Here is a 65,718-nt window from a genome sequence, read left to right as displayed (position 1 = left end):
TGAATTAACGTAAGTGGAGAGTTTCATTCATCATAAGGGTTGTGTACGCGTGTGGGTAGTGATGGGTTGTTAATTTTTCGTTGTTTTAATTCTCACGATGAATTTTTGTTATATTGTGTTCTCCTGTGTGTTTGTTGTGATTATATGTTTATATTCATATTATATTTCGGTGGCTTCATTATATATTCATCGATTCCCAATTAGAAGTTAAGTATAACATGTATAATCACTTTCTGTTCATATATGATAGTGTCATCGATGGCTTTATACTTATTACTAGAGATATATACAAATCCTTATTGATGCCTATATATGTTTTCATTCTTCTTATGCGTATTTATAAATCGGTGTAATGAATAAGCACAGTACTATAATGATTTTTAATTCAAAACTACTTGTTAATCTCCTAAATTGTGAAACAATATCTGATGCATGACTTGCTGTTCAATTTGTTATTTAAAATTCTATTGAGAATAGTTCAGTATAATTGTATTTCATTTGTTGCTCTTTTGTATCTACCGTGATATTAGCCACTAGTTTTAGATTAGAGGATTCAAGAAGGGAACATGATTTTTCTAAATAAAATCATTGATAGTGCTACTTTTGAAGAAATAAAATAGTAACGCTGATAATTTATTTTCTTTTGAACATGTTTGTTGAGCCAGCCATCTTAATTGAATAAGACGAGAATAACTAATTTAATTAGCTATTTTAATTGGCTTAAATAATTATGTTGTTATATTGTGATATAATTGTATATGCATTAATTGAATTATATGTGAATAATTGAGACGATGATTGACTTGCATTTGATATTATTATGTCATGCTGTTTTTGTATACTGATGTGTCGCTGTTGTTATTTTATCAAGTTGCATGAGTCAGTCTAAGTTGATTAAGATGAAGTTCCAAATTATTGGATTATACAAGAGTTTATCAATTTAAGATGTTAAAGAGGTCGAGTCCATGCATTAGCATTTTAAAGTTGAGGGCTTGATGCCCTGGGAGCCTATTTACGCTCAAATAAAGTTGAGGACTTGATGCCCTGGGAGCCTATTTACGCTCTACTACGTTGGGGGCTTGATGCCCTGGATTGGTACCACATGCATATAAGAGGTCTAAGTTGCATAGTCAAGTTAGAGTCGCATTTGTCGAGTCAAAGATGTTTATGTTGATAAGCTGTGAAGTTGTAATTGTTTATACAAACTATGAATGAAGTGTTAAATGATATATTATTATCTATAATGAATGTTAAGATGATTTGATGTTGATTAAATATAATTGTTGAATTATATACTTAATATTATTGTTTTGTGAAATCTCACCCCTTCTGCTTGGAAATGTTGCTCTTCGTATGAGTAACTTGCAGGTGATCGTTAGTAGGTTGCTGCTGTTGCTGTCGTGAGTGACTTATTCCTCACTGAGTCTTAGGATGCTCTGATACGTAACGGGATGAGATCTTTTGTGGCTATTTTCTATTCCTTTACGTATTGTTTATGTTTTTAACAAGTCCTGCGTGCCAAAGACTTATCTATGTTAATGAATTCAATCCGCTGCAAAGTTTGAATGAATATGTTGATGATTTTTGGAAAGATAATTATTTAATTATCTCATTTATTATTTTTAAGAAGTGTAACATTCCGTTATGTGCTGAATACTCTGATAATTATTATGAAATTTTTATGTTGGGAAAACGGAGTGTTACACATTGGTTTTATGTAAATAAATACTCACCTTTAATATGAAATGGAATATTGACATCTAGGGTCTGTTTGGTAAGCCCACTAAATGAACTTATAATTTATAAGTTCGTTTGATAAAAAAAAAGCTCTGTTTGGTAATGGTCTCTTGCCATGAGCTTATAGCTTATTTCACGAGCTTATAAGCTATTTTTCAGAAGCTATTTCAAGTAGCGTTTGAGCTTATAACTTATCATTTTTTCTTCCATCTTTACCCTTGCTATTTTCTCTAAAACCCAATTCTACCCCTATAGTTTTAAATAAAATATCTATGTTTTAATTAATGCTCACAAATGAAAGATCTTTTTTTTATTTAAAAAATATTCATTTTTATGTTACATTTCATTTTACATTTTTCTAAGAACATTTAATTGTATATAATTACGTTAATTTTTTTTGAAGGACGTAATTTTTTTTGTTCGGTTAAATTCTTTGCACATAAACTGTGCCCATTATATTAAACTTGTTTGCATCTAGTTTTTTTTTTTTTTTTCCAGAATGACTCACATCTAGTTTAATTGTTTTTCTTTTTTACAAATAGTTTCATTGTTATTTTTTACGTCTATATAATTTACTTTTTTGTTATATTTTATCATTATATTTATTTTTTTATAAAGTAAACTGAAATGAAAATAAATACTAAAATATAAAATAAAGATATATTAAATTAATAAATTAAATTAGCAAATTTTAAATACTTAAATATTAATGGATGCTAATTTTGTTATAAATTAAGAATGTCTTTTTATGTCATTTTACACTTATAAGTTAATTGAACCGATAATTTTACCAAACAGTTCAATTAGCTTATCAGCTATAAGTCATCAATCATCAGCTAACAGCCATAAGCTATCAGCTATCAGTCATCGACTATAAACTATAAACTATCAACTAATTTATCAGCTATCCGTTGTTTTTACCAAACAGAGCCCTAGACTCTTGAATAGAAAGTAGAAGACAGAAGTTTACGCATGAAATATGAAACACATGAAAAGTCATCTAAATTCCTCTAGATTTCAATTATGAAGTGCACACCTTTATGAGGTTGATATTTTGTACTTTTTTTTGTACTCAACCAATTTCTACTTTATGGTACACACCATTAGCGTTTTTTTTTTTTTTTTGAATAAAGTACACACCATTAGCTAGCATCATGTGATTAAAAAATATAACCAATTATCTTTTCATAGTTTTTAAAGTGGCTAGTGTGTGCAAGCTTAACATTTAATGTATTTTTTTAACAAGGTAGGCCTTTTAATTATTTTATTATAATAAATAAGTCATTTAAGTCGTAAAATACATACATTGTTATACATTTATTTATCCAATTTCGTTAAAATAGTGATTATATTACCATTTAACATGGAGGTGACATGTCAAAAAATGCTTATGACACTAAAAATGATTACTTATACACATTTTTACCTTTTTGTTTTCAAATTCAAATCTAATTTACAGACATATGTTTCACGAACAACATTATGAATCAAGTGCTGGTAGATTTCGTTTTAAATCAAGATTGAATAATAAACTTATGAAGAGAAGTGCTAGCGTCAAACGCTTAAACGCTCTCCTTTCATCAAACGCCCTGCCATTGGACCACGTAATCTGTATTTTAATAATTTTTTTTGGCTACCGGTTGGCTTTTCACGTTTAACTTTTTAATTTTTCATTGTTTGCTAAAAAAAACTTCATTCATTGTATTTCTATGGACAGAAAGTCAATAATAGTAACTTCCCTGTGCTAGTTGTCAGACGCACCATTTCATCCACCAAAACTCAACCCTACCGCCACCTCCATCCATCGTTTTCTTATAAAAAGTTTCACTGTTCAAACCACTACCACCATTTTCTTGAGATTAATTTAAAACAATCATCGTTCAACAATCAGTCAAGATCAAATATATTTATCCCTTCTTGGACTATCAACTTTCAATCAATCTTTAGGTTCAATTACTGCCTCAATTTTTCTCTCCTATATGATTTCGTTTTCAACTTCTTATTTTTTTTTTCCCCTCTGTTACTATCTTTATTTCTGGCCGTGTTTTACACGATGGCACTTAATATTGTTTCAACTTTGAAGATTATTCGTTTACGCAAACAAACAAAATTGTTGTGATTAAAGTTTTACTAAAATGACATAACCAGTCCTCTAGATGTCCTTTACCTGCGTCGTGAGCCCCAGACTTCAATCACCGACCTACGACCGTGACCGTCGTTCCGTATTTGTTGCGAGCTACCACGTCCGACAACCGATAATCACAACTGCTCAAGCACTGTTAGTGGCGGTGGCTACCATAGACAATACCTCAGAATACAAACAGAGACAGAATGGTCGTGGTGAAGTATCCTGCTGTCTCAAATGGTGAACGGAGAGACCACAGTATAATTAATTAATTAAATAAAATAAAAACAGGCTAACTGGTTAAACCGGTAAACTAGTAATGAGTTTAAATGAATTGGTAACGTGGCATCACAATAAAGCGTGTGTCAAAAAGCGGGTGCCAGAGCGTTTGTAATTAGCATTTCTCACTTATGAATCATTGTTTTGAGAGCAGACAATTTGGATCCACCAATATCGCATTAGACGTCCATAAAAATACTTTTTAACTAAGTTTAACAAAAAGATTGTAATGGTGAAAATATTTTTTTACTTAAATGACAAAAATTCTTGAAAGATTAACCTGTTAAAAATATTTAACTTAAAAGCCTGCACAAAGTATTTAACAAAAAAATTGAACAACTATCCATCTTTTGACCAAAAAGGTCCATTAAATTTTGGCCAATAAACCCCACATCATGAATTATAGGACATTTTATATGTTGAAAAAAAAAATCTAACATTTTTTTTAACCATTAGACATATTGCATGTATATACAATAAAAAATTACTTCCATTATAATAATTCAGCTTTAAATTTTTTAAAAAATATAAGAAACATAATTTTTAAACAAAAAATAATATTTTTAATAAATATTATCTTCAATTTCAAAGAAACTTTATCATAAATTTTACTTTTAAGGCTTAAGATATATTGAATCGAATCAATGTTCAGTGGGTGATGACATATCACATATATACTTTCAAGAGAAAACTAGAATGAAAAGTAAAAGAGTAAAGAGTAAGAAAAATATTGGCCTCAAAATTTCAAATCCAAATGTACACGTGTGTGGGCGGGCATGTGATTGGGTTTTTATGGGTTATCAAGTTATCGGTACGAAGTTTTTACAACAGTTTGACAATGATTAATTTTCGTTAAAAAACTTATGTGATATATAAAGTGGATTTTTCTCTTCTGATTTAATTTTATTCTATATGCTGAAGTTGGAAATCAAACTCCTAACCACTTACAAGAGTCGTGTTTGAGTTGGGATAGAAATATGAGAGCAAATTGAGGATGTTGTTTTGTGTTTGCAAAATGTTATAATTGCTATTAATAGGTATGAATATGTTTACATATTATTTTGAGTTTAATTGTCATGAACTTTTAGTGTAAAAAGTTTAACATTGTTAATTCAGTTATGGTGATAAAATTTTAAACGGATGTTTTTTCTTGTTTACTTTTTTTTACTTATTATGTTAAACATTGAATGATGTATGTGGTGCATAAGTATGCATGAAACTTCTAAGCATACAAGGTGATTTTTTTTTCTTTTCAACTGAATTTTTACATAGACAAGAGTTAGGGATTAAACAAGTGATTGATTATTTGTTTAAGATACAGTTTGATCAATTTACTGTTGGTGATAAAATCTTTTATTATTTTGATCAATTTATTGTTGGTTGTATTTTTTTCTCTCTGTGCGATTAATTCAAATGAAGACATTATGTTGGAATCAATGCACCCTAAAATCGAATAATAATAACAACAATAGTAAATACAGTCATTTATCGTACCAAAAAAAAAAATACAGTCATTTAAATCCTTCAAAAAAAAATACAATAGTAAATGCAGTCTTTTTTTTTTTTTTTTTAAGAAGTAAATACACTCATATATGTTAAAAGCAAACAAATAGTGAGTATATTTAATTATTATTTAATCACAACCATGCTTGTCAAGATGTTGAGATGGTCGAGTTGGTCTAAGGCGTGTCCGAAAGGGTGTGGGTTCAAATCCCACTCTCAACAACTTTTGTTTTTGTTTTTATTAACTACATATATATATATATGTCCGGTCCAAGTGACAAATGCATAAATGAAAATGCATATATGCTTATATATAAAAAAAAAAAAAAAAAAAGTTTCAACCATTAGATAAATATAAGGCTAAAATATGGTTTTGGTTCATGCAAATATGCCTCGTTTTGGTTTTAACCCCTGTAAAAAAAATTGTTGTTTTTGGTCCCTGCAAAATCTTTTGATTTTGAAAATAGTCCCTAAAAGATTTTGCAGGGACTATTTTTCTAATAAATGAGTTCAATCATCATGTACCACGTGTGCATATCATCACAAAAGTGGGATCAGGGACCAAAACCAAAACGAGACATATTTGCAGGGACCAAAAACAAAACAAAAAATTACAGGGTCTAAAACTAAAACGAGGCATATTTGCAGGGACCAAAACCATATTTTAACGTAAATATAAATTATATTATTGTTTTTTATCCTATAAATAAATCTAAATTATGGTCGATTTTAAGGTGAATGCTCAGCTAAGTCCCACACCGTGAACTATGAAAAAATGCTGCTAGATTATGTTGTCCTATAAAATCAATGCACATCTCAACGACTTTTGTTTTTGTTTTTATTAACTACATACATAAGTCTGGTCCAAGTAACAAATGAATATATGAATTTGCTAAAAAAAAAAACAGCTAACTCAAAAATATATCCCATTCCTATCAAACCCTCTAAATTCTAAGTTCCAACCATTAGCTGCTTATAAAAAGAAGAAGTTTCAACCATTAGATAATATAATTTTTTTTTTTAGCAAATAGATAAATATAAATTATATTATTGTATTCTATCCTATAAATAAATCTAAATTATAGCTGATTTTAGGGTGAGGGCTCAACTAAGTCCCTCACTGTGAACCATGAAAAAATGCCACTAGATTATGTTGTCCTACGAAATCAAAGCACATCTCATACAAAATAATTATTTTCTTTGATCTTCTCTCTTCCTCTCACGCTCCAACAACCATCATCAACCGTCCAACTATGTCAACTCCCAAACCACCAGCTTCTAACAAAAGAGTTTCCAAGTTTGATTGCATTTCCTCTGCCAACCATAAAACCATCTCGGAATCAATTCAATCAATCACAAAAATTTACTCTTTTTTCTATTTTTTTATTTCTCTTGAAATATTGTTTGTGATTTTGGGACCGAATTTCAGAAATCTTAAAAATGTTTATTGAAGATTTGGATTCACAATTTTCGATCAAGGTTTATTGTAATTGTGAATCTTTCTTGAAAACATGAAGGTAGATTTCGGATCTGAAGAAAAATAACAAGAATGTGTGACGCCTGTTGAAAAGAGAGTGAGATATGTTGTGTGTGTGTGAGAGAGAGAGAGAGGGAGAGGGAGAGGGAGAGGGAGAGAGAGAGAGAGAGAGAGAGAGAGAGAGAGAGAGAGAGAGAGAGAAGGATGCAAAGAGGAGAGACGAAATCCAGTGTGACAATAAGTTAAGAGATCATATAGATGTATTTAATCTAATGGTTAGCTTTAGTGGTACACCGGTGAGGGACTTAGTTGAGCCCTCACCCTAGAATCCACAATTATGGTCGACATATATTATTTTTTTCCTATAAAAAGATAGTATTATTGTTGGTTTTTATTAATGAGGTGTACCAAATATTATCTGAGTTTAAAGGTTGTGAACCGCCGATTCAAAACAATTTTGTATATACAACCAATAAAAATATTCAAAATTTGGATAACATAATAATTTCTCCCACTTTTGAGAATTTTCATCGGTTGTATGTATAAAGTTTTTTTGAACCAACAGTCCACCATCTTTAAACTCTTATCTATATTTGATTTCATTACTTTTATATATAGGCAAATTTCATGGTACACTAAAAAATTTGAGTATACCGGTGCACCAAATCTTTAAATTAATAACTAAATTATTTGTTTTATGAAAGAAAAAAAATATTTTCTATCACTTACAATTAATAGCTAAATGTTATTGTTTGGATAGAGTAATAACTAATTTTATTGTTATTATTTTTTGGCTATTTTTTTTAATTTAGGGTCAACTTTGATAATTGGAAAATAAGGGTCAATTTGTAATTTTTGAAAATTTAGAGGGGTCCCCTTCTATTTTGAATAACTTTAGGGGTCAACTTTCACTCTTCCAATATTGTTATGTAGGTTGGGATGAAGTTGAGATGAATGCTTGATCCATCACCTCTCCTATAAAGGAGTTGGGCTTGATGCTTGATGTAATTGTCTCTCTTGAAAATGAATCGAGTTTGATGTTTGATGCCATTGCGTCTTCAAAAAAGGAGTTGAGCTTGGCGACATCACTTCTCACAAAACGGAGTTGATCATAATATTCAAAAGATGGAGGTAATATATCCCACTAGTGAGTGATTCAGCAACATAAATATAACTATTACAACAATATTTGGCAGAGATAGAAACTTCAATGATTAAATGATGGTGATACATTTTCACCACTTTAGTGTTTCACTGTGAAAACAAGATTGTAATTGCTACAAGGAAATGCTATTGGGTATGATCAGTGCCGTAGCCAGGACCATGGGGTAGGGGGTGCAGGGATTTTTTCTCATTAAATAAAATTTAGGATAAGAGGATGATGCTCTAGTATAAGGTAGAGAAAATCTTCAAGCTCAAAAAATATTTACAGAAAGATTTACATTCATCTCCTTTCAAGGACATTGACGGGGGCTAAAAACCGAGAAATTTCCAATCCAAAACATGTCTTTAATCACTATTAAACTCTTGAAATAGATAAAAGCTTTCTAACTTTACTTAATAATAATAATTAGGCTAAATTACACGAGATGTTCTTTTAAGTTATTTAATTGTAATAAAATTTTCATTTAAGTATTTTTCGTAATGCTTAAGTCTTTAAGTTGTTTAATTGTAATTTTTAGGCCCATAATAACTTACATTTTTAAGATCTAAAATACCCAAAAATTATTACGGTTAAATAACTTAAATGACCTAATTAGTACGAATAAAACTTAAAGACCAACTTGTTACAATTAATTAACATAAAGAACCTAAGTGATACAAAAAAAGACTTAAAGAACCTACTTATTACAATTAAATAACTTAAAGGACCTTTGATATTATTTAACCTAACAATTATTATATATACACAAACTAAACATAAATATTAAACATATATATTCTTATGATTATCCATTTTGATTAGTTATAGTAAACAATAAAGAATTATCATATGTTTTATATTTTAGTTATACGATTACATTTCAGTATTTGCAGTTTAGGATGGCTAGGCCTATTTAATTTTAATTCAAACCCATAATAAGGGTTCTACCCATAGATTGGCCTTTTATAAACAAAACTATATATAAAAACAAAGATAAAAATCAATGAAGAACTAAAACATAAAATTGAATTGAACTATTATTATTCTATGTTGCAAAAAAAGAACGAAGAAAAGTCAAAAGGTACAATAATTATTATATAGAAAATTTGATTTGAGAGCTATTGGTTAATCTCTTGTATTGGAACTCCAAAGACCGAAAGAAGCAAGCAGGCAAGAGAATATTGAATTGAGGAGGTGCAAAGTTAAAATCTCAGCAGGTTCATAGTGTAACAATCATATATATACGTGTAAACTTTAGAAAGCCAGGGGGTTCAGGTGCATCCCCTCAAGCCTTAGTGGCTCCGTCACTGGGTATGATGGCAAGATATTCCCATATGACGGGACTTAAAACTTAGTCAATCTCTCCCTAAAGAGTTTAAATCCAAATAGCGAAATCTTTCGGAATAATGTGATTTCAAAATCAAATAAGTTCAGCGATGTTCTTTGTATACCTTCCAATAAAGATAACAAAAATGCACCAATTTTCTTCGACATGTGATACAAACCTAATATAAATAACTAATTGGATTTGGACCATTATAAAATTTTATCTCAATTTTTTGCATTAAGCACTTCGCCCTTACATGCCTTGTGTTTGGGGCTGTGGTCCATCATAAATATATCAACATCTATCTTAGTTTGGACTCAACCGACTAGGTTATATTGTTAGAAAATTGTTCTTCTCACTTTAAAAATTGTTCTCACACACCAAAAAAAGACATAAATACTCCAAACGACGATTAACTGTTTGAAACATAACCATTCCATCCATTCTACCATTTACACACCTAGGTCCTTAATCTCGACATACCGTGTTGCAAACATATATGGAAGATCTATCCATATAATGGGGATTAGGGAGCTATAGGGAATGGTTTTTAAGTGAAGATATATACATATACGTAAGCCAGATGTAATGGGGATTAGGGAGCTTCAATGACTATTAATTAATCAAATCATGACATTAACACTTAAACATAACAAAGCACATTCTCACCTACCACTATATACACGTACTCATTTCATCATGATGCCCTCACATCCTCACCAAACCCTCTTTCTCAATTCTTGAACCCACCCTGCCGCCCTAAATAAATTAAACAATATTCTCTCTTAAAATAATTATATTCTTAACCATCACCCTTTTTCAAAATTAAAAATCATTGCCAAATCCCCTACCATTTAATCATACACATATATACGTATACTCATTCCTTCAGAAAAATATATACGTATATTCATAATTACTCCAATTTTCTTTTACTATTACTTGTTTCCTATAAACGTTTGAATCATGTTAAATCAAGAAAATGCGTAGCGCTTAATTCAAACATCAATATCTTAGTAGGATAAAAAAATTCCCTTCAAAAAAAAGTAAGGTAAAATTTTCAAGATCAATGAGCCCTAAAATGAAAGAACTAAGTTTGTTACGGATTCTCAAAAAAGAAAAAAAAGTTTGTTACGGATTCATCCATAAGATACTCATATTTGTGATTCCCTCAACAAGATTACCCTAATTCAACCTAATCTTCATTTATCAAAGGATATACATCCTAAAGAGAAATTAATGTAAGCATTCTTTTTAATAAACCTCTCACCCTACTCAATTAAATTTTGACCTAAACATCGAAGTGTTTGTAAGTAAATCAACCTTTCTGTAGAGATCTAAGCAACAAATGAGGGTTAATAGAACCTTTACTCATAGCCTTGACTGGATGACTACTTTTTTGGTATACATGAAATTTTCACATTGCTTGAAAATCAAAGCTAATGGTAGTGTATAAACAATACTCACATTCACTAATTAAAAGAATATAGTGAATTTTCATCCACATTTTCCTACGAATACGACCCCGTTTTTTATTTTATTTTAAGGAAAATGAGTATGACCCCCTTGATAATATTGACATTACCCGTGGGTAAATATCTCATAAATACCGAGCCAAAAGTCCCTCGGTTTTAAGATGTTTGCTTCTCAAAGGTTTTTTAGTGGTAGATTCTTTTGAAAATGGTTTTCGAACCCTAATTTTCAAGGGATTCATTACCGAGGTAAGTCGTAAAAAAATCTTGTGTTTTTTGAGGATATCAATCTTTTTCGAGGGGTTTTATTCCCTAGAAAACTAATGTCATCTATCCAGATAGACGTCTTTTACAATGAAAAAAAAAATCATGAATGCTTACATAAGACCGATAACAGACAACACATAAAAAAATGTGATGTCATGAATTTGAGGTTGAAACCCACTTCATGCTTGGGGGCTGAGATATCTTTTAGCTTTGACTAGAGGGCTATTATTCCGATGCACTATAAAAGCCTTATATTTCTTAAATATCGAGACTAAATATAGTTTATAAACAACACACATACTTTATCCACCGATATACGTTTTATAAAGAACAAAATCATAAAGACTCACACAAATTCCGAAATAAACAATACATCGTAAACGTGATGCGTAGACTTGATGCCAAAATATTACATACATACATTAATTAACTTCTAAGAAAATTGTTGTGCCACCTTAGTCAACGGATGAAAAGGAACGCGGCTAAAAAGCTTAGACGTTAACATAATAAACCTTGAAGTAAAAACAAGATTTATAACGTAAATAACCTTCAGCTTCATGCATGTATAAACAAAAATTGATCAATCAAAATAATTGACTAAGTGTATAAAATACCTTAAAGCTTGATTTCTGCACGTGCAAAAACTTCAAATATAAAATATCTATGACCTCACAGAAACATCCAACGTTTTTTTTGGGTACAAAACATCCAACATATTTAATTTCTAACTAAGGCTGTTTTGGCCTTTTGTGGATACAGTCATAAATATACACAATATATTAATAATCAACCCACCTAACTTCAGCACCATTTTTTGACTAAATATTCAATCACCAACCCTAAACTCAAGTACAATGTACATGCACTCTCTTTTCAAATCTAATTCATCTGAAAATCCCATAAAAAAACATCTACTATATTCTAAAATCATAACAAACAAAAAAATAGCAAAAATGCAAAGATATAAATTGTAAAAGGCAAATGAAAGTATTTAAACAATTTTGGATATTTTTTTCCTTCACAAATTTGAACTTTTATAACAATTAACATGATAAGAGTAAGACACACTATATATTTTAATTTTTGTTTTATATCAAGATTTAACTAAGATCAATATCAAAGCAAATCTCCCCTATGAGAAAGTAGAAGAAGGACTCCAAGGTGTCATATCCATAGGATAACTCCCCAAAACTCTTAAGAAAGATGTAAACTCTTGAACTTCAGCAAGTGCATTTTGTGCCCTAACCTCAGCCATAGAAGCCTCAAAATCAATATAAAACATATACTCAAAATGTTTAGCTGTTCCTTCACTTTCATCATCCACAACTCGAATCGGACGGCCACGATGAGGCCTAGATTCAATCTTAGTTAAGCTGATATTCCTAAACGCAAAAGCTGAAAGCACTTTAAAAAGCACTGAAGTTCCTTTATCATGAGCAAAAACAATACTTGTTTTGAAAGGACGATCGGTTCTTGGAATAATGGGTTCTCTTGCCAACATAACAAACCGTGTCACGTTATTTGGATCATCTTGTATTCCATCAGCTAAGATATTTAATCCGTAAAGCTCTGCAGCGCGTGCGCTGGCGATAGCAGCAGTGTCGCGGAGGTTATTTGCAGTAATAAACTCCGCGGCACCAGCTGTATCGTCAACGGCCTCACGCGCTACGTTGAGGCCGAGCTTTGTTAACGTGTTTTCGCATTGAGCTAATGCTTGTGGATGCGAAATCACGCGTGTTAAATATTCTTTTCGGACTCCTGGAAGTGCGAGGAGGCAGTGGTGGACGGGGAGCTGAACTTCTCCGACGATATGGAGGCGGTGACGGAGGAGGAGGTCGTAGTTTCGGTGGATAGATCCTCCAAGGGAGTTTTCAACCGGTAGGACTGCACGATCAGCAATCCAGAGTTCTACCGATTGAAAAGCTACCTCGAATTGATCACACGGCATGGCTTCGCTGTTCGGATAAGCTTTTCCGGCAGCGGCTTCGGAGTATGCACCGGGAACTCCTTGGTACGCGACACGGAGAGTTGAGCCGTGCATCGGTGCCGGAGATAGGTCGGTGATGCTAAGTGGCTTTGGTTGAAGTGATTTATTGTTTCCGATTGGGACGAGCTGAAGATCAGTTACGGCGTTGTTGTGGCCGTTGACGGCGGAGACATGGTCGTTTCCGGTGACCGGTGATTCATCTCGCTGTGAATTTACCTTGCTTGATAAAATAGCGCATGAGCTTTGCCAATCGGCTCGGTTTGAACCGGTGGAGAATTCAAAACCGTATCCGCATTTAACGCTTATTCTCGTTGGAGCTGAACCGATCCGGTTTAACGAGGGGCGAACCCGGTTCAGATAGGTAAGGGAATTGGAAGACGGTGTAGTAAGGGAATTCATATTGATGAAAATTACGAATTTGCCACTTATTGAATATGCTAAAGTTTTTGGAATTGGATTGTGAAATTTTTTGGTTGAAGCTTGGTGTTCTCTTTGAAGAAAGGAACCTCAAGCTGAGAAGAAAGAGGGTGGTTAAGGGTATATATATATATATGTATGAAAAATGTAGGTGGTGTGAAAAGTAAATGAGAGAGAATGGAAAGTCTTGATTGGGGATGGTGTGAGTGTGTAAGGTTGTTCGGTCAATCCTACACCTACCCCCAAGGGTATTTCCCTTTCCTTCTCTAACTTTGTATATGGCTATATGCCATTTCTTTATCATATTTTAATGTCTACTTAATTAATCGGTACTTCCCCTAGTGCCTATTTCTATATAAAGAGAAGAAGAAAAAAAAAATTAAAATTTAGGGAATTTGTTTATTATTGTACCTTATTAATATATTTTGAGTATATGTTTCTACCTAAAAAATTAGAAATTGTGATATATTGAATGTATTCATGAACTTGAAATATTCATTTAATCGATAAATATACTTTAAAAGTTACAAATATATATGGCAAACAGAAGATTTTAAAAGATCTCGCATAATTGGGATCATAGGAGTATCTCATATGATTGTGTATTTTAAGTTGAATTATGATTTTATTTAGAAGGTTGAATTATGAATGTTGATAACATATAATTATGTGCAGGTTGTTTCTGAGATTTTAGTGGTTTAGGTCGAACCTACAATTTGAGTTTTAAATAATAATTATATAAAAAATATAAATTTTTAAAGTGTGAAAATAATTTGTTTGAAGAGGATAGTTTTTACTACGTTAATATATATTATCCAACAAAAACATCAAAATTCATAACAAAAATTGAGTTTTTATTTAATATTTAAATGTTCATTAAAAATAATTCTTACGGGTTTTTCTAGATGCAAATTCGTTAATAATATGTTTACATTATATCACATCAATACATAAAATTGCTAGATCATTCAATCTTTCTTGTGGCATTGATGATCTCAACTAGTTTTCAATAATTGTAACTTTGAAAAACTTCTCTAGGAAATGTGAAATTCAATTCCCTAATAGACCCCTTTTTCAATTAAAATGTCTTTGATTTTAGCATCAAAAATATCCTAGTTTCTAGGATATGTACTTGCGATGAGTATAATCTATAAGACTAGGGTTAATTTGTTTAGGTCATGCCTTCAGTATGTTCTTAAGATGGGTATTTATAGCCTCTCTTGGGCTTGGATTCCTGTTGGTTTCTTGAGGCGGCTCCCGCATAGGGGTGCGCCTAAGGTTATTTTGGCCCTTGTGAAGGGAACATTTTCCTTATCTAGATATTTCCGATCCAGGATCATAGATATCTAAAGGAGGGATGAAGTGGTCATCGATACATACATTGACATTTGAGGCATCAAATATCATGGTCATTAATGAAATTGTCATCATTCAAATTTTATTAGATTCTTCAAGATTATCTTCTTTTACTTCCATAACTTAAGGGAAATTCTATGGTGAAGTCATTAAATTGACTTTTTCAGAGCAGTTATCCTACATCCAATAATAATGCGCCACATTGTTGAATGATGTCATGTGTGTTGACTGTTGTATGGTATATACCGTGTATCTGCTCAATATGTACCACCGTAGACTAACTTTTTTGAACTATCAGATTAAGCAATTCACTAGTGTTATTGTGTTCATAATCTCCTTTTTGATTTTTTCTTCCTTCTATTTCAAAAAATATTTAAATAAACCTTTTTATGATAATCCTTTTTATAAAAAAATATTTCATTATTAAAAATAAATAAACCAAGGAAGATTATGAACATCATCACCATCTTCATACCTTCATCATTTTCTTTATTGAACAAAAAACAAAATAACTACTCAAATACATCTCCAAATAACATGAATCTCAATATTTTCTTCATCTCCATTTTCTAATCAACACAAAAGTCAATTACCCTAATTTAAATCCAACTCTTGATGGACAAGTAGAGTGTTAATTGCGGCTGCTATGCGACAATATATACTCTCAGTGGATTAGTTGCAGAATTATACAGATTAAATCAAGAGCAGCTATGCTTTTAGTTAATTTCCAGCAATTAAAAAGTAATTTTTTTATCAAATTGAGACGACAAATCTCTATGATAGATGCACAAAAGAAGTGATGTGGTCAGGTTGAAAATTAGTATGTCCATCATGTTATTGGTTCAGCGAGTACTCGTTTATGGGGCAACAATATTGGTTAAAGTATCAACGACGTGAATTGAGAGAAAAAATATAATTATCGTAAACATGGTGATTTTAACCCAATCCATTTTTTCAATTTTAATTTAAAACAATTTATATAATCATCATTTTCGTCTTAATAGTTTTTAGGCTTAATTGAACCTTAAGTACTCTAACTTATTTTTTTGGCTTAATAGGAAAATGTTAACATTAAAAACGTACTAATAAGTAATAATTACCATTAAAACGCCCTTAAAAAAACTAGCATTTCCGTTTCTTCTTAAAAAAAAAGCATTAAAAACGTATTAAGTGTGATTCAATTTATACAGCTAGCATTAAATACGTATTAAGTGTGATTGCAGAATAAAAATTATTATATTTTTTTAAAGAAGAAATATTGGCATCGAAAATTTATTTAAAAACAGTATCGAAAATGGCTAATTAGCTCGGAAATTTGCGTTAATAACGATATCGAAAACATCTTACGTTTCAGAAAAAGAAAAAAAAATCAAAAACATCACACAAAAATTTACTTTAATGCAAAAGTTTTTTTTATATATTATACACTTTTAAATTTTTAAAAGGAAGTCTTTTTCTTGAAAAAAAGATTTTATATTAAATAATGACAAGTTAATTTGGAGAGTAAGAGATTGACATTTTTTTAGGCATTAATTGTATGTGGTTGAATCATGGAAAAAAAAGATAAATATTATTCATATCTTTAATATAAGATAATTATTATCATATGTTTTATTTAAATATAATTTTTTAGACAATAATTAAATATATTTTCTTAATTATAAACATTTTTTAAAATTGTATAAGATAAATAAGTTTCCATAATATTGTGTGCAACCTATAATATTCTAAAAAAAAATTATGCAAAATTTAAAACAATTTAAGATATTGAGTATAAAGTATTTTATTTTTAATTTAATTCAAAAAGAAGTGTTGAATGGGAGGGAGGTCTGAGCTTTGAGAGGGAAGTAGGTGTGCTAAATCAAAATTGTAACCACCATATCATCGATCTTTTAATGTCTAAAATCGAAATATATTATATATAATATATATAAGCATGTTATATCTACATTTTTTTTATTATGTAATTTCATTTTATTTTTTTTATTTTTTGGGTTTTTTTTTTCTCTCATGAAGATGATGAATAAGTTGATGAAGATATGATATGAAGAAGATGAAGGAAAGATGAAGATGTTGATTTAATAAAAATCTGGAAGAGAGAGAATATAAATAAATAAAGAAAGAAAAATAAAGAGGAGATAAAATTGGTACTAGAAGAAAAATCATGTGTAGATGGTGTACCACAATAACATAGAGATCAAGTAAATCTAACCATTAAAATCATGAAATAAAGTTTTCCTTCACTTACGCTACCGTAGACCGCACTACACTGAAACATGATTAGGGTTTTTGACGTGTCATCATTTAAAATCTGATTGGCCCATTCAAACGACTTCACCGAAGAAGTCATTTTCCTGACTTCATCATAGAAGCTCCCTTATTTTAAGTCTCTTCTACTTGTTTACTAACAAATTTAAGTTATCCCTTTTGTGATTTTGTTAATTCTAACACTGTTTTTTTTCCTTTCCCTTTTTCATTACCATTACCAGATGCATGCTTTCGCGAAGACATTGTACCATCACAATATATTTTAACTGGTTCAACAAAGAAATAAGCTCATTACTAACTACCACACATTCCTTTAGAATTTAAATAATTTTGCTGGACCTAATGAACCCCTAGTTTTTGTTGTTGGGATCAAATTTCAACTTAACTTTTAAGGTTTAGGATGATCGCACTTCTCGCTCTGCCACAGATACAGCCCTGATGATGTGGTATACAAAATTATACGTTATTTTTTTTAAAGAACAAAACTATATGCTAATATCAGTCATGATATATTATGGCAAAAGGAAAACTATGATGTAAAACAAACCAAGTATTTCAAATTAGGATAGATCAAATTACGCTAATACAATACTAATATGATGTTGCACTATTTGGTAAGTTGTACGAAAGTGTATTAAGTACCAATCTTGTGGTCATTTATAAATGACTACAAAATGATTGAATGAAAGAAGTCATAAACGAAGTCAAAACGCAAAAGTTTGTGAAGTTTCAATAAAATTTCTCATGCTTGAAAATCCAAAATATTATCTCATCATAAACGTACAACCACATTATATATTTTGCATGAAATACAACTTCACTACTTGAATTAAGATAAAATCAAAGACAAAAGAGATACAAAGTGTTTGGGACACCCTAAACTTCAAAATATATCATTACGTTTTATATCATCTTTGTAGTAATATGCAATGCAGAAAAGTGATATTTCAAAAACTTTTCATGTAAGGTTTTTGACATCACATACGCAACACAATTCGTAATAAGAAGGTTTCAATAAAATAAAATATAAAGGTTCCTTCGTAAAAATTACTAAAATTAAATAATTGCCCATGATGTCACCTAATCAGAGTGAGGTAAAATTTTAAGCATCGGTCGATAGTTAAGTAAAATTTGACCTGGAGTCGTTTCTACTCAACATCAAATTCAAATTTTTTTCGAACGATTCGTCTTTGAAGAGCTCATTAACCACTTGAGCCAAATCACGTGGTTGAATAGCGGATAGTTAATTAAATAAAATATGATTAAATTTAATTAAATGCTAATTAATTTGAATACGACTTGGTTTGTATGGCTAAATATTAAAAATTGATAAATTTCACTGTGAAATAAACTATGTTAAAATTGTTTGTATTAATTTGTTATGCATATATAAAACTATGGAGATTTAAATTATTTTTCTGAATATTTAAAAGATAATTCATTTCAAAATATCGATAGATGGTTTTACCAAATAAACAGATAAGTATCTATTCTTATCGGGATATTTTAATCTTGGATTGAAGTATCTTCTTTGCACAAATGTCATGCATCGTGGATGCACCAAATTCCTCAAAACCACAAGGCTTTAAATAAGAATGGATGATGATAAACCATATAAGAATGGATCATTATTTGAAGTTCATTTCATGTTTTGGGGGCCATTGAAATTCATGGTTAGAGATTTCCTTAAAATAAAATCTCGGACAATAAATGCATAAAGTTTGCAAACTTGACAAGGATATATATATTTGCTTGAACATAGCCATTTTTGTGGTGTAGATTTCATATGTAGGCATTGGTTAGGTTTCATTTGCTCCTATTTCTAAATAGCATACCGGTATACTAGTATTTTGTGTTCATTAGATTTTTTTTGGGTGGTGGGCGGAATTCGAACCCCGGGTCTTGTATATATTATGCATTGTCCTTGCCAACTGAGTTAAGTTCACAAAGACGATATTTACAAACTTTTATCAAATTGTCAGAAAAATAAATAAATACAATAAATACTAATTACTTTAATTATGTACATAAGTATAATAAACCACAAATTTGTGTTTTATTTACATCTGTTTGGGTATTTATGAGAGAATTATGGCAACACCTATAGTAGAAAAATGGTAGAAAATAGACTTAGATGTTTTTTTGCATGTAAAGAGAAGACTCGTAGAAGTCATAGTATGAAGAGTAGATCAAATGGAGGAGAGTCGGAACTAAAAAGGTACGTAGACAATTACAAAGATCTAGAAAAACTATAAGATAAATTATTATAAAATAATTAAAGGTTAATGAGTTTAATCTAAATATGATTTATGATAGAACATAATAAGATAATTTGATTCATGTAGCCGCCTCCACTTAGAAAGATAAATCGTCCATTTGCACGCTTTGCCCAATAACATCTATGCCAATAGCTAGGAACTATGTTTACATTTTTCGTTATTTTATTTTATCAATGTTGGTAACGTCAAAATATACCAACTAACTAAAGACAATAGACATTTTCCTGATGAGAAATTAGAATCAAGGTTACAAACAAAAAATCTGTAGATGTTATGTTTACGTCAGAGTCCGACCAACAAGGTATGGAACACAGACATGTGGCCCCTTTTTATTTGCTACAAACATCATGTATTCTCAATGAATATTTGGAAGAAGAAAAATTACATTTTGGGTTTTATTGCAATATTTGGAGAAATTGTTTTGAAAACAGGTCGAGGGAAAATATATGTTTGACTATACTTTCAACTACATGGATCATGTTTTCAGAAAGACGAATTATAATATGTTTAAGAATTTAATTATTTTCAAAAGTATATTTATAAATATCTATTTGATGGATTTCAGGGTTCAAACTTCGATTTATGCATATTGCAATGTCCCAACTAATTAAACTATGTTCACAAGGATTGTACATAATTCATTTGATGCAGTGGCGGAGCCAGGAAATTTATGGAGCCTGGGCGAAAAATTAATCGTAAATTCACATGTGACATAATATATAAACAGTCATAAATCGATTTTTTTTTTAATTTTTTATTATTTTACCTAAAAAAAATCAAAATAAATGAAGTTTATCATTTTATCAACAAAAGTACAATTTAAAATAGGGTTATTAATTTAAATTAACTACGTAATATACGTGAAGTCTGAAAATTGACCCTGTAGTTAAATGACATTTTTTCATGATTTCCCAACGGCGAGTTAAGAACGTTAAAATATGGCTTTAACAAAAAAATTATAAATTTTCGACAAACGACAAATTAATTATGAATTTTTAAAGTGTCAAAAGCTCAAAAAACAAAACAACAGAAATCTCGATCTATAAATCAAATTTTGAGCTCATTATTTGCAAAGACATCTATAAAAATACATAAAAGGGATTTGTAAAGTTTCATAGCATTTCGAAATCGTTTTAATTTATTTTGATTTTTCAACTGAAACGTGCAAAATTGAAATTTTGTTCCGCGTAAGCGTATACTCACAAGTCAAATTTAGTTCCCTAATTTTGTAGGCATGACTAGAACATGATAAGAAACATTCACAATGAAATTTTGTAAATTTTAAACGAGATACAAATTAATTATAAATTGTTTAAGAAATTCATAATTATGAGGGAATAAAAATTCATAATTAATTTATCCCTGGTCGAAGAAATTTAATTTTATGTAAAGCTATATTTTAACGTGCTAAACATGTAAAAAAAAAAAATAGTGAAAAAATTCAACATTTAGGTCACATGTTTAGACTACACGTATATTATAGGGTGGTCAAAAGTAAATAAGAAGAAATTCAAGTTACAATGTTAGAATATATGTTTTGTATTTTATTGGGTCATTTTTCAAACATAAAGTATATTAAAGAGTCAATTTGAACAATTAACCCGTTAAAATAAGAGAGATGAAACTGTCAATAGTGTGCCAAATAAAATTCTAAGACCTATTTACGTGTGACAATTTTCAGATTGCCCAAATTTTTCTTTTTGTAAATGTGTTAATGGGCTTTTGGGTTGAGTCTAATGTGCAAAAATTATCGATCGAGCCCGGGCGACCGCCCGGGGTCGCTACACGGTGGAACCGCCCATGATTTGATGGACAATAAACAATGTCGCAATACCTCAAAGTCATGAGCAACTTTGACATTTAAACTTTCAACAGGAACATTAGCATTTGAATATATCATACTAGCAATCATAGCTCTTGAATGTATGTTTGCATCCAAAGTAGAAGGGTAATAAAGGGTTTGTTGGTAGACTATTGTGTCATCCTCTAACATTGCACTCGAAGGACTACAACATGGATATTCAAATAATCTGCTCTATGTTTGTGTTAGCAAATTCAGATGAGTTGGATTCAAATGCCTCGTGAATAGCTTTTTTAGAACTCTCTTCAGTTGAGAAACTCAAATTCTCATTTGAATCATAATTTAGTGAACCTTCAATGTTTGCAACTTCTTAAATGACCCCTTCACCAACAACTTCCATATCGATTTGAGCAGTCATGACTTTCCGTTGTTTACTAAAATTTCAACCTATGTTCCTAAATGTATGATCCTTTTAATCAAATCGTAGAGAAAGTTGATAATATTATATTTGTTCCTAAATGTATGATCCTTTTAATCAAATCGTAGAGAAAGTTGATAATATTAAATTTGTTTGTAACTACTCTTGGTTTTTCAGTTTTATCTTCTAAGATAGAGTTCATTTATGTTTTTAACAAAATATTTATTGTTGATTGAAGAAAAAATATAAAATAATAATTAATGTAGTTAGAAATATCAATAGATCTTATAAAAAGAGACAAAAAAATTTACTCAAAAAATAGAGACAGGTAGTATACATTATTATCAATCATGTCTTTCGGTTGCTCAAAAAATGATCAAAGTGTAAGCAACTGAAAAGCATGACTGCCAAAATAATATCATATGATATACTGCTTTTGATTTTTTTTTTGGCTTTCGCACCGGTTTCTGACCCACCAATGGTGGACGACTAATCTAGCTCGTGCGTAAAGGCATGCGCACTGGCCAAGCATTGTTCCCCCTGAGAATCGAACCCAGTATTCCCCGGATACGTCCTTGGAAGGAACTCCTTGCCGCTGGAGGCAACTTGGTTACTTTTGATTTTTGTTTAGCCAACACTTCATTTTTTGGTATAAAACTAGTAATTAGAGCCTTTAACGCCCTAGTAAGTGCATATAATAATCACTTAACTATTTTTAATTGACAATTGTTCTATATTCAAACACACAAAATGAGCCAGTTTAGATTCTGCCTAATAACAGGAGAAACATCAACACTAGGGTAAACCATTCATTTTCCTGAAGATACATTCTTTGTTCCATGAATGCCCTTTGACACATACTATAGATTATACATTCTACCACGGACATTGGACATCTGAAGTATCTAATAGCTTGCTACATCGCGGAATTACAATGAAGCTGTATGAAACTGGTAAAAAAAAGTATATATACATGCAAAATGTTGTCAAGCCTTGCTCTAAAGCAAGAGAAAAATTTCAATTTTGAATGAATCAGAACTAGATACATGGTTAATCTAATAAATTACAACACAGACCCCTCCCTACAAATCTCCCACCCCTACCCCCCCAAAATGTATACAAATTTACTATGTAACATGACCTAATGCTATCCATCATTTAACCCAAAACACGAATTACAGGCCAACCCACTTCACCCACCTGAAAATCCGACCAGCTCTCCAGGGTAACTCATAATCTTTAGCAACAGCAGGCTCCCTTCTGGCAACCTCAGCTTCAGACCAAACATATACCCCTCGCTCCTGCCGACTGCCAGGTACAGTATTATCCAGGATAACAGCAACAAGAAACGCTATCACCATGTGTAGCGAGCAAAGTGTGTTCAAGACATAGTTCAACTGCAAAAGGAACAAATTAATTAGTGCTTTTCAGAAAAAACAAACATGTCAGCAAACAGAATGCGAGCAACACATTAGTAGAAATTCACCAAATTTCTAAGGGACCCACATTATATAGCAAGACTCATTTGAATGTAACCAATAAGAGGAAGTGTGTAGGAAAGTTTATGATAGAGAATGTGTTGATAGCACTCATCATATAGAAAACATTTCAACCAAGGGGTTTTAACCATCATTCAAGGATTAAAATAACAAGGGAACCACATATCTAAAGCTAAATCCACATATTCATATTACTATATCAGCTAGTTCACTGCATTAATTCAAGATGTCAAAATTGACCTTCAAACCGATGAAACCAACAAACCATTCCTATCGAATAAGAGTAGCTTCAGTTTCCAATCACATATCTAAAGCCAGATCCACATATTCATATTAGCTAGTTCACTGCATTAATTCTAGATGTCAAAATTGACCTTAAAACCTATGAAACCACCAAACCGTTCCAATCGAATGAGAGTAGCTTCAGTTTCCAATCACAAGATCATGGAAATATATGCAATAACATGGTTTTGTCACCAGCACACCACCCTGCGAAATTTAGTGGTGTTTGGCTTGATATAAAATAAAAAACAAGGTGGCCTTTGGATTATTTATTACTTTTTCCAAAAATTTCACAATGGTAATTTAGATCACAAAAATTGGTGCAGGCAAATTCAAAGGACTTCGTAAATCATAATAGTGAAAAACATGACAGTGGCATACCCCTCCATATTTGCTGTGGAAAGGCCCGTGAGAAGCAACAATGTAGGGCTGAAAATAACTTGGCACAGACACGTTGGAATTCGGAGAGATGCCATATTGTTGAAAGTAGGCAGGTACGGAAAGAGAGAAAAACAATGATAACCCAACTATGATGATATTGCGAGAGCTTCCGGCCTCACTGTAGCGTAGATTTGACAAGCCCCAAGCTGTGAGCATTGCCCACATGAAGCAGAGGAGACCAGCAACCATAACTTCAGGAATTGAAGCAATGAACCCTCCAATCTTACCTGTGGTACAGAATAAGCATGATCAAACATGGATAAATTTGCATGAAATGTTTTCTATGAATGAATTGTATATTCGAGTTGTCTTATGACTTATGCCGCCCCAAAAAGGGATAGGATCAGTGTAAGAAATCAACAGCTTTTCTGAAGTTTCTGTTGTGTCGTTGATGGGCTTGGCAATGAATAACCCACACACACATATTATACATATGCCATATTTTCTTAATATGTTTATTTAACCCTTGTAAACAATTATAAAAAACATGAATGGTGCGATGGTAGTAATATGCAACAAAGGAAGAAGCGCCTAGAGATCGATTCTTGCTAGGCTTTCATTTTGATTTCCTCTATCTTAAATTTCCTCTAAATCTTAAAAAAAAATTGAAATTGAATACAGTGTACATTTAGTCCAATTCAAAAACATTTTTGGAGTAATGTTTTATTAAAAAATAAATAAATACTTTTACTATAATTTTTTTTTTTTGAGTGAACCTTTGCACTATTAACAATGTGATGATACTCCTGTAAGGAAAAAAGTGATGACACATTATAAATAATTATTATCAGATAACAACTATGTTCTAGTTTTTCCCCTAAAAAAAAACATATCCTAGATTTTATTTAGATAAAAAATATGTTCTAGTTTTTCCCCACAACAGTTATTGTTAATTGATTTAGTCTCCTTAAAAAAATTGGTCAAACTCTATTGTTATTTTATCTTTATCCTATAATAAACAACGAAACTTTCCTCTAAAAAAAACAAAAACTTAATCCAACCAAAAAATAAACCACATGTCATGTGTTTTATTAAATTCTGATTACATTGCTTAATTATTTTGGTCTAGCAGAAATTGGTTAAATTCCACTATTGTCTACATACAAACTAATATACATTAATTATAAAAATTGTACTTTAAAAATTAAAAATATAAATGTTATAATAAATATAAAAGGGTTAATAGGTCTTTACCCCCTGTAATATAGGTCATTTCCGGTTTTACACCCTATAAAAAAAAAAAAATTATTTACCCCCCTGTAAAAAAAAATTGTTTTGATTTACCCCCTAATAGGCCAAACAAAAACGAAAGTTTCTTGAAAAAAAAAAATTGGTTTTTGTTTGGCCTATTAGGGGGGTAAATAAAAAAAAAAATTCACATGGGTGAAAACTGGAAATGAACTATATTACAGGGGGTAAAGACCTATTAACCCAATATAAAATAAAATATTACTATTACTTTCCCATCTTAAATTTGATTTAGGCCTCAAAATACATTGGGCCGGCCCTGCTTTGGTATGTAATGAATATTTCAAACTACAAATTGATTGTTTCCTTACAAACATGTCGTATAGTTACAAATTAAAATCTTAAAAACCAGCTTCTCTCAATCATTTAGGGCACCGGTAAATGCATTAAAACTGACAGGCTTAAGACCTATCTTAAATGACATAAAAAATGTATATTACTATTAGTATCTAACATCAAGAATCAGAAGCCTATGAAAATGTATAATGCACATTGCATCTATTGTCTACCACAGTTTATTATCTCCTTTCACTCTCAACTGTAGTGATATCAGTCTCGAACATCCTACATCGGATGCGACGTCATAAACCCTAAGCTATATCAATACTTAATGCATGCATTACATAAAGGATAAATATTAACAATAACTGTAAATTTGTATGTCATTACACGTTAGATGATTTGATAGCATTAGGCAACTTGGGCCAAGAAAACCATATCACTTTGTTCATTCGTTAGGAAATTATTGATCGAGTGAAAATTGCAGTAATCATTTGTTAGGAAAAAAATTGACCTGAGATTAGAAACTAAAGCATCACTTGGATGTCATAATAGATGAAACTAATGAAGAACCAGCAAAATGTAAATTCAATGTCATTGTGCAACCAAGGAAACCAAAGAAATTGAATGATTAATAATATCACAAATAGCATGACAGCATGAATTTCTTCTGATAAAATATCAAATATGCATAGCCCAAATGGCTATTCAGTTTTCATCTTTATAACTCATTGCTTTTTAAAATAAGTGTACTCCGATAAAGTTTAATATTCAAGAACAGAACAATAAAAGAATCTTACCTATGAGAGACAACAATATCAGAAAGCATGCACCTAGTTGAACAGACAGCCGGCTTCCCATTTTAGTCACGGCAATTGTATGAACATTTTCGGTTAAAGTTGTAGATCCAGTTCCAGTTCCCCAGAGACCAGCCAAGACACTACAAAGACCTTCCAAACCAATTCCTCGACTAAGAACTCCAGGAGTTGGAGGTCTCGATGCTACCAATAGAGAAGATGCATGGTATGAGCCAACCTGCAAAGTTTAAAGCAAATGAATATCATCAACAAAATTTAGTGATATGTAAATCCTGCATATAAAGAAAAATACAAAGAACATAGAATCTTAATTTTAAGATAGTACATTATTAGAAGGGGGAGCCTTGGCACAAAGGTGGGAGCTAGTGTCATGTGATTGGGGTCATAGGTTTGAATCATGGCATCAAGCTGTTCAAATACAATATAATATTGTCTACAACAGATTCACAAGGGGTCCTCCGATCCTCCCTTGGATGCCCTTTTCTAGATGGTTGTAAATCTCTAATAAATTAGTAAATGATAAGATATATTATGAGAGAAGAAATAGATGAATAATATTCTCATTAATTGATGAATAATGAAGGAGTAAAACTTATATAGAAGCTAAGTGGTGCACTATATTACAGTGAGCTTAAGCATAGAGTATTAGAACTCTTCTAACTAACTGAAAACTAACTAAAGCTAGATAACTTGCTACGCAGGTTATTACACTAACTACTCCTTATTCTCATGTTTCTCTTCATGATGTGTTAAGATATATGACTAATCACAAAATTGCTTGAATCATTAAACACGTGAAATTTTAAAACCAGATTAGTTTAAGAAACAATTTCTATTTTTGTTTCCTATTTTCAGCTTATATAAATTACAAAAATGAATCTTCGTTCTGTTTTCAAATATTGGTATAAGAAACAGTGAACAATTGTATATTGTTTTCACTGTTTCATTTGTAAACCATCAAAAACCATTATCAAACTGAAAAAATAAAAGGAAAAAAATGTGATACTAGAGAAAACAGAAAATGGAACAATTTTTTTCAAACCAAACGGGCCCTTGCCAACTTTAGGGTTATTTCCTATGATTCAGTCATTTCCCAGGTAGATAGAACCTAAATTAATTAGTTGCCCTTGCTGTTGATTTCTACTTGAAATGGAAATGAAGAATAGCGAAAAGAAAAGTTATTAATCATTTATGCTATGTTTGTTTTGGCTATGAGTGCCTTGTAAACGCACGTCCATCCGTAGCTACAATCCACAGCAACACTTTGTAGATTTAAATTTCCATGTTAAAATGCCATTGCATTGTGCGGTGACGGTAGCCAAACTCATTGTTAAACATACACTTAGAAATTAAAAATACGGAAAGCTGTCATCTATTGTTTTATGTTTGGATTTGATAGACTATCCAACAACTAACAACCTCCAGAGTTCCAGATATTTCATTCACAGAAAAATATCCCCATCACTAATAAATCTTGCGGTTAAAATGAAGTTACAAATAGTCATTGGTGAATACCACAAAAAATTTCTACTTATTTCACTAAAATAAGTCATTTTGGCAGGTCAAGTATAAATTTCCAAAAAAGAGTGTCAAATATAGTTAACTATGATAACACAAGCAAGACAAATTATTACATATATACAGATAGAATTAAGACAACAAATACAGTCCAGGAACAAAAACAGAAAAAGACAAGAAACTAACCGAATCCACGGATGAGATTAAGGAAACCACACACATTACAAGAGCCATTTTCCAGTGAAAGACAGGAACACCCCATTGTAACGGATAGGGAAATCTAAACCATGGAGAGGATTTCAATGCATGAGAAGTATCAACCCGACAATGCTTCATCCTAGAAAAATGCTTTCTGCAATGCTCTGAAACCATATTTGATGCAGGTATGTTTACATCACACCCTTTGTAGGTGTAAAACCCTGCTTCTGTAAGCAAGAAAGCATATGCCCAAGTAATTGCTAGACCAAGAGGAATCTGTCAGTTAGATAAAGAAAACAGAGATCATTTATTACACCACATAATATTATTTCAACCACTGTTGAATAACTTAGAAAGATAACGTAACATTCCACTTACTGCGTAGATTAGAAATATGCGATGTCCAAGAACAGATATCTTACGAAGATACTGTAGAAAGCAGGCAATAACAGATAACAAAATTTAGTGAAGTGCAACAACCAATACAATATGTACAGTACACATTTTAAATAAATATTTTAAAAAAGAAATACGCCAATTAATAAAACTTACAAGAGAGAAAACAATAACCACTAATATCTGTACTGCACCAATCTCAAGACATGTACCCACTAATGGGAATCCGTAACTGAAAAATGAAAGTCCAACTGCAGCAATAGTTGGGGATACAACTACAGGATTGATCAACCTGAAAGGAAACTCATAAAATGAGGGTCGCTATCAACTACATTAAACTGAAATGATATGAAATGTTTTCATTTCAAAAACTCAGGTACTGAAGTGGTTTAAATCATGAGGAAAGGAAAAGGTTAAAGTTCCACATTGCATCCAAAGGGGGGTCGTTGGTGCATGTGATATCGATGGGAAAGAGCCATGTGGAAATACTATTCAAACAAGCTATGTGCAGCCCTTTCCATCGGAGAATGATCCCAACATCGTAGTTATTAGAACTGAACATTACAATCTCTAAACCAACCAATGAACCAATTATCAAGATCAAATAACAGTCTTAATTAGTGATGAAAGAAAAAATATATATCATTTCCTTTTAAAACTACCCATAAACAACTCCAAAAGTACATTTCTTGGCCATCTAATTTAAATATACTTAGATCAACTTGCCCAACACTGTTTGAGGGGAGGTGAGGGGGAATTTTTTTTAAATCTGCTACATGGGACCCCAATTAAAAGACCTTGACGTGAACTTACTCTTATTACAGTCTCTGTGTTCTATTGTATATGTCCTCTCATATAATTGTATTCTTTAACTATTTAATATGACAATGCTGATAAGAGTTAGCTCAACTAGTAAAATTGAATTGTGTCAATATTACTAAGGTATTTATTAATCAGGCTCAATGATTGCTGGCATTCCATCATTGGTTGGTCATGTAACCTACCACTGTCGGTCCTCCTCAAGACTTGAGGCATGGACTAGGATTTTGGATCGTCCAAATGGGTGTGACTCAGAGATTAAAGCCATACTAATAACCAATTTGTTGATGATAAAGTCAGCAGTATCGTATGCTGTAATAAGATGTCTAATGATGTTCGTCATCCATTAAATATAATAATCAGTTAAGAAATGAATTCTGTGCGTAAATATTTTCTGCCCCTACAAATGTTTCTTGACCGATTAACCTCTAGGATTTTTTATTTTTTTTACTTCAGTTTCTCAACCTTTGTGACACACATTCCCTCTGTCCACAGCAATAAATCCTGCTGACTGGAAAAATGAAAAAAATCATACCTTACTAAGAGTGACATAAGTCCGGTATATCCAAGTAGAGCTTGAAAGGCGGACCCAATAATTATAGCCCCCTGAAGCTCCCTCATTATATGCTTGAATTTCTGCAAATTGACAAAGATACCTTTATCAGCTTCCTTTGTTTCAATTATGCTGGCAAAAAAATTATAATAAGACAAAATCCCACGTGACGTTATGAATAACAAAAATTGTTAGAAAACTGCCACAGGACTTTGATGAATTGAAATATAGACAGTAATTAATATCATCAAAAACATAAAGAAACAAAGAAAGAAACAGCCATACATCATTTCCATTTAATCCTTGTAACTCTGGGGAGTTTATTATCGCCAAAGCTGGCGCCAAGTAAACAAATGAAGGGCCTTGTATCAAAGGCAATCTCGACCCAAAACTAATATGCAACAGAGTAGTCAACCCCGAAACGAACAACACTGTTGATACCACATTAGAAGTTTCCTCCTGCATATTCATTAACACATTAGACAACAGCATAACAGCTTCATCGTATAAAAGAGAAACATAACACGAAAAAAGCTCGAAAATCACTCACGTGAGAACCTCCCATGGCAGGAACAATAACAAGTGGAATAAGAATCAACGAACCTAACATTGAAACGTAATGCTGAATACCATACACCGCAATCGGAACTACAACATAACACAATCATAATCAAAACACAACAAATTTTCAAAATTAGAAACAAAAATTAAAAAAGACTCGAAATCATTGAAATCAACATCTCTGTAGCACCGACATTTCTAATCAAATATGTGTCCAGTGTCCAACATGTATCAATGACCTACACCGACCCGACACAGACACTAACACATGTGATTACATTAAATTATTTCATTTTCTCAAATTATTATCGGCATCACATGTCAGGTGTCCGTGTCTGGTTTCGTACTTCATAGATAAAATTCAAAACACCAAAATTTCCAAAAACATTTCGAATTATACCTAAACCAGGAAAATCTCTTAGCTCATATTTCATATGAGCATGCCTAGACGCAAATCCTTCATCATCAACAACCAAACCATCAACAACTTCCTCATTCCTCAACGTCCTCCTCACCTGCGTGGCCTGCTCCGTTCCCGTCCCCGGTGCAGGATTCGCCTGTCCATTAGTACTCGGAACACCATCAGAATCCCTCCGTTTCTTCACTGTTTGATCTTTAACAACCGGAACCGGCACCGGAACAGTCGCATTCACATTATTACTCTGTACGACACCGTTTGATGGAGGACGAACCGGACCGGCTTCAAGATCCACTTGCGGCGGTTCAGGAGGAATCCGGTTTATCTGACCGGAATTACTAGCATTAGTCTCACCGGAGAATTTGGGTTTAAAACCGGTTTTCTTCGCCCAAGAAGAAGGTGGAATTGGTTTGGAATCAGTTGGCGGTGGCCAGGAAGGGTGGCGGTGGCGGTTGTTGGGATCGGGATTTGACATTATGCGGTGGAGTTAGTTGAGCATTGCGGTTAGATCTGAAGAGTGGTGGCGCGTGAGAATGTAGAAATGCGAAAGTGGAATGGAAGGGTTTCGGTTAGGGTTTTAACGAAGGAACGGAAAAAGAGAGTATAAGGAAGTGAGTGAAACTGAAATGAAACCAGTGGTTGAAGGAGTGTGGTGTGGACTTGAAGTACTAGTACTCGTGGAATAGAACACCGTTACAGTATTAATTAATTAATTGACTTATTAGTACTAATTAATTGGCTAATAATTTAATGATTAATTGATTTTTACAAGTGTTGTTTGTACTTTCCCGGGACAATCGGTGGAGCCGAAATATATGGATGTTTGAAATAAGAGAGCAAATGGGAGGATCTCCTCAAACAGATTAGTGCAAGAAGAGTACTGTTATTTGAATATTTATTTGTTTGACAACCAATTGGACAACGTTATTTTTATAAAGAAAATTATGTATTGATACGAAAACTAAAGTAAAATAGAGATAGAAAGTAAAAATATAATGTGAATATAAGAGAGAAAGTTATTGCAAAAGTTGTTATAAAATGGTTGTTCAAATATCATTTCTCTTAGTATAAAATATACATTTGCTAACCAATGTTAAGAAATCCGTTAATAAAAAATTTACTATGAAACACGTTTTTTTTAAATAATTACTTCACTTTTTATCCAAACTTATTTATTTAAGTACTTTAATCGATGTTGAAGGACGATCATTAGCATTCTCCATAAAAAAAAACCATGTTAACAAAATAAAATGTAAAAACTTTAAATTCGCCATTTGTTGTTTCTCACTATTTTTTAAGACAATATTTTCATTCCAACTTTTTTTAATAGGTGTTCTAAAACCATTTTCAATGAGGATTCTTCATTTAAGATTTGGTAGGAATGAGGTATTTCCATTGAAAAATTATTTTGAGTACCTAATATGACAAATATCTCTCATAAATATTTTAATTTTAAGTGACATGCGACTTTTTTTAATATTAGAATATAGAAATACTAAAAACATTGTTAAAACTTAAATGATTAATTAGTCTCATTTAAGAAATTTACGTGAGTTTTTTTTTTAAGAAAGAAATCTACGTGAGTTGTTAGGGTTGAAGAATTGAATCCTAATTAGATATTAGACTTAATAGCAATTTTAGCCCCTTAACTTTTATAAAGTTGTGATTTTGGCCCCTTAAGAAGAAAAAAAACTACAAAACAACCCCTGAAGTTTTGCATATGTGCCAGTTTTGGCCCCCAAGACCAATTTTGATTCGATCTACGCGGACGTGGCACCCTAAGTGAGGTGAGGTGCCACGTGACATTTTTTTACCAAAAATTGGCTTTGGGATGTCAAAACTGCGACAGTTGTAAAACTTATGGGACGATTTTGAATTCTTTTCATACAGAAACAAAATCGCAACTTTATAAAAGTTTATGGCGAAAACTGCTATTAAACCTTCAAACAAATGCCAAAGGCTTAGAGCCAGGCACTGCCAAATGACTGTTCCTAAAAAAAGTTGGAATAAGCCGCTAATAAGCTGTCCAATATCATTATACCCTAAAGAATTTAACAAAATCTTCACCTGACCCATAATCCTACTTTTAAATACTAAGGTTAAATACCCCTCCTAAAATTAAGGACTTGTTTTAGGTGCACTAATTGTGGAAAAAAGGATGTGACGTGAGGAACTCAAATTTTGAATTAATTATAGATAAAAATATAGTGTCGTGTTAACTAATGTCCCTCTAATGTTTGTTAAATAAATAAATTTTATATTAAAAAATACTTATTACATTTTTAAGAGATCATTTATACAAATTTCAAGATAATTTTAGTAAACAATTTTTTTAAATAGTAAACAAAATAGAATTGGATTTGGTTAAGAAGAAAGAAAATATAGGCTCCACAATACATACATAATGGTGTGACCGTGTCAGCAGTCACAAGTGAAGGCATGATGTAATGGATGGGGTTCACTTACTTCACAAGTTATCAAGAACTATAATAAATAAAATAATTATGGAGAAAAGTGGATAAAAAATAATTGAAAGGAGGAAAATACAAAATGATAGCTGGAAACAGTGATGAAAAACCAGAATGAAGATAGCAACGACTAATTTTATTTATTTGCACATATCGGTATCTGCATACGATACAAAAACTCAAAAGTCCAACTAGCCGTTTGATAATGAAAAGCCATGGTTGTAAAGCTGGTTTGTTAAAACTAAAAAGGTCGTGTTAAAGCATATTGTTTTTGTTAAAAAGGAAAAAGAAAATAAAACGAACAAAATTAAGTGATTGAAAAGGACACACTTAAAACATCATCCTATAAAGCAGATGATAAACATGGCGGAATTATGACAAGAGTTTGCTTGCACACAATCACTCTCTCGAAAGATATGATGAATAACAAGAATTCAATCTTTAGTAACATAGTTTAATATGAGTTTCAAGATATTTGAATAATCATGGAACCACTAAGTGTTTTTAGTCACCAACTACATCATATGAAGAGAGTTGGAGTAACATATAAGCTTGTTGTAGCCTGTCTCTTGACTGTGGCGGAAGCCAGGATTTTTATAGAGCTTGAGCGAAAAAATTATCGCAAATTCACATGTGACATAATATATATATATATATATATATATATATATATATACTCCCTCCGTCCCTATATCTAAGCACCCGTTTGATTTTGTCTTTGTCCCTTAATATAAACCCCTTTTCAAATTACTAGATGCATTTATTTATTTTTGTCTAAACATACCCCTAATTTAATACTATTATCTTGTCTTGAAATATGAAAAATCAAATTTAATACACATACAAACAAATGACAATTTCCTAATATTAACACACAAAACAGGCATTAATTACATTGACAACTTTTCTTAATAAATATGAAAAATGCAATGGGTGTAACGCCCACTTTCGTTTAATCGTTTATTTAATCGAGTTTAGGTGATTATATTATATTTATATAATATATGCATGATTTTGGTATGTCTTGATGATTTATGATGATTTGATCGATGACGTGTTAAGTTATGAGCTTTGGAATATTTGATAAGAATATGAGAATTATTTTATTGTTAAATAAAATAAAGATTTGAAAATAATGTAAAATATTTAGTTGAGGGCTGTTTTGATATTTTAGATAGTTTTGGGGGAGAAAGTGAGATAAGATAAGTTATTAGAAAGAGGTATAAATAGGGAAGACCTAATATCTTTAGAAAACTATTGTACGTGAAAACTTTTGGAAAAAGGGAGAAAAGCTTAGAGAGGAGCAAGAGACCAAGAGTGCTGCGATTTTCTTCAAACAAGGTAAGGGTGAGACTAATGATTCAATAGCATTGATTGCTGTGATTCTGATGATTAAATGGCAAAGTTAGGATTGTTTTAGAAAAGTTTGGAAATTAGGTCAAAACCCTAAAAATTGATGATCAAACGGTAAAACTTGTTTAGATTGATGTAGAAACCGTCCTTTAACCTTAGAACATGTTTAGGATGGATTATGGAATCAAAATTAGGCTTTGAACCATGTTGTGTGTTGGATTTTTGAGAAAAACCCTAGTCTGCCCGTGCTTCTGTTCATCGCTCGCCACGGCGAGGGATGATCCTCGCCTCGCGAGTGATGAACTTCATCGCTCGCCACGCGAGCCCTTTCCCTTCGCCTCGCGAGTTGTTTGGTGCAACTCGCCATGGCGAGCAACCCTTTCTCGCCTCGCGAGCTTAGGCAGAGTGCATGTCATATTTTGTGTTTCGACATTTTTAGTTGGACCTTGGATGCCCTAGAGTGCCTGAACATACCTAGTATTGATTAGGAATGAATGTAGGATCAGAGGGAACCCAGAACAACTTTAGTTTGGGAGATGAGTGGTACTCGCCATGGCGAGTAAGAACTCTCGCCTCGCGAGTACAACCAGAATGTACTTGCTTGAGTGTTTGTGCGATCTGTGTCGGACGTGTTGATCAAGAGCGAACCCCTAGTTGGTATTAAGACCTAATGATGACGTTTAATGCAGTCTGTAGAGTTGTTTAAGTTATGTTGATATTAAATGGACATGAACTAATGTATTGTATATTCGTGCAAGATACGAAGGTTGATATTCCTGATATTTATAAGCTGTTGATATAATGATATCATTTTGTTTATGTGACCTGTTTATGCTGCTTCCGTTATTTAACTAAGTGCATAAGTTTATGATGAAGTTAGCTCCAAATTATTGGATGCATGTTGATATGTTGATTACGATGTTTTTGTTCATAAGTGTCCATGCATAGCATCTCATTGAGCTTAGTCCTCACCACGAATAATAGGAGTTTTGTCCTCCGCACGTTTTATAGGATCGTGCTTAGTGTGCAGTTTGCTTTCGTGAGTTGGCCTTGCCTTCACTGTGTCGTCTAGGTCGCTCTGATACGTAACGGGATGGGGTTTATGTTTATGCATGCTTCATTCTCTTACGTGACTATTATGTTATTTTTATAATGTTATGGATTACGATTATGAACTATTTGATGGGGCCTACGTGCCAAAACGTTTTATGAGTTATGATTATGATTTTCCGCTGCAATGTTTAAGATATTGGTTAAATTGTTATTTAACTGTTGGATTATGATATATGTGATATCCCGTTGTTTGATGTTTACTCTGATAAATGTTATGCTTTAAGAATTTTTTTAAATATTTGGGAAAACGGGGTGTTACAATGGGTGCCTGCATTAAGGGACGGAGGGAGTATATATATATAGTCACATATCGAAATAAAAGAAGTTCGTTATTTCTTCAACAAAAAGTACAATTTGAAATAAGAGAGATGAAATATAATCTTTCAACGGATGTTGTCAACACCGACAATATCAAAGCCAACTCAATGAGTTTGTAGACCAATGAAAATATCAAATGTTTCTCAGTTTGAAGAACTTGTGTTGTTTCCTTTTGCTTTGTAATACATAATTCGTTTTGGTATGCGGTACAAGTTTTGGTAACTCTTGAAAAATTAGGTTTGTTGGGGGTATACATACTCAGTAGGTTATTTGGGTTGGCGGTACGTTCAAATATACTAATTGATACATTATTAATGAAAACAATTAGTTAGGAAAATAATTATTTACTTACAAACATTAAAGTACAGGAGTAAAAATATTACTCCCTCCAGTCCTATTTATAAAAAACAATTTACTTTTTAGATTAATTGAATAACTAATGTATATGGTCTATATTCTAAACCAAATACATAAATTATTCAATGTATCTAAACCAAATACATAAATTATTTACTTTTTTCATTATCTCTCCTTTCTTCCAACTTCCAATTGATCATATAATGGAAGCCGAATCTATAATACAACCCGAATTTACCTCTTTGGAACCTCTCTCAAATTGAAACACGAATCTATTATACAACCCAATTTGCCTCCCCTGTTTTTTCATTATCTCTCGTCTCTTGACTATGATTGTGAGTTTGCCCAATATATATTTTTTTAAGTGTGTTAATCGGCTTTTGGGTTGAACCTAATGTAAAGAAATTATCGATTGAGTTCGGGCGAGTGTCCGGGGTCGCCAGGCGGTGGAACCGCCACTGTCTCTTGATGTCAACCAAGAGATCTCCACACGACCAAAGAAACCAAGTTGCAAATTGTCATCATACCTACAAATTAGACCACCATAATTCGCCTATTTTGAATTTGTCAAACCCTTCCATCGACATCGAGGATCACATAGTTCTCATCTCCATGTTGCCTCACCATCCTTGATGTATGAATGTGAGGGGCTGAAGGGTCAGTCCCAAAAACTTGATGAGCAAGTTGAACTTGGAGAAAATAGTTGCAATCGCCATATTTTGTTGGATATTGTCAAAACTAACTTGTTTCTAGTAGTACATCATATATTCCACATAATCAAAAGAACGAGAATTCCAATATCACCCACTAGTGTATGAATAACCTTAGAGGTTGTGATAGTTCTTTTAACACAAATAGCTTTCTATTCAACAAATTTTAAAGGCACTAATGTAAACTAGTACAATTAACCAAATATAGTGAGGAAGAGTAACCAACTGAGATTGCAGTGAAGCAAGGAAGTGGCATTTGATTTTAATACCTATCAACTCCATGCAAACTTATCATACATTAAGAGGAAGCATTGATAATTTGTCAATCAAGAAACAAATTTTTCCCCATTTTTTTTTTGTTTTCTTTCTTTCTTAAATATATTTCTAGCTTATGAAAAAAAAAAAAATCTCAAATCAAATAATATTCTAACGGTACTTGATACTTTGCAAATCAAACGAGTCATATGTGACATTGTAAATACTAAATACTAATAATAAAGTTCAAGATTTTTTTTTGGAACGTTAAAACATATTGACAATGTATTTTTTCATTCTACAAAGCTTTAGAAAATTTTAATTGAGTGTGAGATGTTTAATTAAATTATTTATGCAAATATGTTGGGAAGGTTATTTGAATAGTGTATACGTAAGTAAAATTCGAACTTCAAACACTTGTAGTCTATTGTATCACATGATACATGTATGTTTTCATCAAATTTTTCTAAACAATCCTTGTTATAAATAAAGGAGAATGCTAACAAGTGTTCTTAAGGTATTGATTAAAGTACTTAAAATAAGTAAATTTTTATAAAAAAAAGTGGTGTAATTATTGTCAAGACAAAGGATAAAACTTGTGTTTTTAAAACAAAATTTCTATTAATGGGTTTGTTAACTAATGCCCTTCGGACAATGATTAACAAAACCACACTAAGTAATGATTTTGCAACAAAATTTAGTTCGAACAATACACTTAAAATCTCAAGGAAGTCCATTGATCATGATAAAAGAATTTACAAGATGCACGATTTTAATAAGAGCGCTTGCATCTTTTTTTATTGGCTTAATAACAGTTTTAGCCTTCTAACTTTTCCAAAGTTGCGATTTTGGCCCCCAAAGAAAAATACTACAAAACCGCCCCCAAAGTTTTGCATATGTGGCAGTTTTGGCCCCCAAAGCCAATTTTGACTCGGTCAACGCTGACGTGGCACTCTAAGTGAGGTGCCACGTGTTATTATTATTTATTTTTTTAACCAAAAATTGGCTTTGGGGGGCTAAAACGGCTACAATTGCAAAATGTAGGGGGTAATTTTGTGGTTTTTTTTCTTAGAGGATCAAAATCGTAACTTCTTAAAAGTTAGGGGTTGAAAACTGCTATTAAGCCTTTTTTATTCAACCTCGAGTAATAAAAGAAAATAGCTCTTGAATTTAAAGGTTTTGAGTTCGTTTGTGTAATTGGAATAAGGTAAGTGTAAGATTCTTCATTGTCTTGAACTTAAGTACCATCCTAATAGACGAGCCTAATTATAATACTTTAAGATAATTAAATTTGTTTATTAATTTCCCATACACCATCACCTAGGAGCGAGTCCCTAACAATCTCTCTAGGTTCTAATATATTAATCCAACAAATGCAAACCTATGTTATTTGCACATGTTGTTCTAGTCCTAGTGCTGTGTTAGAAATGGTGGTTCGGACACTATAAATGAATGATTTTCACTATTTTAGATTCGCTGTAGATGGTGTATAGATCAATCCAATCATGCATGCATATATTCCACTCCACTTCAGTGCTCAATCCAACACAAACCAACAATCAAACTTTCCAAATTAACTCATTTATTCTCTACTCTGTATCGCAAAAGCGTAGCATAAACGGGACGAGTTTTTATTGGCACTTTATTAGAACCAGGGCTGAGTTTTTTTTTTTTTTTGAGCACATGAACCATTGCGTAAGTATATCAACACAACTTGATACTTTGAGTCTCTAAATTCAACTTTGCAAAATGAATCGGTGCTTAGGGGGGTTTCAAAATGTCAAGAGGCTTTCAAATGCAAAATGAGGTAAACTTGAGGGACTAAAATGGAGCAATTGAACTTTAGAGTGCTAAAATAGAGCAATTGTAAAACTTAGGGGGGTTGAAACTGGATTTTAGCATTTGTTTATTTGGTTTAATGAACCAAAATATGCATAAATTTTATAAATTTAATCTTGATATTGTTTTGCACCAGCCTAAAGCCTAAAATTCAATCTCTACTAAGTCCAAATACGTTTAGTCATGAAGTATCAAACCCCCTTCTGCCAATAAACACCAAACGACTAGTTTCAGTTTCTCCACTCCGCAATGCCTCAATGACTTGGGAATTGAACAGTAACCACTAAGCTTAACACTTGTTTTTTTAATTTAACCGCTAGGCCGCGCCATCTTTATTGATTATGTTACAACGTTATGTGCATATATTAATAGCTTCTGTGCATTATAAAATAAAAAAATATATTTTGGGCCCCAAAATTGAGGAGGCCCAGTTCTATAGAGCTGTTTGCACCTCCGCAAGGATGGGCCTGGTCGAAGTGCTTGTAGGTGCTTATCCACTTTGCAACTCGATGGATTGTTGATCGACACATACCACCTTTTTTTTATCACCCTAGATCAATGACGCTGTTAAAATGAACTAAATTTTCCTATATTTTTCTTTCCTAAAATTAAAAAACTCCCATAAAAAAAAACTCCACATGACTAAAAAATAACACCCAATACTAGTAGCATCGCCGTCCAATTTGCTTAGATAAAGGGTAAAATCGTCAAAATATCCGTACAATTTCATTGAGAAATCAAATTACTTCTTATTAGTTAATGCAATGTTTATCCTCGTGGAGAACTCTCATCCACTTGCCAATGACCCTAACTTGTTTCACTAATAATAAAAGACTAAGTTGCAAAATTAGTTAAAACATTTACACACTGATTTGATTACAATACTCATCACATACCTTGATAGGTTGCAAAATTCTCATACCTACAACACTACCTTGACTGCCATAAATTAAACCGTCAGCCACGATTTTTAAAGGAGCAAGACTTTCATGATATTTCTTTGTCTAGCCTCTCGAAGCCTTTCTAAAAATCTCAAAGTTTAGTCATAAACGGTGTATCTAACTACCAATATGTGTGATGGTTAATTTTAAAGCTGTCTTTATACAATGGCAATGATATGATATATATTGAATTACACTTTTTTTTTTTGAGAAAAAAATTGAATTATACTTGTACTAGTGATTGGATGATGTTTAAATCCATTTGTCATTTTTTATTTATTTATTACAATAGACTTTAAAATATATGATTAAAAAATAATTAAAAAAAATGGCTTAAAATTAGTATTATATATTGAGGCGAACCATATATAAGCCCTCAGTTGTTCTCGTAACCCTAACATCAGTGGCGGCCACACCGCCCCGACATTAGGGTTTATCATCATCTCCTCCTTATTCCTCAGGTTCATCTTCCCTTCTTCATCAATCTCTTCAATTATACAATCCATCATCGTTAATTTTCCATTTAATCGAATTTCAACTTTGTTTTTGTAGTGAAATTGTTGATTTAGTTTGGAGGCAAAATGAGATTAGAGAAGTGTTGGTTCTGTTCTTCTACTGTATATCCTGGTCATGGGATCCAGTTTGTTCGTAATGATGCTAAGGTAAATTAATTCTAGATTTTTTTATAGCTTTTGTTGAATTGGTTGATTTTGATTGAAATATCTGAAAACTAATAGCGGTGATAGAGGGGTATTGCATAGTGAATTTTGATGAATTAAGGATCTGTTTGGATTGGCTTATATTTCAGAGAACTTTTGAAAACAGCTTATGACATTTTTCATAAGTTTTTTTCTGCTGATTTTTATAAGTTCTCTTCTCCAAGATAACTTATAAAAACAGCTTATTGCATATGTAAAAGTAATTGAACTCAATTTTATCATTTGCTATAAAAATAGCCTATGTAAGCTTATTCATGTTTTGCTATAAGCTGTTTATCCAAACAGGCCCCAAGTATGAAATCCACTACATTCTGCTAATTTTGTTTTTAGGGCGATAGTGGCCATCATTCCAGATTATTTAGCTAGCAGATGTAGCGTGTAGAAGGCGAAATAACAGATTTTTAGGTATTTTTTTTAATAAGAACACGAAAAGTTAGCATCTGAGCTCCAGATGACCTATTTTGCTCATTTATGAATTGTCGTATGTATAACTTTCAATACATAATCTTTGCTTTGTTTCCATTCCCTTTATTTATGTATACACAGCACGGCCTTTTATGTATACACAGCACGGCCTTTTATATATAATTGACTTAGGGCCTGTTTGGAATGACTCATTTGAGTTTATGTACTAGTACCGGCATAGTTTTGTGAGAAGGTTTGGGAGAACTTATGAAAACACCTTGTGAAAAATTTCACAAGCTTTTTTCGACTCATTTTCAAAAGTTCTCTAATATATCTTATAAAAACAGCTTATACCATATACAAAAACAACTTAACTTCATTTTATCTTTTCCTCTAAAACTAGCTTATGCAAGCCTGTGCTATAAGCTGCAAAAAAGTTGTTTATCCAAATAGGCCCTAATACTTCAATTGCTATGCTGCTTCTGCTACTTGCCTGTAACACTATCTACTATTTCATGCCGTGGATTTTTTTTGCATTCTACTATTTTTCTGCAATCCACTGTTAACAGCACTGTATTTAAATGATGCTTTAGTAGCTATTCACTCTCTACAGGTTCTTTCTTCCGTCATAGTTTTGAAGTTTTGTGAAACTAGGTACCCCTGAATTGTCAGCACTGTACTGCCTACCCAAACAATCTGGATCACAAAATATGTAATCTGTTATAGACATTATAAATGTGTGCTGTAATTTGAGATTTTAGTGTCCTTGCTCGAGAATTTAGAGATTTAGATGGGCTTTTTTTTTAGATATCTCTAATCTTTGTTACTTTTCCAAATCTCTAAATCACCTTATCACTCCAATCTGGATGGGCTTACTTGCCTGAACTTGTGTCGCAGGATCAAATTGGTAGCTTAGATCGCCTGTTTAGTTTATTGATTATCCTTATATATCTTTTATATGTAAATGGCAGGCTCTGTATGTTTTCATAGCCACACTTCACACTACATGTGGTTATAGTGTCTCACAACTGTTCTTTTTGTAGATTTTTCGATTTTGTAGATCCAAGTGCCACAAAAATTTCAAAATGAAGAGGAATCCTCGGAAAGTAAAATGGACCAAGGCATATAGGCGGGTGCATGGAAAGGACATGACACAGGTAAACAAGACTTCGTTTCCCTTAATTTCCTAGTCTCATTATTGTGTTGATTACTCTCGGTTTGGTGAAGCTTCATGCTTTTTACAATTTTGTTTTAGGATTCAACCTTTGAGTTTGAGAGAAAACGCAACAGACCTGAGAGATATGACAGGAATCTTACCGAGGAAGTCCTCAAGGCCATTCCAAAGATTGCTAAGATCCAAGTCAGCAGGGCTGAATCTCACCACGCTATCAGGTTATTCTTTTACTGGACTTTTATTCTTATCCCAAAGCTTTATTATAAGTTTTTTCTTTTTGTTCTGTATTCTGACATTTAATCTCCCATAGGATGAAGGGCAAGAAGAAGAAGGTGCAGAAGGAAGCTGCTAAAGAGTATGAGCAGAGCATCCATCTACTTAAAGCTCCATCTGCTTTGCTTGCGCCGGAGAAGATCAAGGTGGCGGTTTCCCAACAAGCAGAGGAGAATCGTGTCATGGAAGAGTGATATCCATGCTGCATCCCCCTTGATTAGGCTTAAGCTACAAGTTCATTTGTTTCCCATCAGTAATGTGAATGATGAAGAATTATGTTAGTGATGTTGTTTTTGGATAATGATTTAATGTTTTGTGAGATAGTGAACTATTATATGAAGCACAGATGTTGCCTAAGATGAAGTCTCCTTGGACGACTTGAATATGAGTATACTATTCGTTATTTAATCCGATCATCGTTCATTGCACATTGAAATCTTATGCCGTTAAGAACCTTTTGGGTACTTGCCATTTCATTTTCATTTGGAATAATGTTGAAAATAGAGGGAAGTTAAAGAACAACTTGTTTAGACATACTATCTTTAGTGTGGTTCTTTACTGTCTACCACATTTTTTCTTTTACAAAGTTCGAACGTATCATCACTCTAGTGTTAAGCCACATTTTTTTCTTCCATATATGAAAAGGATAATGTTTCATGAACACCCTTTTTTTCATACACACTATTTGAGAGTGTGTGAATGCGAGTTTTTTATGCGCGTGGGAACCACATGGACACATGTCACAATTGTGTGCGGGGTGTACAAGTGGTACATGCCACCTAAGGTGGTCTATGTATCACTACTCATGAAAATTGAACATTGCTTAGGGGATGCAAGTTCAATTCCACTTTGGTCAATGGAAGTTCAATTCCAGTCGGGTCATAATAATGTTGTTAAAATCTATTACTCGTATCACAATGATCTTTGTAAAAAAAAAGTCTCAAAAATGACCATTATTTTTTTACGTATATTAATTACAATTTTTTGTTTTAAATTATACCATTTATTTAGATATATTATTACATGCACTAAATACTTTTTTGCTCTTTTTTATTCATTTACATTATTACCATACTAATTGATCTTGGAACATTATTTTACTCAAATTTATGTTGAAAGATGAAAAGTTTAAGTTAGACACGATAATATACAAAAGATATTTTAGAAAGATCATCACACATAAAATGGATACATTGTCAATTTAGATGTGCATTTTCACAAGTCCTAATTCAGCTTTTTCAATGACTATCACCACATTAACTAATTATTAATTAATTATTAATGTATTTATCTTTGAAGTTTTGCATTGCTGGCTGTTTGATGGAACACGTGTTTTTGGCTTGATATTCTCCCTCCAATCAGGACGATATGGAAGCAAGGGCAGCCATACAAACATACAAACAAAATCAACAAAAATGAAAAAAAGTGAGTCATCAAACTCCCAACTCCAAGTAGTGAGTGACAGTTGCACAGTAAGTAATGGTTTTAGTAGTAACAAGACCTTTTTGTTCCTCTTCTTTACATGTTCCCTTCGATCATCATTTCCATTCTACAAAGACATACTCAACACGATTCGTCGTAGTTCGATGTACTCAGAGCAGTGTTCAGGAGATAGAAGAGAATGTGGAGTTATTGGGAAACTCAGTCTTGTTTCCTCCATTGAAAGTGGCAAAGAGAGTTGTGCTTGTTAGACATGGACAGAGTACATGGAATGCTGAAGGGAGGATTCAAGGTAGTTCTGATTTTTCTGTTCTTACTAAGAAAGGCGAGTCTCAGGCTGAGACTTCTAGACAAATGCTTCTCGAAGACAACTTCGATGCTTGTTTCGCCAGGTCTGTCTATTCATTTATCTATCTGTATGTAAATGTTTGAGTGTCTATGTTAGAATTTGAATGTTAAGATAAATAACTTGATTAGGCGTTTATATCATAAACATTTATCATATATTTTCACAAACAAGCTATTTTCTATAACAAAATATAAAATAAAGTCAAATTGTTTTTCGTATAAGTTAAAAGATGTTGTATGTGGAACGAAGTGTTGGACAGTGAAGGACTAACACAAGAATAATATAAATGTAGCGGAGATGATGATGTTGCGATGGATGTGTGGTAAGACTAGACGAGATATGATTAGAAATGACAACATTAGAGAAAGAGAGTTTGGGCATGTAGAAAGAATACCTAAAGATGTTGTAGTAAGGGGAGTAGATCAGATGAAGGATTAGTCAGATCACTAGAGGCAGATGTAGATCCAGAAAAACTATAAAAGAAACGACTAAGAAAGATCTAGAGATTGATGAGTTGGACTGAAATATGGTATATGATAGGACATTATGGCGTCATTTGATCCATGTAGCCAATCTCACTTAGTAGGACAAGGCTTGGTGGTTGTTGTTGTTGTTGTTGTTGTTATAAAAGCTGTTTTTATAAACTATTCTGAAGAGCTTATGTAAATAAGCTGAAAAAGCTTATGAATATGTCATAAGTTGTTTCTACAAGCTCGCCCAAATAGCTTCACAAATGTTTATGCCAACAGATAACAACTGAACAACATCCTTTTAATAAAATGTGATTAAATTTCGCTTAACTGTTTTATGCAAATGTACAATCTGGCAGGAGGTCTTTTCTAGTTTCTCTCTTAATCCAACAGTCAGTATTCTTCATTGTTTATTGGTTTTTCAATGCCATGTCATTGATTTTGTGTTTTTGTTTGTTTGTTTGTTCTTCTTTCATTTTAGTCCTTTGGCACGATCAAAGAAAACCGCTGAAATCATTTGGGGATCTCGCCAACAACAAATTATTCCTGAGTATGACCTAAGGGAAATCGATTTGTACTCCTTTCAAGTAAGTTTCAGTTGATCAATTTCACTCCAGCTTCATAAACTCGGCTTCCCTTGCAAATTTATTTTATTGATTTGATCCTTGAGAGTGTACAAATTTGCATTATCTGTCTTTATTTACATAGCTTAAACATAAACATAAAATCTTAAATACTCATGTTCACTAAGATATTAGGCATTTTCCTTATATATGCGTATTGAAAAGCGATTTAAGTTCTCAACACTTATATCGCTGTAAGAATAGAATTTGGGTTAGATCAGAATCGAGGAGAGCACACGATATAACTTTCACTTATGCTGTTTCTATGAACTATCTTCAGTAGCTTATTGAAATAGGCTAAAATCAAAATGTCATTAAGTTATTTTTATGAAGCGTTTTAAATACACAAACAAGTGCTTATGTCATGAGATAAATTCAAATATGACAGTCCAAATACTTCCTAAGTCTTGCTCACACATTATTCACTTCTATGATTTGGATGTGCTGTAAAATGCAAAGGTGGAGTCGTAAAAATTTCACTTAGGTTGACAATGGGTTAAATAAAAAAAATATAAGTATGGAGACCCATATATCCGATGCTTTACGGTTTTTTATCAGAACTTGGTGTCGGTTCATTTTCGTGGTCTTTCACTTCAGTCCATTGATTAGAGCTCCACCCCGTTCTCTCTCAGGGTTCCTCTCAAGACCGATATCTAACAGAGTGGAATGATTAAAATATTGAGAATCTGAATCAAATTCATAAAATTCATCCATATTAACCAAATTGAATAAACGAGTGCCTTTTTAGGGACTATTTATAACGTGGCGTGACAAACATTGTTTTTGTTCTTGTATCTTAGGGTTTGTTGAAGGAAGAGGGAAAAGCGAGATTTGGTCCGGCTTTTCATCAATGGCAGGTGGATGCTGTGAACTTCGTCATTGATGATCATTATCCTGTGAGAGAGCTGTGGGATCGTGCTAGGAGCTGCTGGACTAAAATCCTAGCTCATGATAGCAGGTCTGTTCTTGTGGTTGCTCACAATGCTGTTAATCAGGCTCTTGTTGCCACAGCAATTGGTACCTGTTTCTCCCTCTAAGGAAATTTTGATGATCAAAAGGTTGGTATTTTGTCCATTTGAATTATGTGCTTACGATCACTTCCATTCCAAACAACCAGGTTTGGAGGCAGAGTACTTTAGAACTTTACTTCAGAGCAATTGTGGTGTAAGTGTGCTGGATTTCACCCCAAGAATGGACGGTGGCTCTCCCCATATTTGCCTCAATCGGTTAAATCAGGTATATAGTACATTTATTGGGTAGAATGCGGGAAAATACGTCCGCAATTGCGATTGCGATGCTATTGTCGAGACCTCTAAAACCATTACGCTGCAGCCACAATTGCGATTGCAGACCATAATTTAAAACTATGGATGTAGGGCTTGGTTTTATTATCCCTTTGACAGCTTCAGATTATAAGCTGATGTGAATTTCTGCATCTGTAGATTGTTTTATTTATTTATTCCCACTTTCTGAAATAAACATCGTTTAACTATCTTTGCAATGTGGACATCGGTTTAGGCTTTTCTTTAAATAGAGTCGAACTATTAATGCAGACGCCTGGTTCACCTGTTGCCGGAGGGAAATCTGGAGGTAGAGAGGCAAGTAAGCGGATCGTACTTGTTTGCAACGGATCTACTCAAGGAAATACAGAGGTAAGAAGAAATGGCTAAAATGTAATATATAAGGGTCATTAGAAAACATTCTAATAATTTGAGTTTCTTATTCATTCCTATTTCTGTGTAAGTTATGGCTGATACACCAACGGATACTTCTCCTGTGATGTATCCAATATCGATAAGCGTTCAACACTTTCAGATACGTACCCTAAAAGTATGGAATAAATTATTTTTAAATATTTCCACCGATACATCTTAGATACTTCTTACCAACTAAAAACATAATTGTCATCTGGATAAGATACATCTTCGCTACATCATACTTACTACAGACACAAAATTGTATATTTTTTGCGACACATGTACAGTAGAAAGACTATTCTGATATTGGTGGGGGAAAGATTTGTAACAATCAGTGTGTTTGGAGCCATGGCCAATTGGACTTTAAAACGTGCACTTAGTGTGAAGCTACGTCTAAAAGCTTCATGTTAGCACATGGTGAAAAGATTGCAAACTTGAAAACAAACACGCTATGCCTTCTTGTTGTGATCCTCACAACTCACAAGTACATTGTAATCATCATATAGTAACTATTGATAAGTTTGTGTATTATATTAATTCGCAATAAGCAATGTGAATGTCTCTTTACAAATATTGTGCATCTATGCACAAATTTTGGTTAATATTTGGGTTTTGTCGTATCTTGGTCCCTCTCCAAGTCGTGTCTGGGCTTCTTAGATACTAAAAGTTTATTCATGGCAGATAGATACTAAAAGTTTTATCTCAAATGCAGTTCTTCATGTTAGGTTTCTAAACGAACTACCTTATTATAACAGGACGGTGTTCTTTTTGGTGGTGATCAACCATTGAACATGCTTGGTGTTATACAGGTATTGATCCATTTATCAGAAATAAGTGGGAATGGAAGAAGTTATCTCATCTGACCTTTTTCATGTATAACAGTCTCAGAAATCTGCAGAGCTGCTACTTGATTTGAAAGTGAGTTCTGTAATTAGCAGTCCAAACAAATCTTCCATTGAGACAGCCATGGCCATATCCCAGGTAAGCTCACTTTTGCTACTTTTCACTTTGTTCCATCATGCTAAATTCTTTGTCTTGTCATGCCAACTAACTATTGTTTCCTATGTTAATATATTAGTTGCAAACATGATTTAAATTGCATTTGCCGACAAATTACATTTATATTGTGGTAAATGTGGCCACAATTGTGGTTGGGATGCTGTTGCAGAGACCTCTAAAATCATTATATTGTGGCTGTGATTGCGGACCGCAGTTTAAAACTTGCAAGTATTTGCATCTGCTTCTGAAAAGACTCTTGTTTTGATATAACTATTAAACTTTCTACTTGAACTAGTGAATTTGGGTTTTCTATTTTCCCCCTCATTATTGTTCTAGTCTAATTAAACTGTTAGACACGATTTTAGGTACAAGAGGCTGCAGATTGCTTGGGTGCTGACTGTGTGCCACGCTATGTTGAGACGAAGCAGAAGGAGGATCTTGATATTGAAACTATATTTAAACAATCCAAAAAGGCAAGTAACTTACAGTTTAGATGTGTTTGTATATGCCTCGAGGCATGATTTGTCACTCACAAACTATTTGATTTTAGGAATGAAATTGAAGACTACTAATTAATCGAGTATTCAGGATAGGAATAATCTTGACCAAGCAATGGTCATAAGAATTTTCCAAATAACAATTGAAATGTAGAAGGAAACATGTGGTCATGTCAATGTACTAAGAAACATAGTTATCAGTATCTTACTATACATACATGCCGTATCTCAATTCTTTCAATACACAACTCGAATCTCGATTTGAACCTACCAAGAAATATTTAAACTAGGAAAAAGTTTCAATTAGTCCTAGGTGCTATTAGTTGCTTCTAATTTTGATTTTCGAGATCCACTTCTCTCTACTCTTCCTATTAAAGGTTTATTGTTTAGTCTAAACTTTTCTCATTTATTGCAGGATGTATCCAGTTTTCCTCCATTTCAGCCTGGATGGTTAAATAAAGTTGAAGATGAATTCAGAACAGCATTATGGGATCAATCGGGAAAAGCCTGGCAATCCCTTTTGGATGAAATATCTGATGAATCTAGATCAGGAGACGTCGTCGTTACAGTTTGTCATCCTGCGATTCACATAGGACTAATGGCACAATGTCTTAACTTGACCAAGGAATGGCTGGGATCATTTCACCTCGATGCTGGGAGCGTTAGCGTCCTCGACTTCCCCGATGGCCCTAAGGGAAGAGGCGTAATCAGGTGCATAAATTATACGGCACACTTGGGAAGATGGTCCATCCCTATTACAAGACCAACAGAGGACGCTGAAGAGTTTTAACTGTAAATTTATGATTCTGAAATGACACTGAACAATCAGTTGTAAATGTATGATTTGAGGCGTGATAGTGAAACCGAAATCTTTCAGGGTATGTGACCTAAATGCATTCGTTTTTCTCCTTCAAAGATTAAAATATACCCCTCCAACTTGTTAAAAAAAAAATAAAAAATACCCCTGCAAGACCTAGTTTCTTCTTGTTGCGTTTGTAAAAGCTTATTTAAGCTTATCTTATGACATAAGAAATCATGTAATTATTTGAAAGAGCATATAAAATTAACGGATATGTCTATAAGTTGTTTTAAGTTTACTTTCACACTCTGCAATATGTTCTATAAATTGTTTTAAGTTTATTTTCACACTCTGCAATATGGCTTATAAAAGTAGTTTATGCAAAGTTATACCGAGTTTATACCATTCCCTCTTAAATTATATAACAGATTTATACATAAAAGGCTTATTGAATGGTTCCAGTGAGCATAATTCAATTGGTAGGGATACTGCGGTCTGCGGTATACTAGGGCTGGGGTATGAACCCCAAATTTCCCACTTATTCACTTAAGGGTGAATTTTAGCCACTAGGTTACTTGACAAACAACAAAAGGATTATTAAATGAGTGTCTAGTTAAGTTTACCTAAATCTAAATGCCATTTTAAATGGTTGTGTTTTGTGTCATTCATAAAACCAATCATGCTAAGTCAGTGTCTCAGTTGTCCTGAATTTTTCTTTTTCTCATAACAACAATTCAAAATACTGATGATTTAGACTGCTGGTGCCTGGTGAATGCTAAACATGTTCATGGTTTGAACAAATTAGAGAAGTGCAATAATTTTTTGACAGAACTCAGTTTGAATATGTCAAGAATCATATAAAAAGTAGTTATTTAATAAATGGCAATTCGTTATAACACATTTTTTTTTTATGTTCTAGTATTTTGCCTTTTGCCACTTGTATAAAAGAATAAAGGAAAACTTCCTCCTTTATGCTGCTGTTGACCTTGACCATAGATATATGCAATACACATATTGTGCAGGTCTTATCTTTAGACATGAAAAATATTCCATTATATTTGTCACACACTATTAGAATTTCATAAGTCATTAATGACATCAACTATATAAATTGGCACACTGTTAAATTTATAGACTTTCATATTCAATGATTAATATATCATTTGATCCGTCCCATCACACACAACTAGTTGTTGATTTTACCGACATTGTCAGCTGTATATATATTTTCAATACATGCTCATGGATTGTATTTTATTAGGGCAAAAAAAATAAAAAATTCAGTGGAATTTAAAGTGTCATTTTCATCAATTAAATTTAATTCAATTTTTCATAACATGAAAATGGACTCTTCAACAAACTTCCAATAAAGCAATGTGCAAAATCTCAACTAAAGATGATGTTTCTTAATTGTCTTTTAAACAAAAGATTCTTTGATTTTTTTCACGTTTTTAGTATAACATTGTATTTTTTTACTCATATTTAAAGGAGACTGACTTGGAAGATTAATTAAATTGCACATGCTTATGTACATAACGTGTTATATTTACTTTGTTTTGGTTATTACTTGTTTAGATTAGTACTATATATAGAAATATTTAATAGAAAAATTCAAGAGAGGGAACAAAAATCACCACTACATATGGATCTTGCCTAGGAAATGGAGTTAATAGAGAATTTCATGTCCACTGACTTTGTATTTATGGTTTTTATATTATAATTTTAATTTCCTCTAACTATTCCTTAAAATATTTCACCAAAAGAAAGGAAAGAGATAAATTATATATTATCATTCCTTCAATAAAAAATGTCATTCCCAAGTTGGTACTTGGTAGTTAGATTTAGATGAATATTTTGTTGAGGGAAGTTGGTAGTCAGATGATACCCACTACCACTACAACAAACTCTAATAGTTTTTTTAGATAAATTAAAATTAGTTAATAACTAATTTTAGAAACTTTTAGAAACTTTTTTATCTGAGTTGATGAAATGTGGCGGATGATAGTGATTGAGTTCATCGAAGAGGAATTGTACATACAAATACTATGGCATTCAAGTTACTTTCGAAATGAGGTGCGTTAGGTGTCTTTTGGGATAGGGAGTGTCATTTCTTCCAATTCAAATGCTTATTTATAAACGAAGTCTCAAGAGATTTGAGCGAAAACCACTTGAGTCCGTTTAGGAATTTTCGACATGCTTTGTAGATTAGTGTTTGATTGTCTTCGTGAGCTTAACTCAGTTGGCAGAGACAATACATAATATATGCAATGTTTGGGGTTCAAACCTCAGCTACCATAAAAAAGAATATCAGTGATTGATCTTGATCGCTTGATGATGATGTGCTGGGTGAATTAAGAATTTGTGTTCGATCTAGTTTGGTATATTATCTAGGGTTTTTCTATCATGTGCAAATTTGCACATGATAGAAAAATTTGTACATATTATCTAATTACTTTAAAGTAAACCAAGAATTTTTCAATAAATTAAGATAGAAGCTGCTGCTACAATTGCCAACTTATTTCAGTTGAGAAATTCCTATAAGTTTTAAGTTAATCCAAATTAAACTTAAGTCAACTAATCGCTTGTCATGATCACCATGTTATTAGTTCTATCTAACTAATTGAATTGCATATGCAAACAAACATATGCATTGAATTTAATTGTAAGAAAATTAATTGTTATGATTCCCTCAAATATTAGTTTACATGGCCAGTTGATATATTGTATTGATTTCATTTCCGTTTTGTCGTTTTCGTTCTTTTTCAAGTTGATCATCTCTAATAAATCATAGCTAGCAGCCTAGCACACCCCATGTCATGTGTAAATGTAATATTCTTCTGACAGTGTAACTCAAGAAAATGCTTGGCAGTTACACCATCAATAGTACGTCTTTGAACTTTTGGTAGTTTCAATTTGTTTTAATTTTTTTCCTAAAACTTTTAGTTGTTTTAGAAATTTAAGAATATCAAACAATTTTTTCTACTATAAACAACGAATAAAGTACTTTTATTATAGGTACTATATAGTAGAGTTTGTATTGAAAATGAGAATCTCCTCGAAGAACATCTTTAACAAGTACTCTAATGACACTTGTTAATATGTCCCTATAAATAATCGAGATTAGTCATAAAGATTTTAAGAAAGACAAAATTTAGGTGTATTTTCTTAGATACTTTTTGTAAGGTTTTTCACATAAGAATTAACCTTTTGTGGTTATAACAAACTTTGAGATTTGTAAGACAAAAAAAACTTTGCAGAAATTGTGGATTTGAAAAATCATTGGTAGTTATTACTTATTAGTATTTTATGTGAAGAATCATAGAAAATACACATAAGAAAATGTACATAAGTGTATTCTCTATTATGAAAAATACATGTAATTATCTTTTCTAAAAACAAAGGTATTGACACACGAGTTTGGTTACCGATAAATGTGATTACAGTTTCTAGGATAACATGAGTAGGATGCATTTCTCAAACAATTTGACATCTAAAAAAATGAAAAAATTCTATGGTGAAGTCATGAGAATGACTTTTCTGGTGAAGTTAACCCTATGATCAATCATTCCGCATTTGTGTATTTAATTCATGCCACGTCAGATTATATAGTGTATTGCATATTTGTCTATAAGATGTGTCATTATATCTATAAGTTTGAATCTATTAATCTTCACCAGTTTCGAAAAATCACTAACACAGTTCAGTACCTTAAATGAAATGAGGTTGAAATTTAAGGAAGATGAATTGAGGTCGAAAAATCACTAACACAGTTCCGTAGCTTAAATGAATATCAAGAACATCGTTATTTGAGATCGGAGGATGAATATGGGTTAGTGATTTTTCATTCCGCATATGAATGGGAAGATATGAAGAACACGAACGAAAGCGAACACGAAGGAAACTGAATTTTTACTTTTGTGTGAATTCATGTTTGTATGAAGAATGATGAGGAAGATGGAGACGAGAAAAGAGAAAAGTAAAATTGTAATTTAAAAATGAAAGAGTTTCTACAATTTAACTAAACAAAATAACTTTTTTATAAAAGTCAATTTTCTGATGACACCGTAGAAGTGCCAAAAAGTTATCCTACAACCCGGCAAGTATAACATTTCATGTTTCAAGATTACGCCAAAAAGCTTTTGCGTAATGACCATAATGATTTCAAGTAAAACATTTCATGTTACATGCATATAAGATTTTGAAAACTATTTTGTCAATATTTTTTTTTTTTATGATTAAAATTCTTAAAATATTTATAAAAACTCTTTATTAAATAGCACGAGCTCTCATAATAGAGTGGGCCATTGTAACAGTAGCTTCAGTTAAATCTACAGTATTGTCATTGAATTCCATATTTAAAGCTGAAGTTCGTTTAGATTAAATTGTACTCCCCAAAATCAATGTCACTTTAGAACATTAAAAATAATTCAGAACTGTTTAGTACTTACAATAACTATAATCGTTAAATCAATATTCAAACCCATAATTGAATTATCCACTGTATATACATGTATTATTGTACTATGTAGGAATCAAAAACATTCTTTATATTTTTTTTTGGTCGAAAGGAATCAATATTTTCCTCCACTGGTTTTTATCAAACTGGATATTCACATGACATTTATTTCTTTTGATTTAGTTAGGAATCTCTGGCATTCACACGGTTAACAACATGAATTGAGATTAAAACGTAAAAACACTATGTCCTCGTGAGTTTAACTCAGTTGGTAGGGATAATGCATAATATATGCAAGGTCTGGCCACCACAAAAAAACGTAAAAACACTGTAATTGTGATGACTAAAATCGTATACATTTAAACCTAAACCAATTCTACGGTGCACAACTGAGACGTTATTGTGATGACTAAAATCGTATACATTTAAACCTAGACCAATTCTATGGTGCACAAGAGTGAGACAAATCTTACATTATACTCAAATTAATCTTACTATTAATTAATTCTACGGTAAAAAAGACACTTGCGCATGATACAAAACCATTTTGCTTGTGTATGTTAGAGAACGACTTAACCCTAATCTTTTAATCTTTTTTATGCAGCATATATGATATTGATAGATTCGTTTTGGAACAAGTATAACACACGGTTTGAAGTTTGAATTCTCCAAAGGAATATATATAACTAGATAAAAAGACAGCAAAAAGTTAATTCATTATCTAGCTGGCTTGCTGACCCAATTGGTCCATCAACTCCCTATATTCCCGCTAATATGTTACCACCATCTTTCAACTTAATTTCACCATAAAAAATAAAGAAGATCTACAAAGTCTAAACTCTATTGCCAAAACAAAGTTGAAATTCAACTTTGTCAGTAAAAGTTACTCCAAGATATGTTTGTTTGGTTTGGATGGAATTTCTTGGTACTACATAAGGCCAAAGGAACAATAATTTTCCTTTTTAGTTGGATTCCACCTATGCTCTTTTGAATTGTCACTCTCACTTGCTCGTTTAGTTTCATATAGATATATATCATTCTTTAGAATCTTAGTTGTGATCAATGTTTTACATCAAATGAGATAGAAGAAAACAATGGGGTCCAACAAAAACAAAATGAAGGAATTCGAATTCCATGCACTTAGGGATCCCATACTTTGATGCAATCAACACATTTTGTCCAATATCGATCTTATCGTTATTGATGTTCTTAGAAATCATGGGTGGGTCTAACACAACCCAACAAAACTGGTTTGTGAGGTGGAGATTGTCCCCATTTCTAAACACATTATCATGCCATCTATTATCTGATGTGAGACTCTTAACAGATGTTAAAATCTGTTTAACCGATCTCGATCTAATCGTTATCGATGTGTTGATTGTGTGAAATCTCAAATCTCTAAGCACAAGGAATTTGTATTCAAAGTATAAATGTCAATGTTTTGCTAGAGTATTTTGTTTGTGACGCATATTACAATTTGGTAATATTTCAATCTTTGAACAAATCAACTGTATCTCTACATACAACTACAAAAATTAATTTCACAAAAGAGAAATTTATATAGATCTATCATATGTGTCACACAAAATCGATATTTTTTTAGGGGACAAAATCGATATTATTGGTTAATCATAAAAGATGGATTTGATTCATGATCATGTATCTCTAGTCTACCTCAAGACTTCAACCTGCTACCAATATGAACTTTTCTAAAGTATATGTCTAAGACATAATAGGATAAAGTTAGCTATATATGTGGCCTACTAGTTTAAACAAAAAAGGGTTAAGGAATGTCGAGGACTCGAGGTTATTGAAGTGAAGATGTAATGTATGTACTATATACCTTTTAATTATCTTCTACAGCTAGTTAGCTTGGATTTTTGCATTTACTTTGTAGTTTGTTAACGACATAGGGAATTTTGAATTGAGGGAATCACATCATATAGTTTTGAAAGGAATATGGTTGCTTTACTTTATTAGGGGAAAGTTAATACTATAGATGAAAAGAAAAAAAAGTTAGCATGCCCTCTTTATAACCTGAATCATAAGAAGCATGCATTCTCACTCACCTTTTTTTAGATCTCCCCTTAAATAGGTCAACTAAAACTTTGTTAGTACAATTTAGATGGTAGAAGACTATAAAAATATTTGATACGATAAGACATGAGATCGAAGATGCAATTTTACACTTCTTAACATTTATTGTGTGTGAGTTTGACACTAATTTGCTTAGAACCAAAATTAATTCTTGTACATATATGAGATATGTAGCTCCGACATTTCACATTGAAGACATTTTTTATGTCCGACAAGTGTTAGTATTGGACACATAGATAGAATCGATTTTTTTGTTGTTGAAGAAGTTAAATTAGTCCATCTAAATTGACACCGGGAAGAATCAAACATGAGATTTTGGGAGAAGTACAGTCGTCCGAAACCAATACCACCAGATCAATCAAGTAGATTAGAACTGATATATTATATATCCCATTTTCATATTATTATGTAAATGTTGCACCCGATATCTTTATTTGTGTAAGTTGCAACCTTATCACAATTTTTTTAGTTCCAATTGCTTTTACATATTTGCAAAGTGGAGAGCATAACTGCAAATTAGGTGCTTGTAATCTTTGTTATTACACTACTTGGCATAATTGTGATATAAATAATTCTTACGTTTACCATAAGCAAGGTTCAATGTTGATTCATAATGAGGAAGCTAGAACATGCCCCACGAGCAAAGCAAATTAATTAACTTTACAGGGTCCATGATCCAAACAACATGCCCTCATACAATACAATTGTACTACATCTCATCAACTAGTGAAAGTAATGATGTCCCTCCTTGTGCGCTGGCTGTTTCATGTCTCTCACTGATTCCCCATTCCCTGTCCATTCTTTCCCATTTAATTTCTGAGTTACTTATCTCTTTATATTTATTCTTAAAAATTTATGGTTGAGCCTAACACAATTCTATAAAATTGATCTATAAAGTGAGGAGTGTCATTTTTATCAAGAGTTTTATCTATCTGATGTAAAATTTGTATTTTTCTCAATACACCTCTCACACCCAACATTATTGGGCTTGATGCGTGTATATAAATAATGAGTGGCCCAATCTATAAGCTCTGATGTCATGTTAAAATTTAGAGATTAACTCATCCTTACAAAACCGATTTATAAGGTGAGAAGTGCATTCTCTTTATAAATTCTTATCAAGAGTCTTATTTATCTGATGTAAGACTTGAGTTTTCCCTCGATAATTTGGTCATAGGATCAATTTTCATATTAAAAAATTAGGTAAAATTTCTCTAGGAGTCATTTATCTTGTTTTTGTCTCGTTTAAGTCATTTAAAAGTTTGTAAGTTGATCTTTTAAATTTTTTCCTGGCTTGCCAATTGCAAGTATGGTTATTAGTAATAGTTTTTTCATTAAAAAAAAACTTCATCTTCTTGTTTATATGTTCATCATCACATTCATCATAATCTTTAAACCCACGAAAATCTCATTATCTATTCAACATCTTAATCTCCAAATTATATTGGCTCCAGATCAAAGTTTAAACTCTATCATATAAAAAAAACTTAAAAAACACCCACCCCAAAATCTCAAAAAGTAGTTTTGAGTTAACAAAAATGTTGCTAATTTGCAACCTTTCCCTAAATCAAAATCCAGAACTCCCACCAAAATCAAAACTAAGAAAACCCATAACCTTTTCCTAGATATCTATTATCCAACCATTCTTCTAAGGAAGGTGGATTCCTGGTGAGTGGAGAGTTTCTCAGGAAGGTGAATTCGATATGAGGAACAAGAATGGAGGGTTTATGGGTTCTACGGGAAGAACGGAGGTTCTTTGGTTTCGACGGAAAGTTATGGGAAAGAAGAAGAATGGAAGGTGAATTGTGGGTTTTTAGGGTTTCAACGGGAAGAAGAATGGAAGGTGAGTTTTGGTTTTGATTAACTCGACAGAGAGGTGGAGGGTGACTTCGTGAAGGATGAGTTGTTTGGAAGAAGAAAGACAGATGAGTTTGAATAGGGACACATGGTGAGTTCGTGAGGGATTAAGGGTGTTTTTGTTAGTACGTTTGACGACGAATGAAGAGGTGAGTTTTTGAAGGTTTATAATTTTTGCGAAGTGGGGAATTCGAAGTTTGCAACACAACAAAATCTCAACATTGATTTCACTGATTTCCGAGTTTAACATGAAGATTAAGAGATAAGAAGATTTATAGGGTTGGTGTTTTCTAGGTTTTGATTTAACCACTACAATTTAAGATTTTAATTTGAATTTTGTGGGTTTGAAGAAGAAAAAGACGACGATGATGGTGAACATATGAAGAAAAAGATAAAGATTTTTTCTGTATTTTTTTTAATAAAAAATTATTACTAATAATCATATGTCACCAGCCACTTCAACATTTCTTTAATAAAAAATGTAAAAATAAATTACTAACTTGTAATGTTTTAAGAGATAAAGAATTTGAATGGGAGAAATAAAAAAGGAACCATGTATTACAAATAAATAAAATAAAGGATATTTGGTGTAATTTTGTAAAAAAAAAAAAACTAATGTTTGTCAGTTAAAAGAAATAAAGAATTTTAGTTAACTAAACTATTTTTAATTTACTACCAGAAATTAATGATTTTCTATAGTTTAATACTACAACTATAAAATAGAATAAAAAGTTAGAATATAATGTCTTTCTATAAATTTTTTTTCATTTATTTACTTTTTTTATTCTTAAGAAACTAGCGGCAAATCTTTCACACAATAGTGTTGGGGTATTTACCTTTTTTATATATAAAAAATCATCTATTTACTATAAAAAATAATAAAATTCAGAATGAATTATTTATTGTCAATTTAATGTAGAGTGGAGGGGATATTTTAAAATGTAAATTGTTCTGGTGTACTTGTTTCATCTTTTAATTCTATCATGTGCTGCAGTTGGGAAAGAAAAAGTATTTGAATCAATGCATCCCCATGACCATGAGATATTAAAGCATTGAACGTCCAATTTCCATCGACCCTCCCTTTTTTTGGGTGGTTTTCTCCAACCGAACTAGAACATTATAAATTTGTGAAGTTGGTGACATAAATTAAAGTTGTATGAAACAGAAAGAGGGGACACATGGGACAGTTAGAACAGCTTGTCAAGTCTTCAATTTTATTTTGGTTTCTCAATGTATATCCTATGTATGTAAATGCATAGATTAATTTATTTGAGGATCCAAAGAGTATTTTAAAGGTGGCCTCTTTCAATTGAAATTTTTCATACTCATGATTAAGAAATCCAACCAATGATTGCATACTTACAAAATCTAAAATGCTTACTACTTGGTTTGTCTCAATTTATTTATTCACAACTTGAAGTTTGATCAATGTTTTAAAAGTTGGAATGGAGATAAAATCACTAGAAATGAAAATATATACAAATACAAAAGAAAATTCGGTTAAACCAACTAAGGTTTAACCGAGATGAAATAAGCAGAAAAACTGACAAGTTTTTAGTTTAACGGATGAATTGATTGATTAGGTTCAATTTTAAAGTGTTGACTTGCATATTTTTTATCCTTTTATTTTTAGGAGAATGGATGGGTCTTGTTGATCCAATTTTTTTTATCCGAAATGTAACTAAAATTTAAACTTTGGTACTTAACGATTCGTTTTTAACTGAAGTTCATTGACAACTTGAGAAGGGAAATTTTTTATAGATGACATTACTGGCCATTTTTACAATCGTCTATGTGGAGATTTAAACTTCATACATTGAAGTTATAAGGCTAAGTTCTTACCATTGAGGCAACACCTCAATTGTTTTTAATAAATATGCCCATAGATCGATGCAAGTTTTAATGCTAAAAATTTGATACTGTTACTTCAAGTTATGAAGTTTAAATGATTGTGTTTCAAATGTGATTGGTTAAGTCTTACACCGCCTATGAATGAATGAATGAAATGATAGATATATAAGAGAGGTGACTTATATACCTAATGCATTAGGGTTTTGGATGGCGACGTCGTGTCTCCCCCTCTTGTTGATATGAATATTCTCCTTCACCCCTCTCTCTCTCTCTCTCCATTAAAAAATAAAAATAAAATCAAGAGAGAGTGAGATTAAGAGAGATAGAGTTAGGCAATGATCTAATTTACTCTCTTATCGTTTTGTAGTATTTGATTCGTTGTTGCTTCCATCGCCCTTGGACTCTTCAACACAAATATCTTCAAAACTATTGCGAAATAGTCACTAATATGACAAGTCTTAATAATACGTTTCCTTTTCACCAATATTATTTTTAAAAATTCATTATTATAGAATGTAGGAAAAATCTAAGTCTCACATCATATAGATAGTTGAATTATCCATAATTCCTATGTTTCTGGCTATTCAATATTATTCAGTGGGACATTTAATTGATCAAAATGCTAAAGTGTGGAATGAACAGTTGGTTCGTCAGTTATTTGTAACTGAAATAGCCCAACATATTTTGAATACTCCCTTACACCAACAAGTCCATATGGATAAGCTGGTTTGGAAGGCGGAGAAGAATGAGTGTTATTCTCTTAGAAGTACTTACCACATTTGTATTGAAGACGTAATAAATAATGATCATCTGTGAAAACCTGGGTATTGAAGTGGTATATGGAGGTTGAAAGTACCTCCCAAAGTCAAGAACTTGGTGTGGAGAATTTGTAGAGATTGTTTTCAACACGGGTTAAATTGCGAAGCAGAGGCGTAAATTACCCATCAACGTGTGTTATGTGTGAAGACCCCTATGAAGATAACTATCATATGCTCTTTTATTGCAAGGCGGCCATTGATGTTTGGAATGCGGCTAATGTTTAGCACCTGATCTCTCCATCTCTGAATCAGTTTGATAATGCATCATATATCATATTTAATCTGTTACAAAAGTTGTCTACTGCCCAAACTGAGACTATTGTTACCATAATGTGGAGTATCTGGAAAGCTAGAAACCTTAATTTGTGGCAACATGTGTCAGATTCAAACATAACAATCCTGGAAAGAGCTAAGTACCTTTTAGAAGGTTGGAGGAATGTTAATCGCAAGCAAAGTCCTACAAGTCAGAATCACGCTCCTTCCATTACGAGTCCTTCCCACCATCGTTACCACATTTCGGTTAACAGAGATATAGACATTAGATGGAGGAAACCAAGGAGCGGTAGGTTTAAATGTAACGTGGATGCCTCTTTTTCAAATACCGACAATAAGGTAGGATTGGGCTCAAAAATCACGTGGTTCACTCCATTGTGCTCTATTGATGTTGGAGAGGCCCTGTGTCTTTATCATGCAATTCGGTGGATTCATGAACTTCAACTTGCAAATGTTGATTTTGAGGTTGACTCAAAAAGAGTAACTGACTATTTCAACAAAGATCGAGGAGATGTCACCGAATTTGGGTCCATTATGGATAATAGTATCCAATTATGCAGTTCATATTTAATAAACTCTCATGTCAAGTTTATTACGAGACAAGTAAATGAGGTTACACATGAATTATCTAAGGCAACCACATTTAGTACTAGCCTCCGTATCTTTGATGAAATTCCAACATGTATCACTGATTTAATTTTTTAATGAAATAATATAAGTTACTTTCAATAAAAAAAAAATACACTTTGGATCCAAAAAATTTGGTTCAGATCACGCTAGTCTAATGCCTTTTAAAAAAGATAAATGTAAATCTCTTTGTAATTGATCTATAAATTCAAAAAGTCCTCTATAACTTAAATTAGAATACCATCTCCCCACTTTAAAATTTTCTCATATAAAAAATAAATTTTCCATATTTATTTTTTCTACTAGGTTACCAAAAGAATAATCTTATTAGTTATTTCATAGGCGTTTGATGTTTTTGTTAAGAGAAGAGGTTATGGGATCTAAAGGCCAAATTTATTTTGAGGGTCCAAACATCACTGTCACATGTTCAGGACATCCCCACTATACTATTTATTTTGTCGGTTAGTGTGAGAAAAAGGAACAAATATATTTATCTTCTCATAATTTTTTTTTAATTTTTTGCTTCGAATTCGATGGCCCCCTTAGATAACCTAACAAGGCAAACTATAAGAGGAATAAAAGTTTTAATTCTATACATCATAAGTGTAAAATGTTTTATCAGAAAATCATAATTACAAGTATATATAGTTTTTTTAGGTATAGAAGTATATACAGTTCTAGAAATAGTTATGAATATAATTAAAATTAATCGTTTTTTAATAATAATCTAACAATTAGAATTAACTGAGATATAAATAACAAAATTTTGTAGACACTGAAATAGAAAATGTTTGAGGATTGTGATAGTGTGATATATCAACCCATATTAATTTGCAAAGAAAGCTCTATTTTTTTTTTTAAACCGCGTATGATAATATTAGAAAATAAAAAAATCTTCTAAAAAATAGAAAATAAAATACTCCATATTTTTATTGTTTATTCATTACATTAAACGTTGTAAATTCCAAACAAAAGGTGAGAAATAAATTGAATTTATTATTTTATTTTGTCTCTCCATTTTTACTTGTGTGTCCGTTTGTTCCACTTTCAAGTTTCAACCATAGACCCGTAACGCATGAGTCTAATAAATTACTACTCTAGTAGTAACGTTTTCTCCTTAATTGTTGTCCTCATTAATCACACCTTACCCAAGCCACATCAACTTTTCTTTTACGGCATTTATTTATTCAATCAAATATGTAGATTATGTAAAAAGCAAAGTATACAAACAAATTCACAACATCAAAATTATAAATAGTTTAAAATTGTAAAATATCTACAACAGAAACAAAATTAAAGTGATCGGGGTAACATACTTCTGGATCTGTAACTCTAATGATTGATTCTCTAACGAGTTGAAGCTTTTCTACCAATCCGAACGGAATAAAGAACACAACTAAACAAGAAAACCAAATTATGTTGCACTAGATGACTAAATAAAAAAAAACTCAAATCTACGTGGATGACACTTATTGAGTTACGAGAAAAAAATGACCTAAGAGAGTAATTCTAAGTGAGTTGAGTTGAGTGCTGGAGAATCACATCTTAAAGTTTAACGAACATTAACAAACATACTTACCGATCATCCATCAAAGAATCATTGACGTCACACGTGAGTACACTCTTATAAGATACTACTTTAATTCCTTTTTAATTATCATTTTTGACATTTTAGGCAAATCAAAACTATCAATAAATGTTACTACTTTTGATAGAGTGATCTTCTACTACAATAAACTTACTCATTTAATATATTATTTTCTATATTTCTCTCTCCGCAATAAATAAATAAGAATAACATTAATAAAACAACATTTAACATTGCATTAAACTTTATAAGTAACAGTTAAATAGGAACAATTTTTTTTTTTAAAAAAAAAGACACTTAAAAAGAAACAGAAGAACACCATTTTTACACTTATAAAGAAACGAAGGAGCACCATTTTAAAAGAAAACAAAACTCATTTACAATTTCATCAAATCAGTTCTAAATAATCCTCAAAATTAACTAATGAGTCACATATTTCTGAGTGCAATCCAAATCCCAATATTTTGAAGAAAAAAACAAACAATCGTGTGCTAAAATAGAGGATCGTCTTTTTTGGCAACCCTTTTTCTTTCTTTAACTTCTTTCCATTTTTTAATTTAATGTATTAACTGGCAAATCAGATCAAAAGTACACCCACCAAGGTTTCTGCCTCAACCTTCTAAATTCTACTATTTTCCTTCTTTTAATATAAATGCTTAAATAAGTCTTTCGTCCTTCTAAATATAAAACATTTGAAATTTTATCTCTGAAGTTATTAATCCTTTTAATCTGGCTTTGCAAATATTAATCATTTGACTTTTTGTCCTAATTACATCTGATTAGTAACTTCAGGGACGAAAATTCAAAGGACCTATATTTGCAGGGATGAAAGACCTATTTAAGCAAATCACCTCGCCCAATCATCACTTGCCACATGGGCACCACGTCGCTAATGACAGCCCACCTCAACAAAAAAACCTAATTAGGACTAAAAGTCAAATGATTAATATTTGCAGGGGCAGATTGGAAGGATTAGTAACTTCAGGGACGAAAATTCAAATGACCTATATTTATAGAGACGAAAGACATATTTAAGCCTAATATAAAATAAAATTCACATTATTATAAGAAGATGAGAGAGAGAGAGAAAATAAAGATAGTATTAAATGGAAATGAATATGCATAGAAACCGGCTTCATTAGCTTTCATCATCTCATTTATTTCTCTCTTCTAAAAAACCAAAACCAAAATCTCAATTCTTCACAAATTCTCAATTGAATCACAAAATCAAAATCAACCCTTCACTCATTTCACCACAAAGTTCAGATCTTTGAATTCATTTTCTCAAAAAAATGAGAGACAAATTTTCATGTTTTAGTGAAAATTCAATAAATGTCTCAAATGCTTCATGTTCTAGCTATTCAAACAACACATGCATTTCACCAAATGTTGTTTCACCTTCAATCCAAAACTCAATCTCAAGTGTTTACAAATTAGTCCTTTCAACATTGAAACACCTTTTGATCACTGTTACATGGTGTAAAAATCACTCAAATCAAGGACTTAGCATAAGTTTTGGTGATGAAGATCCTTCAACTGTTCCATCTTTCAGACTCAACACGAATTCGAGGTTCTTTCGCAAGAAAAAAGGTAGCAAAATGCTTGATTTTGAAGATTTTAAGGTAACTGTTTTATGGGATCTTTCAAATGCTAAATATGAAACAGGACCAGAACCTGTTGATGCTTTTTATGTAGTTATTGTTGTTGATTCAGAAATTGGTTTAATCCTCGGAGATTCCGAAACTGTTACTAAAAAAATGAAAGATAGTGTTCCTATGGCGAAAATTTCGCTATTATCTCGAAGAGAACATTGTTCGGGTAACACAGTTTATTATAACACAAAAGCTCAATTTTGTGATAGTGGTAATTTTCATGATGTTTTGATAAAATGCAGCGTCGAAAACGAAGGGTTTAATAATAAATCTTCACCGGTTTTAAGCGTAAACATTGATAAGAAGAATGTGATTCGTGTGAAGAGATTGCAATGGAATTTTAGAGGGAATCAAACCATTTTTGTTGATGGTTTATTGGTTGATTTGCTTTGGGATGTTCATGATTGGTTCTTTAATCCTCAAGCTTCTGGTTATGCTGTTTTCATGTTTAGAACAAGAAGTGGTTTGGATAGTAGATTGTGGTTAGAAGAGAAGCATTCTCAGAAAGATAAAGACAGAGTTGAATTCTCTTTGTTGATCTATGCATGTAAGAGCTCATAAGGATTAATCTTTGTTCATCTTTGCATTTTTTTATTATTCTTCTTAATTTTCTTTTCTTTGCGTTACTTGGTCTTAACCCTCCGATTTTCAAACTACTATTTTGGAAATCTGAATTCTGACCGAAAAGTAAGTAAAGTCTGACCAAAGATGATTTCTTAGGATTTGAACTCAGCACATCTGAATGATTCATAATTTGTTCTTTTTCTTTTATCTTGAAAGGATACATACTCATCATTTTTTATTTTTTTTTAT

General features: G+C 32.1%; 5 protein-coding genes across 5 annotated transcripts in view; 3 read left to right on the top strand and 2 right to left on the bottom strand.

Annotated features, from left to right (window-relative positions):
* Positions 1-12,319: 12,319 nt before the first annotated feature.
* LOC11418773 (arogenate dehydratase 3, chloroplastic) lies at positions 12,320-13,904 on the bottom strand. Its single transcript, XM_003606209.4, has one exon. It carries the CDS (start codon positions 13,715-13,717, stop codon positions 12,464-12,466), a length of 1,254 nt encoding a protein of 417 aa, XP_003606257.1. The 5' UTR covers positions 13,718-13,904; the 3' UTR covers positions 12,320-12,463.
* An 8,738-nt stretch (positions 13,905-22,642) lies between these two features.
* Positions 22,643-31,561, bottom strand: LOC11421121 (nucleobase-ascorbate transporter 12). The gene is made up of 10 exons (XM_024782677.2): positions 30,870-31,561; positions 30,459-30,556; positions 30,194-30,367; positions 29,891-29,991; positions 28,693-28,828; positions 28,519-28,569; positions 28,129-28,416; positions 26,407-26,641; positions 24,020-24,306; positions 22,643-23,254 (listed from the first exon to the last, which is right to left on the bottom strand). The coding sequence occupies exons 1-10, from the start codon at positions 31,360-31,362 to the stop codon at positions 23,033-23,035; spliced, it is 2,085 nt and encodes a 694-aa protein (XP_024638445.2). The 5' UTR covers positions 31,363-31,561; the 3' UTR covers positions 22,643-23,032.
* Positions 31,562-40,573: 9,012 nt separating this feature from the next.
* On the top strand, positions 40,574-43,248 carry LOC11421120 (probable ribosome biogenesis protein RLP24). Its single transcript, XM_003606206.4, has 5 exons — positions 40,574-40,702; positions 40,794-40,903; positions 42,409-42,522; positions 42,621-42,757; positions 42,850-43,248. The coding sequence occupies exons 2-5, from the start codon at positions 40,823-40,825 to the stop codon at positions 43,004-43,006; spliced, it is 489 nt and encodes a 162-aa protein (XP_003606254.1). The 5' UTR covers positions 40,574-40,702; positions 40,794-40,822; the 3' UTR covers positions 43,007-43,248.
* Positions 43,249-44,165: 917 nt separating this feature from the next.
* LOC11434111 (probable 2-carboxy-D-arabinitol-1-phosphatase) lies at positions 44,166-49,795 on the top strand. The gene is made up of 9 exons (XM_003606205.4): positions 44,166-44,644; positions 45,553-45,658; positions 46,495-46,711; positions 46,812-46,930; positions 47,248-47,346; positions 48,147-48,200; positions 48,274-48,372; positions 48,756-48,863; positions 49,303-49,795. The coding sequence occupies exons 1-9, from the start codon at positions 44,292-44,294 to the stop codon at positions 49,675-49,677; spliced, it is 1,530 nt and encodes a 509-aa protein (XP_003606253.1). The 5' UTR covers positions 44,166-44,291; the 3' UTR covers positions 49,678-49,795.
* A 14,561-nt stretch (positions 49,796-64,356) lies between these two features.
* LOC11434562 (uncharacterized) overlaps positions 64,357-65,718 on the top strand; it is a 1,619-nt gene continuing 257 nt past the window's right edge. The window contains exon 1 of the mRNA XM_003606202.4: positions 64,357-65,718. This exon is cut by the window's right edge and continues 257 nt beyond it. Coding sequence (XP_003606250.1) covers positions 64,546-65,466 — 921 coding nt within the window. The 5' untranslated portion in view covers positions 64,357-64,545 and the 3' untranslated portion in view covers positions 65,467-65,718.

The sequence above is a fragment of the Medicago truncatula genome, chromosome 4 (assembly GCF_003473485.1).
Source record: "Medicago truncatula cultivar Jemalong A17 chromosome 4, MtrunA17r5.0-ANR, whole genome shotgun sequence".
Lineage (NCBI taxonomy): Eukaryota > Viridiplantae > Streptophyta > Magnoliopsida > Fabales > Fabaceae > Medicago > Medicago truncatula.
Note: the sequence above shows the minus strand (reverse complement) of the source record. Positions and strands in the feature narration are given on the sequence as shown.

What these genes read in the sequence shown, in the direction of transcription:
- LOC11418773 (XM_003606209.4), bottom strand. Translation starts at nt 13,717, where the DNA reads ATGAATTCCCTTACTACACCGTCTTCCAATTCCCTTACCTATCTGAAC.
- LOC11421121 (XM_024782677.2), bottom strand. Translation starts at nt 31,362, where the DNA reads ATGTCAAATCCCGATCCCAACAACCGCCACCGCCACCCTTCCTGGCCA. An exon ending in AAGAGATTTTCCTGGTTTAG is followed by an intron (nt 30,557 to 30,869) that starts GTATAATTCGAA and finishes GTTATGTTGTAG; the next exon opens with TTCCGATTGCGGTGTATGGT. An exon ending in GATATTGTTGTCTCTCATAG is followed by an intron (nt 24,307 to 26,406) that starts GTAAGATTCTTT and finishes TCTGTACCACAG; the next exon opens with GTAAGATTGGAGGGTTCATT.
- LOC11421120 (XM_003606206.4), top strand. Translation starts at nt 40,823, where the DNA reads ATGAGATTAGAGAAGTGTTGGTTCTGTTCTTCTACTGTATATCCTGGT. An exon ending in TTGTTCGTAATGATGCTAAG is followed by an intron (nt 40,904 to 42,408) that starts GTAAATTAATTC and finishes TTCTTTTTGTAG; the next exon opens with ATTTTTCGATTTTGTAGATC. An exon ending in GAATCTCACCACGCTATCAG is followed by an intron (nt 42,758 to 42,849) that starts GTTATTCTTTTA and finishes AATCTCCCATAG; the next exon opens with GATGAAGGGCAAGAAGAAGA.
- LOC11434111 (XM_003606205.4), top strand. Translation starts at nt 44,292, where the DNA reads ATGGTTTTAGTAGTAACAAGACCTTTTTGTTCCTCTTCTTTACATGTT. An exon ending in GCCTCAATCGGTTAAATCAG is followed by an intron (nt 46,931 to 47,247) that starts GTATATAGTACA and finishes CTATTAATGCAG; the next exon opens with ACGCCTGGTTCACCTGTTGC. An exon ending in CTACTCAAGGAAATACAGAG is followed by an intron (nt 47,347 to 48,146) that starts GTAAGAAGAAAT and finishes TTATTATAACAG; the next exon opens with GACGGTGTTCTTTTTGGTGG.